Source organism: Centropristis striata, chromosome 5, assembly GCF_030273125.1.
Source record: "Centropristis striata isolate RG_2023a ecotype Rhode Island chromosome 5, C.striata_1.0, whole genome shotgun sequence".
Taxonomy (NCBI): Eukaryota; Metazoa; Chordata; class Actinopteri; order Perciformes; family Serranidae; genus Centropristis; species Centropristis striata.
In genome coordinates, this window is record NC_081521.1 from 42,292,161 (window position 1) to 42,364,249 (window position 72,089).

The following is a 72,089-nucleotide window of genomic DNA, read 5'->3' on the forward strand; positions in this document are numbered from 1 at the left end:
TTTCTGAACCAGTAAACGTGACTTTTTGTGCATAATTGAATAAGCCAGTCAATGACTGACTGGTTATTAAGAGGGCGGTCAATTGATTACAATACTTAATCATGATAAATTACATCATTGTCCATAGCTAACTGCAGATTAATCTCAAATTAATGACACCTTTTTATCTGTTAAAATTGTACCTTAAAGGGACACTTTTCAAGTATTTAGCACAATTTACTATTTTGTAATTCTAATCGACTGACATAATAGTTACTGATAATTCATCCGTCAATTACCAAGTCAGTGATTCAACTAATCCCAGAGTGGATTTACTGCATACTCTAAACCCATAAAGCATCAGTATGTGCAGCCTTATCTATGTCTAGAACAAACAAACAGACACTTTGAATGTTTGACAAAACAGAAGGTCCTTTATTTGAACAATAACAAAGGCACGAGGCAGAGGTCTCTCTGCTTTTAGACCACGGCTGCAGCAGAAACCAGCTGAGGGCGCTGCCTCCGTCTGCACAGGGCAAATAAAACAAACAGCCGCTCAGCTCTGGCTGCAGTCAGACATGTGCTGTCTACTGTTGGTCATTATTTCATCTTCTGCACGCCATATGTTGTATTTAGAATGCATAACATCAAAATAATCATTTTAAAATAACAAGTGAGAGATGCGATGCCTAGACTATAGACGGTATTATCCAGGACAGCCTTGGTCCGCTGAGAAATACAATGACATGACACGGAATCATTCACAGCACAGGCAGCAAATCATACAAATAAAATTGTATCAAAAATAATCTCTTAAATTAAACATGAAGCAGAGACAAGTATCTAATAAGGAATGTATTATGTGCATATGCTGTATGTGCCATTTTGGTTGCTTATAATCTATCAACCTGACATAACTCCACAGGTTCTGACTTGTCTTTGCTCCGAGTCACATCTTTAGTCCCTTTAAGGACACAATGCAAGACAACAGGCCAGAAACAGACTATACTGCTGAAAAACTACTATCAGGAACTATTTGACTTATTAGTTTTATCTAAATGTTTGCAGGTTGACTTTCAATAACTCATTACTATATAACTAAACCTTAGAGTGTCAAACATACAGTAGACGTATTCTACTGAACTGACTGAATGAAATATAACGACATACCATGAGTGCAAAACAACGCTAATGTATTCACTTAAAGTGGTCACCAATGTTTCCATTTGTCCAACTTGGAATGAACTGAAATAATCACTGAGTAAACTCTTCAAACTGAGGTCTGGTCCAGTTCATGTCGGCCTGCTGTAGCCTGATATTCCAGTTACGTACACAGGCAATAAAAACGTACAAACAGTCAAAAATAAAAGTGCTACAGTGACAGTGATAATAAAGCAAAATAAAAAGGTCAAATAAAAAGGTCTGTGATGAACCTTTGCAGGTGATATTTCACTGTGATAGTTTTTCTGTAGCTCAGACTTTAGACAGTGAGTGACACCATCAACAAACACTGGAGCTTTCCCTTTTCACACACTAGAACCTGGATTCATTCAAGCCAACATGTCTGACTGGAAGCTGCATCACTGTTATCAAGACTTCAACATTTATTGAATCCAAACTAAAACGCCTCTGCACATTGTTTCCCAGATGGTGCATGACTACAGAATGTTCAGCACAGCTTGATAGTTTTTCCATTTTGTATTAGCAAAGAGAAAAAATAAAAATTAATATTTTTGTACTGACAGACTGGGAAACACAGCAGGTAATTAGTTAGTGAAGCAGGAAATTAGAAGAAAACTGACAATGCACTAAATATGTTGAATTCTAACGGATTACAGATTAAATGTCTAATCTCTGAAGGATCCATTCTGCCTGTCCTTCCTCTCCAGCAACACAAACCAAACCATCCTCCTTCTCTCACCTGTGCCCCGCCCACCTGCTCACCTGCGCCCACATTCCTCAAGCTGTGATAGAAAAATGCCGTAGGTCAACTTAAGACCTGTATAGCTGCACCAAACTCTTTTTGTAGCCGTGTTTCTGTTGCATCTCTGCATGGATGCAGTCAGCTAGCTAGCTAGCTAGCTATGTAGCGCTAGGACCGCCAACAAACCTCTGATGTCATTTATGTCTCCAACCAGCAGAAACACCAGGCCTCCTGGAATCACTAAATCCACTTTGAGAGCACAACTTACAGCAGAAGTTAAAGGAATAAGCTGAACGTTGGGAGAGACTGATCCTATGGGGATCTTTCTCTCATGACTTTAAAAAAGGAAACTAGTTTCCTCACTGTTAAACAACTGATAAAACCTAAATGAGCTGAGGTGTGGGTGTGGAGCACATCAACTGTTTTTGGAAAAGAAAAAAAAGTTTAAGAACCTTATGATAATATTGTAGTCATTAAAATAACTGCTAAGATAACTCATGTTTGAATCAGGTGTCAGTGAATGATCAGCCATCAGCAGTTTGAGGGATATTTGTGACATGTAAAACTTTTTCTCTACAGATCAACATTATAAAGTCAAATATGGTTCTATTACAGTTCATCTAGTTTATGTGTCCAGTCCTGCTGCTCTGAGGTCCTCACAACAGCTCCACCTGCTGGAGAACTGTTCCCTACTGGACCACAGATATGTGCATGCTATTAGGAATGGACAGAGACAGAGTCTTAGGACCAGGACCAGGACCAGGACCAGGACCTGGACCAGGACCGGGACCAGGACCAGGACCAGGACCAGGACCAGGACCAGGACCAGAGTCCACAGTCAGCTTAAATGGTGATGCAGTGCTGTCTCAGTTTGGCCACCAGGAACTCATGAGTTAAATTATGTCTTGTGATTATTCCAACAATCTGAAAGAGACGCAGAAAATAAACAATAAACAGTTTGAATGCTGCATTCAGGACTGAAACATAAAAAAGGATTTTTGGGTTGTTTTCCTTTGTGTGTTGTAATCAAAACATTGACTTAACATAAGTAAACATGAATGATGTTGTAATAAATGACTCACCTCTCCCACAGCGTTGACCACTGGCAGGTGTCGGAGGCCCATGGTCCTGAACAGGTTGAACACCTGGGAGATGTGTGTGTTGGGGGACACGCAGTAGGGACACGGGTTCATGTACGGGGTCACGTCCTGGGGACACACGCAACATTAGCTATTTTAGTATTGATTCAAAATCTGTATTCAAATATCAAGAAATGGTGTTTGATTAGAAACATGTATTTAAAAGAGTGTAGTTTCTATTCCAGTGTGAAGAGTCCTCTACTGGTCTGCTACTGGTCTGAGGGTCTGAAGAGTCCTCCTCTACTGGTCTGAGGGTCTGAAGAGTCCTCCTCTACTGGTCTGAGGGTCTGAAGAGTCCTTCTCTACTGGTCTGAGGGTCTGAAGAGTCCTCCTCTACTGGTCTGAGGGTCTGAAGAGTCCTTCTCTACTGGTCTGAGGGTCTGAAGAGTCCTCCTCTACTGGTCTGAGGGTCGTACCACGATCATGCGGGGGTTGAGCAGCGCCAGGTCCAGCTCGTGGATGTCCGGGTACCGCGGGTAGTCTTCAGTCAGCTCGCCATACGACAGCCGGGGCTGAGTGGCGCTCTGCACGGGAGAAAAACCAGAAATTACTCTTACATATATGGGTGTGTGTGAGTGTGTGTGTGTGTGTGTCTGTGTGTGTGTGTGTGTGTGTGTGTGTGTGTGAGTGAGTGAGTGAGTGAGTGAGTGAGTGAGTGAGTGAGTGAGTGAGTGAGTGAGTGAGTGAGTGAGTGTGTGTGTGTGTGAGTGAGTGAGTGAGTGAGTGAGTGAGTGAGTGAGTGAGTGTGTGTGTGTGTGTGTGTGTGTGTGTGTGTGAGTGAGTGAGTGAGTGAGTGAGTGAGTGAGTGAGTGAGTGAGTGAGTGAGTGAGTGAGTGTGTGTGTGTGTGTGAGTGAGTGAGTGAGTGAGTGAGTGAGTGAGTGAGTGAGTGAGTGTGTGTGTGTGTGTGTGTGTGTGTGTGTGTGTGTGTGTTCTGACCGACTGGTTCTCAGCGTAGCAGACCCCTCTGATCAGCAGGTTGACCAGCTGGGAGCGCAGGATGAGGCCGTGGAAGGTGAGCGGTCTGAAGCGCTCCTCCATGGTCCACTCCTCACTGGGAGACTGGTCCGGGTACAGGTTGGGGTAGGGGGCATGCCTACAATACAACACGTTATATTATTATTATTATTATTATTATTATTATTATTATAGGAGACTGGTCCGGGTACAGGTTGGGGTAGGGGGCATGCCTACAATACAACATGTTGTTATTATTATTATTATTATTATCATCATCATCATCATCATCATCATCATCATCATCATCATTATTATTATTATTATTATTATTATTATTATAGGAGACTGGTCCGGGTACAGGTTGGGGTAGGGGGCATGCCTACAATACAACATGTTATTATTATTATTATTTTATTATTATTATTATTATTATTATTATTATTATTATTATCATTATTATTATTATTATTATTATTATTATTATTATTATTATTATTATAGGAGACTGGTCCGGGTACAGGTTGGGGTAGGGGGCATGCCTGCAATACAACATGTTATTATTATTATTATTATTTTATTATTATTATTATCATCATCATCATCATCATCATCATCATCATCATCATCATCATCATCATCATTATTATTATTATTATTATTATTATTATTATTATAGGAGACTGGTCTGGGTACAGGTTGGGGTAGGGGGCATGCCTGCAATACATTATATTATTATTATTATTATTTTATTATTATTATTATTATTATTATTATTATTATTATCATTATTATCATTATTATTATTATTATTATCATTATTATTATTATTATTATTATTATTATAGGAGACTGGTCCGGGTACAGGTTGGGGTAGGGGGCATGCCTGCAATACGTTATATTATTATTATTATTATTTTATTATTATTATTATTATTATTATTATCATTATTATCATTATTATTATTATTATTATCATTATTATTATTATTATTATTATTATTATAGGAGACTGGTCCGGGTACAGGTTGGGGTAGGGGGCATGCCTGCAATACGTTATATTATTATTATTATTATTTTATTATTATTATTATTATTATTATCATTATTATCATTATTATTATTATTATTATTATTATTATTATTATTATTATTATTATTATTATTATTATAGGAGACTGGTCCGGGTACAGGTTGGGGTAGGGGGCATGCCTGCAATACGTTATATTATTATTATTATTATTTTATTATTATTATTATTATTATTATCATTATTATCATTATTATTATTATTATTATCATTATTATTATTATTATTATTATTATTATTATTATAGGAGACTGGTCCGGGTACAGGTTGGGGTAGGGGGCATGCCTACAATACAACACGTTATATTATTATTATTATTATTATTATTATTATAGGAGGCTGCTTCAACACAGTGAACCTGAAAGCAGCCACAGTTCTGACTCATGTTTGAAAAACTGTGTACAATCGCTTTAATATAATGTTTTATTTTATGGACTACATTAGAGACTTAAACTTCAAGGCCATTTTGTGTCTTTTTGTGGTCATTTTGTGTCATTTTGTGGTCAATTTGATTTTTTAGGGGGTAATTTTGTGTCTTTTCTAACAATCCCAAAGTATCAAGTTGTTACTTTCCAAGGAGTCTCTGGCTTGAAGCTGACTGTTAAACACTCAGGAGGTCAGAATGGACCTTTAAACTGATAGCAAAGCACTTAGATTAAAAGGAACAATAAAATATATAAAAATATATAAATGCACAGAGAGATGTTTTAGTTGTTGTCTGCTTCATTATAATGTTGTTTGTCTGATCTGAGCTGTGAGATTGTGTTCAGTGAGGGGGGGTCGGGGGCAACATGCATGTTGGATTGGGGGTCAGGACTCATAAAGAAGTCCTGGTCTAGAGGAGTTTGCTGCTCTCTGCTGACTTCATTAGAGCTCAGCTTCACTCTGCTGTTGGATGCAGCACGGACAATAACGCCACCATTTAAAAAATAAATGATTAGAGACAAAAGGCGCCACAATTATTGTTATTATGATCATTATGAATCAGTTAATGCAGACATAAAAATGTCCCTAAGCCTTTGCATTGTGATGTGTCTCTACAGTTATTATAATAATAATAGTAATAGGGTTGTACCTCCTCTCTAACATCTGCTGCAGCTGCTGCTACTATTACTACTGCTACTACTAGTACTAGTACTAGTACTACTAGTGTTGTACCTCCTCTCTAACATCTGCTGCAGCAGGTCCTCCCCCTCCTTCTCTCTACAGTGACTATACAGTTATTATAGTAATAATAATAATAGTGTTGTACCTCCTCTCTAACATCTGCTGCAGCAGGTCCTCTCCCTCCTTCTCTCTACAGTGACTATACAGTTATTATAGTAATAATAATAATAGTGTTGTACCTCCTCTCCAACATCTGCTGCAGCAGGTCCTCTCCCTCCTCTGCCGGCTCCACGGCGGCGTTCTGCTCGTCACAGACGTTCCTCAGCTCGCTGGACGGGTACGACTTCATGGACTGGCAGCGGCGCCGCTGCTCCCCCGCTCGGGACACCACGCTGGACTTCTGCAGCAGCAGGGAGGCGGACTTTATTAATCAGTTCGCCTTGTGGCACACTATCACTATTACAGGTCAAATCCTACAAATACCTGGGAACACAAACTATGTTTTAAACATAGAAATAACAGGAAAATCTGCAGATTGTTCCAGAATGATTGTATTTCTGTCTCTGTGTAATAATGCTGTGAGGTAATCTTGCTGGGGAGAACACCGTCTCTAACAGCTGCTCACTCACTAACAACGTCAAAGAGGTTTCCTTCAACATCATTCAGCGTTTTTACCCTGTAGAGTCTGTGTGCTGGTTAGATTCCAGAAGGACATTGATGTGACCTGCACTATTATTAATGTACATCCAGAAACTGTTTACCAGCTGTGGGACTCGAATCCTTCGGCAGGGCACCTTTCGTTTCTTCTTGGACAATATTTATGACCAATTCATGCTCTGCCTGAAAAATGTACTATCTGGATTTACAATGTATGAAAACAGACTTGAATGTTATCAATTCAACCTCATTATGCTGTTAGCCAAGTTTTACATTCATGGAAGGTTCTAAAAGCCAAACCTGCTTTTTGTGCCTTCAAAAATAATTAGAACTTTCCTTTAAAACGCTGTCCAACTCCTCCAACCAGAAAGCTGTAAGACTGTAAATCTGTGCTCCAGATTTAACATATTTACTGAATCAGTGTGAGTATATAACTATAAATGCATATATATATCTCTATACTATTTTTATTTATTTTTTACTGTATTTCTTACATTCCTTATAAATCTTGGCTAAACAAACATAAACCCCTGGCGCTACATATTTTTGTAACTGTTTTAAATGTGTTTTGTGTTGTGATCTGAGATTAAACTGAAACTGTGCAGTAACAACAGCAGCTCGTCCTGCTGAAGGAAACTGACCTCAGCTGAATAGAGCGGAGGAATCTCCGTTTGAATAGAGCTACTAGACTTAATGCAGGATCCCAGTCAGTGTCCTGGTCTTACCTTTATTTTTAGCTGCTAACTGTTCAATGATTGTTCACTGGCCTGAAAACAGTCTAACTGCAGTAACACGCAAAAGGTAAAACTGAGAAAAACGGCTTTAAAGTTTTTTTAACGTGTATTAACTGGCCAGCTAAATGGGTTATATGTAGATTAGTGATATGACTCTTATTTCTACGTGTATTGATGATGTAATTTTTACACTTAAAAATCATGATGATGATTCATTTGACCTTTGACCCCAACAACGTAGTTACTGCACTCTGGTTTTGCTGTAAAAGGATCGAATAGTAATGAAAACAGAGTGGAGTAACAACAGTGTTGTCGTCTTCTTTCAGCTTTTATATTTTGTTTTAAGTGAATAAACATTTTCAAATTGAATTTGTTATCAGTGTGTTTAAAAGTGTTTAATAACTCTATTCAAAGTTTTGTGTATTTTAGACTTAATATTATAAAACAACATGTTATATTTTAGTCTTAATATAATTTTATCTCACTTTCTTACTTAATCACTATCTTGATAATAATTTCCCTTTCAAATAAACTTAATTTTTATGTTTAAATTAGTATATATATATATATATATATATATATATATGCAAAGCAGACGGTGGTAAGTGCAATTACTGCTTTGGTTTTGAGTTGGATTTTGTGGTTTTATATCTATTTGTCTGAAATAAAGCAAAATTAAAATCTTAAACTTTGCCACAAGATAAAACAGACATCAAGGAGTTCATTTTTAGTTATAACTCAATTTTGACCAGTGCAGTGATCAGTGCTGCTAACAGAATAACTGTGTCTCCCTCTAGAGGACACTGGATGCTACAGCAACTAGGAGGCTAGCTGGTTAGCATGAAATGAAGCCAGGCCTGTTGGAGAGACGGGCTCTGTTAACACACACAGCTACAGCTCTGTGTGTGTTCACAGAGAAGTACTTCCATCCAGTGGAACACTCTACATATGAACCATGACTCTACATATGAACCATGACCCTACATATCAACCATGACTCTACATATGAACCATGACTCTACATATGGACCATGACTCTACATATGGACCATGACTCTACATATGGACCATGACTCTACATATGAACCATGACTCTACATATGAACCATGACTCTACATATGGACCATGACTCTACATATGAACCATGACTCTACATATGGACCATGACTCTACATATGAACCATGACTCTACATATCAACCATGACTCTACATATGAACCATGACTCTACATATGAACCATGACTCTACATATGGACCATGACTCTACATATGAACCATGACTCTACATATGGACCATGACTCTACATATGAACCATGACTCTACATATGGACCATGACTCTACATATGAACCATGACTCTACATATGAACCGTGACTCTACATGTGGACCATGACTCTACATATGGACCATGACTCTACATATGGACCATGACTCTACATATGGACCATGACTCTACATATGAACCATGACTCTACATATGGACCATGACTCTACATATGGACCATGACTCTACATATGAACCATGACTCTACATATGGACCATGACTCTACATATGAACCATGACTCTACATATGGACCATGACTCTACATATGAACCATGACTCTACATATGGACCATGACTCTACATATGGACCATGACTCTACATGTGGACCATGACTCTACATATGGACCATGACTCTACATATGAACCATGACTCTACATATGAACCATGACTCTACATATGAACCATGACTCTACATATGGACCATGACTGTAGCGCTGTGTGCAGTAAAACTGTAGTTTTCACACGCAGGAAAAGGTGAAAAGAGTAATTGGAAGAGCAGAAGATACAGATAAAATACAACATTTAAATAAAACAAGTAATCAGAGCTGTTGGAGTTGGGAGGGTGGCAGCATCACTGGAGAGGCTGAAGGTTATTTAGGTTATTTAGGTTATTCATGTTTCTGGTGAACGTCCTTGTTGGGACACTCAGCCCCTCTGGATGTGCAGCAGGTTAACAGCTAAAAGTGTTCAATGTTACAGCACAGACCTTGAAGCGGATGTTGTTGCTGACCAGGATGTTGCCCTTCATGAAGTCCCGTTCGTTCTGCCGGTTCTCGGTGACCACGGGGAAGGCGTGGTAGACGGTGGTGCGCAGGATGCTGACCAGGGACTGGACCCGGGTGTGAGGGTACACATAGGTCAGGTTGGGCTCCATGATGTCACTGGCTGTCAGCCTGGGAACAAAGCACACTGTTAGCTTTATGCTAAACTTTGTTTTGATTCTTTCCATGAAGAATAGAAGACAGAGAGAAGGAGGCCTTTAGCCCTGTGAGTCCTTTTATGAACTACAGATCTTACTTGTCCATTTCAACCTCAGTCTCCCACTCCAGCAGGGGCACTCCTCTCAGCTCGATGTGGATGTCATAGATTCCCTTGTTGAAGAAATCTCCAGTCCACTTGGCAACCTGATAATAAACAAAAAAACATTTACAGCACGAAATACACGATTCTCTACACCTGTTCAACAGCTTGTTAACGCAAATATCTAATCAGCCAATCACATGGCGGCAACTCAGTGCTTTTAGATATGTAGACATGGTGAAGAACAGAAAGGGGATTTGTGCCAAAATGCCTCGTTGGTGCCAGAGGTCAGAGGTCAGAGGTCAGAGGAGAACGGCCAGACTGGTTCAACAGTAACTCCAATAACCAGAAGACCATCTCTGAACACACAACGTGTCCAACCATGAAGCAGATGGGCTCAGTGTTTCCCTACATTCATTCATTCACGTCACATGATCATTAATATCAATGTGCTAGTAATGATTTCTACTCACACTGTGTGAGCTCAACAACACACAACGTTATTTTCTACTTGTTTTGAGTCGTCAACAAGCGCATCAAATCCTGTCGGACCCTCTGAGGACATCAACGTAAAAGGAAACGTTCAAGCTTATACACAGTCTATATAGCGAGTAGCGTAACATAACGTAGCGTAACGCAACGCAACGTAACGTAGCGTAGCGTAGCGTAGCGTAACAGCGTAGCTCCTTAGGGCAGTGAGCGGCAGTGTTGCCAACTTAGCGACTTTGTTGCTAGATTTAGCGACTCTTCAGACCCCCTAGCGACTATTTTTCAACAAAGCGACTAGTGACAAATCTAGCGACTTTTTCTGGTGTTACTGGAGACTTTTGGAGACTCGTTCTTACTCCTCTTAAGGAGCCGCGGGGGCTCCTTAAGAGGAGTAAGAATGAGTCGAAAGCGGCCCAGTCCTCCAGCAGCAGTCTCTCCCAGCTGCAGTCACAGAGCCGGAGGGGATGTTAACCCTTTAGCCGGTCCGAGGCCGGATGAAGGAGGAGGGTTGGAGTTGTGACAGGAGACGGTGAACTTGCAGTTCTAAACATGTTTAGGGTGTTTTTACTCACTTTTTATCTTCCCCACAACATTATTCCTCTCTCCTACAGCGTCCATTACAAGAACATGCACATGGTCAATTATGCAAATTAGGCGATGATGTCATTTAGTGACTTCTTGACACTTTTTGGAGCAAATAGCTACTTTCCTTACTGAGGAGTTGACAACACTGCTCATGGCCACAGACACAGCAGGACTGCTGCTGAGAAACATTCTGGGAAACACTGAGGCTACAGCAGCATAAGACCACACCGCCACTTTATTAGGTACACCTCGTTAGCTAAGTGACTGTACATAACTGCATCATAATCACTGTTGAACTATCCAGGCTTGAACCATATCCATTAAATCAGCACCATAGTGATTTAAAACACTGTACCATTAGAGTGATCATGATGGGGAGCCCGTATGTGATTTCATTGGTGGATTCAATGAGGATGACAGTCAGACTGATGGTCATCCTGACCACGCCTCCCAGGAACCCGGCCGCTCCAATCAGAGCGAAGGTCCCACAGTAGATGTCCATCCCCAGTTTCCTAACAATGGACAGACACAGTGAGAACCAGTTTCATCCAGTCAGTGTGTGTGAGAGCAGGGTGGGGTCAGGGGGCTACAGGGACCTCACCCACTCAGGACCTCACCCACTCAGGACCTCACCCACTCAGGACCTCACCCACTCAGGACCTCACCCACTCAGGACCTCACCCACTCAGGACCTCACCCACTCATGACCTCACCCACTCAGGACCTCACCCACTCATGACCTCACCCACTCATGACCTCACCCACTCAGGACCTCACCCACTCAGGGCCTCACCCACTCAGGACCTCACCCACTCAGGACCTCACCCACTCAGGACCTCACCCACTCAGGACCTCACCCACTCATGATGAGGTCATGAGTGGGTGAGGTCCCTGTAGCTCCCTGACCTCGCTACATCAATGCACATAACAACACTGCCACCTACTGTTGAGGAATGTGAATCACAAGCTGTTTGTTTGTGGATTTTCTCGACAAGAATGTCTAAAAAACACACTTGACGAGCAGAATTTTTAGTTTTACAAATGCCTTTTTTTTTTTTTTTTACAAATACACATTTACTTGTAAGAACCAACACACAAGTTACAAATCCTAAATTGGTGTTTGTGGGAGGAATATTTGTATGCAACAACACTTTCACCATGTGAAAAACTGAAAATACTGTTTGTGAAGTGTAACTCTGAATCATCAATCACACACAGCAGATCCATGGCTTTTTTGTTTTGACAAATGGAAAATTGTGTATTTACAAATACACAATATATTTACAAATACACACTTATTTGTAAAAAAAAAAAAAATACAAGTTACAAATTAGAAATTTGTATTTGTGGACAGCAAAACACGTGCAGATGAAGGCCTGTCTGCAGATCCTCTGTGTGTTCACAGTATTAATGAGACTAACTGATCCTGCCTGTGACAGCAGCAGACGTCCAGTCAGCAGATTCCTCCATGTGGCTCTGCAGACTAGCAGGGAGGCCCATTACAGCATGTTGAGGTTTTTATTCTTTCTCTTATTTTACAAATGTGGCCCTTAACTTTCTCCTTGAAGTAGCAGTGAAACATTTGGGGAAATGTGCTTATTTTCTTTCTTGGTTGCTAGCCAACTGCAGGTGCATCTCAATAAATTGGAATATCATAGAAAAGTTTATTTATGTCAGTAATTAAATTCAAAAAGTGTAAATAACACATTATATAGATCCATTACACACAGCATTAAACATTTCCTGCCTTAATTTATTTAATTTATTCTAATTATAATGATTATGGCTTACATTTAATGAAGACCTAAAATCCAGTGTCTCAAAAAATTAGAATATTAAAACAGACCAATTTTAAAAAGTATGTTTAATATTTAAATGTTGGTCTCTGAATAGTATGAACATCTATATGACTCAATACTTGGTTGGAGCTGTTTGACTTGAACTACTGAAATGGACTTTACATCATATTCTAATGATTGAGATTCTCCTGTAGGAGGTTAAAAAAACAGACAAACTTTGACTCATTGTGATATTTGTGATATTTCAGAGGCGTTGGAAGCAGGGCAGTGACCTCGGTCACTAGAACATCAGGAGAACATCAGGAGAACATCAGGAGAACGTCGTTCTTACACTTTGAGGATGTTGGCGACCAGACGTCCAAACGCCGCGCCGCAGAGCAGCGAGGGGACGAAGAGCCCGCTGGGCACCGACACGCCGTACGTCCAGCACGCCAACAGGAAGTAGAGCAGGAAGAACACGGACAGAGTCACCGGGCTGAAGGTTCCTGCAGGAAGAACACGGACAGAGTCACAGGGCTGAAGGTTCCTGCAGGAGGAACAGGAGGGACAGATGATCCAGCATCAATAATACTAACCAGGGGTTCCCAAAGGGTGGTGCGTGGACCCCCAGGGGTGCACGGGCTGCCACTAGGGGGTCCGTGAGATGAAAAATGTAACGGCGGTCTGATAATTACGCAATTACATTTTTCCCCCACACAATAAAGAAGTGTAAATAAACATTTCATTTGTAAAATGTAAAATCAAAAACTGTAATATTAATTAATAAATAACTGCAGGCTATTCAAAATGCACTTCATCTTAAAATGAAGCGTAGAAGAAGTTCTCTTCTTCATGTTTCCAGCCTGTTATGATGACGGGTTGTTTAGCTCCACGCTCATTTAAACTTGCTGCAATTTTTGTTCAATGCGACTCAAAATACTATAACATTTTCCTCAAATGATCTGCTTTCTGCCTCTGATCCTGAGCCTTCATCATCCTCTTTGATATTAAAAGTGGAAGCTTGAACATAACTTTGTTGCATTATATTGAAACTGTGTTTCAGATTAATTCAAATGCGAGAGGTCATTATTGTGATGGTGATTATTTTATTATATGTGTGTTCTGGTCATTTGAGCATGATTAAACATGCCGCCTTTAATATGGCGATAAAAAAGCTTGTTGCATTTTGTCTTTTTGTGAAGGTGTGGAGGACACAGAAGCTCAGGAACCTCTGATATAAACCATCCACGGTCTCTTCAGGTTCCTGCTGCCTCTTCAGATGACAGGTAACACCACGACAAGATCAGTCATGTTGCATATGAAATTATATTATTTAATGTTTAATATACAGTCAGAGACCATTGTTTTATTCAATTTCGTGTTCATTTTAATACCTTGTACCTTGTGTGTGTGTCTGTGTGTGTGTGTGTGTGTGAGTGTGTGTGTGTGTGTGTGTGTGTGTGTGTGTGTGTGTGTGTGGTCCTACCGTCCTGGTGGAACAGCTGGTGGATGGCGGCCTCCTGAGGGTTGAAGAACAGCGTGGCCATGTCGTTGTAGGTCTTGTTGGTGCAGAAGAACTGACGGATGGTTGAGTTGATGTCCTCGCTGTCAGACAGCTGGAAAACAGAAAGAATACATGGAGCTGAGAGTAGAGAGTCTGGTCAGAATACATGGAGCTGAGAGTAGAGAGTCCCGTCAGAATACATGGAGCTGAGAGTAGAGAGTCCCGTCAGAATACATGGAGCTGAGAGTAGAGAGTCTGGTCAGAATACATGGAGCTGAGAGTAGAGAGGCCGGTCAGAATACATGGAGCTGAGAGTAGAGAGTCCCGTCAGAATACATGGAGCTGAGAGTAGAGAGTCTGGTCAGAATACATGGAGCTGAGAGTAGAGAGTCCCGTCAGAATACACGGAGCTGAGAGTAGAGAGTCCCGTCAGAATACACGGAGCTGAGAGTAGAGAGTCCCGTCAGAATACACGCAGCTGAGAGTAGAGAGTCTGGTCAGAATACATGGAGCTGAGAGTAGAGAGTCCCGTCAGAATACATGGAGCTGAGAGTAGAGAGTCCCGTCAGAATACATGGAGCTGACAGTAGAGAGTCCCGTCAGAATACATGGAGCTGAGAGTAGAGAGTCTGGTCAGAATACATGGAGCTGAGAGTAGAGAGTCCAGTCAGAATACATGGAGCTGAGAGTAGAGAGTCCGGTCAGAATACATGGAGCTGAGAGTAGAGAGTCCGGTCAGAATACATGGAGCTGAGAGTAGAGAGTCTGGTCAGAATACATGGAGCTGAGAGTAGAGAGTCTGGTCAGAATACATGGAGCTGAGAGTAGAGAGTCTGGTCAGAATACATGGTGCTGAGAGTAGAGAGTCCCGTCAGAATACATGGAGCTGAGAGTAGAGAGTCCCGTCAGAATACATGGAGCTGAGAGTAGAGAGTCCCGTCAGAATACATGGAGCTGAGAGTAGAGAGTCCGGTCAGAATACATGGAGCTGAGAGTAGAGAGTCTGGTCAGAATACATGGAGCTGAGAGTAGAGAGTCCCGTCAGAATACACGGAGCTGAGAGTAGAGAGTCTGGTCAGAATACATGGAGCTGAGAGTAGAGAGTCCCGTCAGAATACATGAAGCTGAGAGTAGAGAGTCTGGTCAGAATACATGGAGCTGAGAGTAGAGAGTCCGGTCAGAATACATGGAGCTGAGAGTAGAGAGTCTGGTCAGAATACATGGAGCTGAGAGTAGAGAGTCCAGTCAGAATACATGGAGCTGAGAGTAGAGAGTCTGGTCAGAATACATGGAGCTGAGAGTAGAGAGTCCCGTCAGAATACACGGAGCTGAGAGTAGAGAGTCTGGTCAGAATACATGGAGCTGAGAGTAGAGAGTCCCGTCAGAATACATGGAGCTGAGAGTAGAGAGTCCCGTCAGAATACATGAAGCTGAGAGTAGAGAGTCTGGTCAGAATACATGGAGCTGAGAGTAGAGAGTCCAGTCAGAATACATGGAGCTGAGAGTAGAGAGTCTGGTCAGAATACATGGAGCTGAGAGTAGAGAGTCTGGTCAGAATACATGGAGCTGAGAGTAGAGAGTCCGGTCAGAATACATGGAGCTGAGAGTAGAGAGTCCCGTCAGAATACATGGAGCTGAGAGTAGAGAGTCTGGTCAGAATACATGAAGCTGAGAGTAGAGAGTCTGGTCAGAATACATGGAGCTGAGAGTAGAGAGTCTGGTCAGAATACATGGAGCTGAGAGTAGAGAGGCCGGTCAGAATACATGGAGCTGAGAGTAGAGAGTCCCGTCAGAATACATGGAGCTGAGAGTAGAGAGTCCGGTCAGAAGACTAGTTATTACCACAGGGAATACCACTTTAAACTAGTTGTCATTAATGGAGACGTGTGGGAAAGTATATAACAATAAGCCTCATGATATTATTAAACAAAAAGATGCAGCCTGGACCAAGATAAGCAGCAGAAAATGCATCGATGGATTAATCAACTGAAAAACAATTCATTCATTTCAGTATTTGTTTAAATCATCTATTGTGAGACAATGAGCTTCAAGTCTAACTGCAGCAACTATCAAAGGCTTTAACTGAGAAAAACTGCTTTAAAGTTCTTTAATGTGTTTTAACTGGCCAGCCAAATGGGTTATAGGTAGATAAGTGATATGACACTTAGTTATACATGTGTTGATGATGTCATATTTACGCTAAAAAATCATGATGATTTATTTGACCTTTGACCCCAAAAATGTAGTTACTGCATCACTGTAAAAGGTTCTAATAGTGATGATAAACAGAGTGCAGTAACTACAACATTGTCGTCTTCTTTCAGCTTTAACATTTTGTTTTCAGTGAATAAACATTTTCAAATTTACTTTGTTAGAAGTGTATTTAAAAGTGTTTAACAACTCTATTCAAAGATGTGCGTATTTTAGACTTATTATTATAAAGTAATGTTATATTTTAGTCTTAATATCATTTTATCTCACTTTTTTACTTGATCACTATCGAGATAATAATTTCCCTTTCAAATAAACTTATAATTTATATCATTTTAAGTTTAAATTTGTATATATATCCAAAGCAGACGTGTTGCAGTAAGTGTTGCTTTGGTTTTGAGTTGCATTTTGTAGTTTCTGCAATTGTTATATAATTATTTCTCTGAAATAAACCAAAACTAAAATCTAAAACTTTGTCACAAGATAAAACAGACATCATGCAGTTAGGCCTTGTAGGGCAGAACTGCAGCTGGCAGCAGAGACAGGTCGATGCTGACTGAGACTGTTTACACTTGGTTTAAAATGCTTTTCACAACAAAGGAATAAATATTGTAGACTCTGATAGTTACTGAGGTGTTGTGGGCTGTGGGAGAGGACAGGTCACGGCATTCACCCAACAGGATGGAAGCTGCAAAGATCACCACCGTGGTCACCAAGGCAACCAGCAGACTCTCCAGAACTCTGGAACACATGCAGAACTTCTGTAACGACATGCTTGGAAGGAAATCAAATATTTAGTTTAAAAAGCCCAACGACTGCAGACAGTCAGTGGCTGTTGCTGTGTACAGATGGACGGTTCCCTGTGGATCACCTGATGAACTTGGCTTTGGGGTGGATGTGTTTGATGCGATACTTGGACAAGCTCTTGTTCATGCAGTTGAAGAGCGCCCCCAACAGGCCTCCCACCACCCCCATTAACACAAAGAAGGCCAGATCCACTGCTGTCCACAGGTGGCAGTTCTTATCTCCATCTGGACACTGATAATGAAGAGAGTTTAACAGGGTTAAACCAGGCGGCAACCTCCGGGTCTGAGCAGGAGGAGTACATGCACACAAAAAATACATTTAAACACATATTTTGTACCAAAGGAAGCAACAACTCCAAGGACAGACTTCTTACCTTGAACTCTCCAAAGTTGAGCAGACCTGGCAGCTGGAAGGAGCCCCACTTGCTGAAGTTGATCCCAGAGCGGAAGAAGTTGAGGGTGAAAGTGGCCGACATTGAACAGAAGAGCTGAGGAAGGGAAATAGTTCATTTAACCCTAATATATATATATATATATATATATATATATATATATATATATATAATGAATGACTGGGGCAGTAGTCTGACAGTGATTTCCACTGATGATTTCTTAGTTCTTGATATTGACCTTCAGCTGCTGCATACAGTATTTATTGAATAACACTTGTGTGACACTTAAATTGATAAAAGGTGGTGTACCACTTTCCAGGTGAGGGCCTGGTTCCAGAAGGAGGAGCCCTCCTCCAGGCTGAAGAGCATGCCTCCTATAGGAGCTCCGAAGGCAGCAGCGACTCCAGCAGCAGCGCCCGCTGACACAAAGTCTCGTTTGTCCCTGAGAAACAGTGAAGACCACATGATGAGCAATGCCTGACAATATTTATGGCACGTTTCAGATTCCAGTGTGTATCGCAGCCATACCTGTCACTGCGGAAGTAGGGGAAATCAAATTTGATTCTCTTGAAAGTGATGCTCTGAAACTGATAGAGGGAGAAAACAGTCGATGAGCTTTAAGTCAAATGCATCACTGGTGAACAGTCAACAGCCAACCAGTGGCCATTAGGATCAGGATTAGGATCTCCTGCTGCTAGCATGGACTAGAGGCATGATAACAGCAGCTAAACCTCCTTTAACACACACTTGAAGAATTGTGAACCTGCTTTAAAGGGACAGTGGGGATCAGAAAATAAGCTTTTGCTTTGCATCCATGAGACTACTGGTCAGTATTTCATACAACTTAATGTTCAAAATCCTAAACTATCACTTTAAGAGATGCCAAAGTCACACATTTTTAAAACAAGTGCATAGAAGCATTAAGTAGGATGACTCAGTGCTTTTTAATTTTATTTAGAACCTTATTATTTAGAAATAATATACTGTAGTGTTTTGGTCCTTTTCAGTGGGATCTTACATGCTTAAATACAGGTTTTATATACAGGGTGTCCATAAAGTCTCTTTACAATTAAAAAAAATATATTACAAAGGCTTTAAATGAGATATTTCAATCAGATTTGTGTAAATATTCAGTGGTTATCAAAGTTTTTAATCACATTGCATGTGTGTATTTCAGGTTCCCTGTTGATGAGATAGGAAGTGGTAAATATAAACATGGCGACTCCTCAAGAGAAGACACGACGTGTATCATGGTTTACTGGAACAACATCAGATACGCAGACTCAGCGAAACTACAGAACCAAGTATGAAGAGAGCCTGTCTCCATGCATGGAGAATGGTAGAGGAGGATTAAATGAGGCAAAACAAACTCAATATCTACTCCTCATTTTGTAATCATTTCCATATATTTGTCTATTCATTTGCTTTTGTAATAATGTTTTAGTTGTAAAGAGACTTTATGGACACCCTGTATATCATTTAATTTAATTTATATATGACACAAGTATAAAATAAGTATTTTAATGCCTGATGCCCCAGGTGTGTGGTGGTGTACCTGAGGAAGGCCGGCTCCCACGATGGCTCCACTGTGGATCATCGGACCTTCTTTCCCCACAAACAGACCTGAGAGGACACACACACAGTAACACACACTGTAACACACACACACTGTAACACACACACTGTAACACACACTGAGTCACACACACTGTAACACACACTGTAACACACACACTGTAACACACACTGAGTCACACACACTGTAACACACACTGAGTCACACACACTGTAACACACACTGTAACACACACAGTAACACACACTGAGTCACACACACTGTAACACACACTGTAACACACACTGTAACACACACACTGTAACACACACTGTAACAAACACACTGTAACACACACTGAGTCACACACACTGTAACACACACTGTAACACACACACACACACACACACACTGTAACACACACACTGTAACACACACTGTAACACACACACACACACACTGTAACACACACTGAGTCACACACACTGAGTCACACACACACTGTAACACACACACTGTAACACACACTGTAACACACACACGCACACACACACACACACACACTGTAACACACACTGTAACACACACACACACACACACACACTGTAACACACACTGTAACACACACACTGTAACACACACACACACACACACACACACACACACACACACACACACACTGTAACACACACTGAGTCACACACACTGAGTCACACGCACTGTAACAAACACACTGTAACAAACACTGAGTCACACACACTGTAACACACACACACACACACACACACACACACACTGTAACACACACTGTAACACACACACTGTAACACACACTGTAACACATACACTGAGTCACACACTGTAACACACACACACACACACACACTGTAACACACACTGTAACACATACACTGAGTCACACACTGTAACACACACACACACACACACACACACACTGTAACACACACTGAGTCACACACACTGTAACACACACACACACACACACACTGTAACACACACACTGAGTCACACACACTGTAACACACACACTGTAACACACACACACACTGTAACACACACACTGAGTCACACACACTGTAACACACACTGTAACACACACACTGTAACACACACACTGTAACACACACACACACACACACACACACACACACACACTGTAACACACACTGAGTCACACACACTGTAACACACACTGTAACACACACACTGTAACACACACTGTAACACACACACTGTAACACACACTGTAACAAACACTGAGTCACACACACTGTAACACACACACACACACACACACACACAATGTAACACACACTGTAACACACACTGTAACACACACACTGAGTCACACACTGTAACACACACACACACACACACACACACACACACACACACACTGTAACACACACACACACTGAAACACACACACTGAGTCACACACACTGTAACACACACTGTAACACGCACTGAGTCACACACACTGTAACACACACTGTAACACACACACACTGTAACACACACACACACACACACACACACACACACACACACACACACACACACACTGTAACACACACTGAGTCACACACACTGAGTCACACACACTGTAACACACACACTGTAACAAATACACTGTAACACACACTGTAACACACACACTGTAACACACACTGTAACACACACACACACTGTAACACACACTGTAACAAACACTGAGTCACACACACTGTAACACACACACACACACACACACACACACACACACACACACACACACACACACACAATGTAACACACACTGTAACACACACTGTAACACACACACTGAGTCACACACTGTAACACACACACACACACACACACACACACACACTGTAACACACACACACTGAAACACACACACTGAGTCACACACACTGTAACACACACTGTAACACACACTGTAACACGCACTGAGTCACACACACTGTAACACACACTGTAACACACACACTGTAACACACACTGTAACACACACACACACACACACACACACACACACACTGTAACACACACTGAGTCACACACACACTGAGTCACACACACTGTAACACACACTGTAACACACACACTGTAACACACACACACACTGAGTCACACACACTGTAACACACACACTGTAACACACACTGTAACACACACTGTAACAAACACTGAGTTACACACACTGTAACACACACACACACACACACACACACACACACACACACACACACACACACACACACTGTAACACACACACTGTAACACACACTGAGTCACACACACTGTAACACACACTGTAACACACACACTGAGTCACACACTCTGAGTCACACACTGTAACACACACACACACACACACACACACACACACACACACACACACTGTAACACACACTGTAACACGCACTGAGTCACGCACACTGTAACACGCACACTGTAACACACACTGAGTCACACACACTGTAACACACACACTGTAACACACACACTGTAACACACACTGTAACACACACTGTAACACACACACTGAGTCACACACACACACACACACACACACACACACACTGTAACACACACTGACTCACACACACTGAGTCACACGCACTGTAACAAACACACTGTAACACACACTGTAACACACACTGTAACACACACTGTAACACACACACTGTAACACACACTGTAACAAACACTGAGTCACACACACTGTAACACACACACACACACACACACACACACTGTAACACACACTGTAACACACACACTGTAACACACACTGTAACACATACACTGAGTCACACACTGTAACACACACACACACACACACACACACACTGTAACACACACTGAGTCACACACACTGTAACACACACACACACACACTGTAACACACACACTGAGTCACACACACTGTAACACACACACTGTAACACACACACTGTAACACACACACACACTGTAACACACACACTGAGTCACACACACTGTAACACACACTGTAACACACAAACTGTAACACACACACACACACACACACACACACACACACACACTGTAACACACACTGAGTCACACACACTGTAACACATACTGTAACACACACACTGTAACACACACTGTAACACACACACTGTAACACACACTGTAACAAACACTGAGTCACACACACTGTAACACACACACACACACACACACACACACACACACACAATGTAACACACACTGTAACACACACTGTAACACACACTGTAACACACACACTGAGTCACACACTGTAACACACACACACACACACACACACACACACACACACACTGTAACACACACACACACACACACTGAAACACACACACTGAGTCACACACACTGTAACACACACTGTAACACACACTGTAACACGCACTGAGTCACACACACTGTAACACACACTGTAACACACACACTGTAACACACACACACACACACACACACACACTGTAACACACACTGAGTCACACACACTGTAACACACACACTGTAACACACACTGTAACAAACACTGAGTCACACACACTGTAACACACACACACACACACACACTGTAACACACACTGTAACACACACACTGTAACACACACTGTAACACACACTGAGTCACACACACTGTAACACACACTGTAACACACACACTGAGTCACACACTCTGAGTCACACACTGTAACACACACACACACACACACACACACACACACACACACACACACTGTAACACACACTGTAACACGCACTGAGTCACGCACACTGTAACACACACTGTAACACGCACTGAGTCACGCACACTGTAACACGCACACTGTAACACACACTGAGTCACACACACTGTAACACACACACTGTAACACACACACTGTAACACACACACTGTAACACACACTGTAACACACACTGTAACACACACACTGAGTCACACACACTGTAACACACACTGAGTCACACACACTGTAACACACACTGTAACACACACACACACACTGTAACACACACACTGTAACACACACTGTAACACACACACACACTGTAACACACACTGAGTCACACACACTGAGTCACACACACACTGTAACACACACTGTAACACACACACTGTAACACACACACACTGTAACACACACTGTAACACACACTGTAACACACACACACACACACACACACTGTAACACACACTGAGTCACACACACTGTAACACACACTGTAACACACACACACACACACACACACTGTAACACACACACTGTAACACACACTGTAACACACACACACACACACTGTAACACACACTGAGTCACACACACTGAGTCACACACACACTGTAACACACACACTGTAACACACACTGTAACACACACACGCACACACACTCACACACACACTGTAACACACACTGTAACACACACACACACACACACACACACTGTAACACACACTGTAACACACACACTGTAACACACACACACACACACACACACACACACACACACTGTAACACACACTGAGTCACACACACTGAGTCACACGCACTGTAACAAACACACTGTAACAAACACTGAGTCACACACACTGTAACACACACACACACACACACACACACACACACACACACTGTAACACACACTGTAACACACACACTGTAACACATACACTGAGTCACACACTGTAACACACACTGAGTCACACACACTGAGTCACACACACACTGTAACACACACACTGTAACACACACTGTAACACACACACGCACACACACACACACACACACACACACACTGTAACACACACTGTAACACACACACACACACACACACACACACACTGTAACACACACTGTAACACACACACTGTAACACACACACACACACACACACACACACACACACACACTGTAACACACACTGAGTCACACACACTGAGTCACACGCACTGTAACAAACACACTGTAACAAACACTGAGTCACACACACTGTAACACACACACACACACACACACACACACACACACACTGTAACACACACTGTAACACACACACTGTAACACACACTGTAACACATACACTGAGTCACACACTGTAACACACACACACACACACACACACTGTAACACACACTGTAACACATACACTGAGTCACACACTGTAACACACACACACACACACACACACACACACTGTAACACACACTGAGTCACACACACTGTAACACACACACACACACACACTGTAACACACACACTGTAACACACACTGTAACACACACACTGTAACACACACACACACTGTAACACACACACTGGGTCACACACACTGTAACACACACTGTAACACACACACTGTAACACACACACACACACACACACACACACACACACACACACTGTAACACACACTGAGTCACACACACTGAGTCACACACACTGTAACACACACTGTAACAAACACACTGTAACAAATACACTGTAACACACACTGTAACACACACACTGTAACACACACTGTAACACACACACACACACACTGTAACACACACTGTAACAAACACTGAGTCACACACACTGTAACACACACACACACACACACACACACACACACACACACACACAATGTAACACACACTGTAACACACACTGTAACACACACTGTAACACACACACTGAGTCACACACTGTAACACACACACACACACACACACACACACTGTAACACACACTGAGTCACACACACTGAGTCACACGCACTGTAACAAACACACTGTAACAAACACTGAGTCACACACACTGTAACACACACACACACACACACACACACACACACACTGTAACACACACTGTAACACACACACTGTAACACACACTGTAACACATACACTGAGTCACACACTGTAACACACACACACACACACACACACACTGTAACACACACTGTAACACATACACTGAGTCACACACTGTAACACACACACACACACACACACACACACACACACACACACACACACTGTAACACACACTGAGTCACACACACTGAGTCACACACACTGTAACACACACTGTAACACACACACACACTGTAACACACACACTGGGTCACACACACTGTAACACACACTGTAACACACACACTGTAACACACACACACACACACACACACACACACACACACACACACACTGTAACACACACTGAGTCACACACACTGAGTCACACACACTGTAACACACACTGTAACAAACACACTGTAACAAATACACTGTAACACACACTGTAACACACACACTGTAACACACACTGTAACACACACACACACACACTGTAACACACACTGTAACAAACACTGAGTCACACACACTGTAACACACACACACACACACACACACACACACACACACACACACAATGTAACACACACTGTAACACACACTGTAACACACACTGTAACACACACACTGAGTCACACACTGTAACACACACACACACACACACACACACACACACACACACACACACTGTAACACACACTGAGTCACACACACTGAGTCACACACACTGTAACACACACTGTAACAAACACACTGTAACAAATACACTGTAACACACACTGTAACACACACACTGTAACACACACTGTAACACACACACACACACACACTGTAACACACACTGTAACAAACACTGAGTCACACACACTGTAACACACACACACACACACACACACACACACACACACACACAATGTAACACACACTGTAACACACACTGTAACACACACTGTAACACACACACTGAGTCACACACTGTAACACACACACACACACACACACACACACACACACACACACACTGTAACACACACACACTGAAACACACACACTGAGTCACACACACTGTAACACACACTGTAACACACACTGTAACACGCACTGAGTCACACACACTGTAACACACACTGTAACACACACACTGTAACACACACTGTAACACACACACACACACACACACACACACTGTAACACACACTGAGTCACACACACTGAGTCACACACACTGAGTCACACACACTGTAACACACACTGTAACCCACACACACACTGAGTCACACACACTGTAACACACACACTGTAACACACACTGTAACAAACACTGAGTCACACACACTGTAACACACACACACACACACACACACACACACACACACACACACACACACACTGTAACACACACACTGTAACACACACTGAGTCACACACACTGTAACACACACTGTAACACACACACTGAGTCACACACTCTGAGTCACACACTGTAACACACACACACACACACACACACACACACACACTGTAACACACACTGTAACACGCACTGAGTCACGCACACTGTAACACGCACACTGTAACACGCACACTGTAACACACACTGAGTCACACACACTGTAACACACACACTGTAACACACACACTGTAACACACACTGTAACACACACTGTAACACACACACTGAGTCACACACACACACACACACACACACACACACACACACACACACACACACACACTGTAACACACACTGAGTCACACACACTGAGTCACACGCACTGTAACAAACACACTGTAACACACACTGTAACACACACTGTAACACACACACTGTAACACACACTGTAACAAACACTGAGTCACACACACTGTAACACACACACACACACACACACTGTAACACACACTGTAACACACACACTGTAACACACACTGTAACACATACACTGAGTCACACACTGTAACACACACACACACACACACACACACACTGTAACACACACTGAGTCACACACACTGTAACACACACACACACACACTGTAACACACACACTGAGTCACACACACTGTAACACACACACTGTAACACACACACACACTGTAACACACACACTGAGTCACACACACTGTAACACACACTGTAACACACACACTGTAACACACACACTGTAACACACACACACACACACACACACACACACACACTGTAACACACACTGAGTCACACACACTGTAACACACACTGTAACACACACACTGTAACACACACTGTAACACACACACTGTAACACACACTGTAACAAACACTGAGTCACACACACTGTAACACACACACACACACACACACACACAATGTAACACACACTGTAACACACACTGTAACACACACACTGAGTCACACACTGTAACACACACACACACACACACACACACACACACACACACTGTAACACACACACACACTGAAACACACACACTGAGTCACACACACTGTAACACACACTGTAACACGCACTGAGTCACACACACTGTAACACACACTGTAACACACACACTGTAACACACACACACACACACACACACACACACACTGTAACACACACTGAGTCACACACACTGAGTCACACACACTGTAACACACACTGTAACACACACACACTGTAACACACACACACTGAGTCACACACACTGTAACACACACACTGTAACACACACTGTAACACACACTGTAACAAACACTGAGTCACACACACTGTAACACACACACACACACACACACACACACACACTGTAACACACACTGTAACACACACACTGTAACACACACTGTAACACACACTGAGTCACACACACTGTAACACACACTGTAACACACACACTGAGTCACACACTCTGAGTCACACACTGTAACACACACACACACACACACACACACACACACACACACACACACTGTAACACACACTGTAACACGCACTGAGTCACGCACACTGTAACACGCACACTGTAACACACACTGAGTCACACACACTGTAACACACACACTGTAACACACACACTGTAACACACACTGTAACACACACTGTAACACACACACTGAGTCACACACACTGTAACACACACTGAGTCACACACACTGTAACACACACACACACACTGTAACACACACACTGTAACACACACTGTAACACACACACACACTGTAACACACACTGAGTCATACACACTGAGTCACACACACACTGTAACACACACTGTAACACACACACGCACACACACACACACACACACACACACACTGTAACACACACTGTAACACACACACACACACACTGTAACACACACACACACACACACACACACACACACACACACACACTGTAACACACACTGAGTCACACACACTGAGTCACACGCACTGTAACAAACACACTGTAACACACACTGTAACACACACTGTAACACACACTGTAACAAACACTGAGTCACACACACACTGTAACACACACACACACACACACACACACACACTGTAACACACACTGTAACACACACTGTAACACATACACTGAGTCACACACTGTAACACACACACACACACACACACACACACTGTAACACACACTGAGTCACACACACTGTAACACACACACACACTGTAACACACACACTGAGTCACACACACTGTAACACACACTGTAACACACACACTGTAACACACACACACACTGTAACACACACACACTGAGTCACACACACTGTAACACACACTGTAACACACACACTGTAACACACACTGTAACACACACACTGTAACACACACACACACACACAGACACACACACACACACACACACACACTGTAACACACACTGAGTCACACACACTGAGTCACACACACTGTAACACACACTGTAACAAACACACTGTAACACACACTGTAACACACACACTGTAACACACACTGTAACACACACACTGTAACACACACTGTAACAAACACTGAGTCACACACACTGTAACACACACACACACACACACACTGTAACACACACTGTAACACACACTGAGTCACACACACTGTAACACACACTGTAACACACACTGTAACACACACACTGAGACACACTGTAACACACACACACACACACACACACACACACACACACACACACACTGTAACACACACACACACACTGAAACACACACACTGAGTCACACACACTGTAACACACACTGTAACACGCACTGAGTCACACACACTGTAACACACACTGTAACACACACACTGTAACACACACTGTAACACACACACACACACACACACACACTGTAACACACACTGAGTCACACACACTGAGTCACACACACTGTAACACACACTGTAACACACACACTGTAACACACACACACACTGAGTCACACACACACACTCTGAGTCACACACTGTAACACACACACACACACACACACACACACACACACACTGTAACACACACTGTAACACGCACTGAGTCACGCACACTGTAACACGCACACTGTAACACACACTGAGTCACACACACTGTAACACACACACTGTAACACACACACTGTAACACACACTGTAACACACACTGTAACACACACACTGAGTCACACACACTGTAACACACACTGAGTCACACACACTGTAACACACACTGTAACACACACACACACACACACTGTAACACACACACTGTAACACACACTGTAACACACACACACACTGTAACACACACTGAGTCATACACACTGAGTCACACACACACTGTAACACACACTGTAACACACACACGCACACACACACACACACACACACACACACTGTAACACACACTGTAACACACACACACACACACACACACACACTGTAACACACACACACACACACACACACACACACACACACTGTAACACACACTGAGTCACACACACTGAGTCACACGCACTGTAACAAACACACTGTAACACACACTGTAACACACACTGTAACACACACACTGTAACACACACTGTAACAAACACTGAGTCACACACACTGTAACACACACACACACACACACACACACACACACACTGTAACACACACTGTAACACACACTGTAACACATACACTGAGTCACACACTGTAACACACACACACACACACACACACTGTAACACACACTGAGTCACACACACTGTAACACACACACACACTGTAACACACACACTGAGTCACACACACACTGTAACACACACTGTAACACACACACTGTAACACACACACACACACTGTAACACACACACACACTGTAACACACACACACTGAGTCACACACACTGTAACACACACTGTAACACACACACTGTAACACACACTGTAACACACACACTGTAACACACACACACACACAGACACACACACACACACACACACACACTGTAACACACACTGAGTCACACACACTGTAACACACACTGTAACAAACACACTGTAACACACACTGTAACACACACACTGTAACACACACTGTAACAAACACTGAGTCACACACACTGTAACACACACACACACACACACACACACACTGTAACACACACTGTAACACACACTGAGTCACACACACTGTAACACACACTGTAACACACACTGTAACACACACACTGAGTCACACACTGTAACACACACACACACACACACACACACACACACACACACACTGTAACACACACACACACACACTGAAACACACACACTGAGTCACACACACTGTAACACACACTGTAACACGCACTGAGTCACACACACTGTAACACACACTGTAACACACACACTGTAACACACACTGTAACACACACACACACACACACACACACACACTGTAACACACACTGAGTCACACACACTGAGTCACACACACTGTAACACACACTGTAACACACACACTGTAACACACACACACTGAGTCACACACACACACACACACACACACACACTGTAACACACACTGAGTCACACACACTGAGTCACACACACTGTAACACACACTGTAACACACACACTGTAACACACACACACTGAGTCACACACACTGAGTCACACACACTGTAACACACACACACACACACACACTGTAACACACACTGTAACACACACTGTAACACGCACACTGTAACACGCACACTGTAACACACACTGAGTCACACACACTGTAACACACACACTGTAACACACACTGTAACACACACACTGAGTCACACACACTGTAACACACACACTGTAACACACACTGTAACACACACTGTAACACACACTGTAACACACACACACACACACACACACACTGTAACACACACACTGTAACACTAATGACTGTGTCTTTATTGTCTCTCAGCATCGTGTCCTGATAAAGAACATGATGGTTTCTGCTTCACTTCTGACCTGGAAAGTATTTGTATAACTTCATCAAAGTTTATTTACAAAAGTTGTTTCTATAATTATAAACCTTTCCTACACAGTCACAAACATGATTTTTTTTCCAGTGGAAGAAATATTCTGTATACTAGATCGTTCCTACAAGTACAACATAAAATACTTCATTACATCGTCAGCTTCAGTATCAGCAGTAAAAGTATTAAAGTATCATCAGTTTTATGTCGTAAAAGTATAAAAAGTAAAAATACAAAAGTATTATCAGCTTTATGTATTAAAAGGTCAATGTTATTAGAGAGTTAGTTCTGATGCCTTTATGTTAGAGGAGCATGAATTTTAACTTTTTGTATACAGTTATATCCAGGTAGTTTAGTCCAGTTGTTTCCAACCTAGGGGCCGGGCCCCTCCAGGGGGTCACAAGATTAACCTGAGGGGTCCTGGCAATGAATGGGAGCAAAACGAAGAAGAAAAAAGCTTCTACTTCTACTTCCACTTATCATTGATGTGTTTGGGCTCAAACAGAACTTAAATAAAACCATGTGAGAAGTTTAGGGGAGAAATGTGTGATTTTTTTATGTATTTATATCCAAAGGTCCAAGGTAAACTTCACTCAGTACGTTTACATGGCACTTGAAAAAAAACGAAATATTGCTGAACTGAAGTGCATGTAAACGTGTTAATGTGACTAATGTCAGAGTTCTCAACTCTGATTGGGACGCCCAGATAATGTGACTGGAAAAGGATTTTCGCTGATGTGTATGAAAAGACAAGTCAACAGTAACTACAGCTGTCAGATAAATGTAGTGCAGTAAAAAGTAGTAAATTCCCCATGAACAAGGCTGTGATTGTAGTGTTTTTTCTTGTACACATTTAGAACTGTATCCATACTTCACCTCCAGCCACACTGAACAGGACTCCGGCAGCTTTGCAGAGAAAAGTTCGCAGCCGGACGATTCCTGGAATCTTCACTCCGTTCAGGTAACTTTTGATTTCTGGGATGCCCGAACCTGCAGCTACCGGCTGAATACAGGACATGAAAACATCATTACATGGTTCTGCAGGTCACTCATACACTTTGTTTGAATAAAAAATGTAAATATATCACAATGGGCCAAAAACTCTAAGGCTCTATTCTCAGAATCCTTTAAAGTAATGAGGAAAAACTGCACATACTGCAGTGCAACTATTTTCACCGCTCGCCAGATTTATACCACAGGATGATTCACACGTGGTCAAAAGACAGTTTGTGTTCTTTTAAGTGAATATGTTTCTTACCAGTGTATGCATCTTATGCTAGACTTTAATTGTAACAAATATGCTGTAACAAATATGCTGTTTCCTGAAGACCAACTGAAATGTGTATCATTCATTCATTTGATTTGTTTAACTGCAATGTGATTGATACGAGCTCGCGGGCTAGCGTTAGCATGCTAACGTTATCGGGCTATTGCTAGCTTACAACAAAGCCCCACATTAACATCTTCCCTTCACTGTTAATAAGAATGTATTCACCATCCACATTGATCAAGGTAAGCAGCACTGATGTGGTGTACCAGGTGTGTTTGTGGAGGCCTACAAAGCCAGGAGCAACATTTGTAAAGAGAGATGTCGTCGTCTATTGTTGTTATTGTCGTTGCTGAGGGCGGAGACTTATACAGACGTGAACAGTGGCGTAATGACCTGGCTCTAACAGGTTCAGGTCCACTAGCTCTAACAGGTTCAGGTCCACTAGTACCGGCTCTGAACCGCCCTGGAACGGCTCTGGTCGAAAAGGGGAAACTCACTGTGTTAGGTCCCGACATTAGGTCCAGACATTAGGTCCCGTTGATCTAACCTGGTACTCTGTAGTACTGCCCTAATTCGGTTGGTACCCTTAAACATCCTGAGTTCGATACCCAACTTGAGGGCCTTTTTTTAATGTTTTACTTGAACTTTTTCAGTAACAGAACACTCCAGGACCAAGTCCCAGATATTACATTCATTGGTAAAGAAGCTCAGTTTGAATTTGAACAGCTGTTGTTTGTGAGCAGGCTTACCTCGATGAGGACGAGCACACTGGCGATGAAGACGAAGGTCATGTTGAAGGCCAGCAGCTCCAGCAGAGACAGGGACAGACAGCCTTTATCGCTGCACTTCTCTATAGCTGGAGGCTTCAGTTAAAGTAATATAACCAGCCACACTGAGGACAGTCTGTCTCTGTACAGCTGCTACTGAGACAACCATCCATCCAACCATCCAACCATCCATCCATCCATCCGTCCATATCAAGACAACAGCATTTACACACGAGATAATGGACCTTTGACAACTATACAATGTCTTTTCTACAGGTTCATTATCAGAACATATTGTAGAAGGATGATGGTTGACTGGAAGAAAAGAATTGTTGGAGACAAAACACCTTTTTAGTCTTTTGAGTGCTCATGTGCTCTATAAATGCGTCTCCATGTCCCATCAGAACATTCTTCACATTATGCATAGTGTACATTACTGAGTGGAACAAGCACAGTGAATATCTGTGCGGGCAAAAAGATATTTGAAGGATAAAGATATTGTTATTAGTGAAAATAAGATAATAAGATAATTAAGATAATGTTAGGAGATCAAACCTTCATTTCTTAATGTCATAATGATACAGAAGACATTATTTTATAAGAAGAGGTTGTAATACTTACTCAAAATTTGAGCTTTATTCTTGAAATATTCTACCATAGTCTACAAATTGTACAAATTCATTTTTGAGTATTAATATAACACTTTTCTCATACAATTACTGTAGTTGCATTTTTGTTGACTTACAATCCTGATTCCAAAAATGTTTGGCCGTTGTGTAAAAGCTAAATTAAACAGAATGCAATAGTTTGATAATCCTTTTTGGCATTTATTCCATTGAAAACTGTACAAAGATACTCTGAATCCTGCATTCTGTTTTTATTCACCATTTACACAGCGTCCCAAATGTTTTGGAATTGGGGTTGTTTTACCTAAATTAATTATTTATTAAATTTAGCATTATTCTAATACCAATGAATTTCCACCAGCAGTGGTTCTTACAGCAGCTCTAATAAAGGATGTATTTTGAGTCTCCAGATTTATAAAAGTGAAGACTGATGTGAGAGAAAATGATGCTGTTTTACATGAAGAAATGTTCAGAGTCATGCTAAAGGATACAATCACCAACCAGACTGAATTTGATTTTGCTGAAGAGGCGCACAAAGAAATCGACAAACAGACCGACCTGAAAGAGACACAAAGGAAACAGCTCCTTATCATCTGCACCATGTTGGAACGTAGCAAAGAGAGCAAATATCAGACATATATAATATAAGACTTTTTATAGTATAAAATATAAGACACCTACCAGCCCCACGGTGACTCCGATAGCAAACATCATCATCCACCGCACTGCCTCATACCTTTTGGCTTTCTATTGGCAGAAAAAAGTATTTCTGTTAATCTCAAACTGAGAAGAAATTCAATAGCTATTTCTTTTCAATTTGACTTAAATGTATATCTCTTTTTTTCTCAAATGTTTTACTCAGAGCTCTAAATTGTATTTTTGTCAGACATGATGTACCGACAGCACAATACAATATCCCCATTCAATATCAATGAACACCCCCAACATCAGCATCATCTGTATGATATAACTGCTTTTATTGTGACTGATGACAGCGCATGGTTTTCCTGTAGAATTTTGATTCATAATTGATTTCATATTTCTGAAATGTACTTAAGAAAGCATACTAGCTGAGTATTTTTCACTGCTCCAAGAAATCTTGGTCATATAAACATTTAAAACTGTAGGCCCAAACAAAATGAATTATGTTTAATTCACACTAAGTGGAACTTTATTTAACTTAAGTTCATCATTCAGAAAAGCAGTCTGGTTATTAAAGTTTTTGTAAGCATGTAAGGAACTAGTGTTGTCTACAAATAACATTTTAGAAGCCAGTAAACAAACAATAGGTAAGACCAATTATGTAACTCAAGAATCAAAATGGCCCTAAAACAAACCCTTGTGGAACACCAGATTTTAATATTAAGAGGAGTTATTTCTTCACTAGGTGACACATTTCCAGCCCATTACAGAGCACACCTGTGTCTTTAGCTTCTTACTAAGAAAATATCAAATATAGCACAAAACAATAAACATGCAACTTCAGATTTCTTGCTGGAGGTTTGATTGACACAGATCAGATCCCATCTGCATACATGTAGATATGTACACACATCTGAGCAATGACTCGACAACATGACACTGTTTATTGTCTCACCTTGTTGTCCATCCCCTCCAAGACCTCCACATAGGGCTCACTGATGCAGCGGTCATAATCCAAGCTCTGATGAAGCCAAAACAAATCCTGGGTCAGACTCTCTTCTGTACCAGCAATCAGCTTAATGGTGGTAGTTCAAAAGTTTCTCACCTCATAGTCTTTCCTGGGTAGAATCTCATCTTCTTCGTCTCGGATTTCCCCAAGAATTGTCTTGAGGAAAGAAAGAGGAATACTCTTCAGACACGGCAGAGACTCTTCATGTAGAATTAAGCCACTTACAAACTGAACGCATAGCCTCAAAACACACAAAAAATGGTCTTCAGGTAAATTCTGCACATTGATAATCTCAATCAAGTAAGACTTACATTTCATAAAAACCTAAAGTGGGAGCAAGTTAAACATGCAGCTGGGCCTCCATGGGCTGTTTCTATGGATAAAACCTGACAAAGTGGCTTTAATGTGCACCTGCCCCCAACCACATACGGTCATGGAAAATATTACTAGACCACCCATTTTATTTAATTTGTTGTTCATTTAATGTCTGGTACAACTAAATGTACATTTATTTGGACAAATATAATGATAACAACAAAAATAGCTAATAAGAGTTTAATTTAAGAGTTGATATCTAGACATTTTCCATGATTTTACTAATAATAACCAAAATCATTATCATGAAAACAAGGGTGGTCTAATAATTTTTGCCCTTTTTATTATTTTTGTCCCTGCACCTCAAACAACCTGAATCCGCCAGTGATGTCACATGACTTGGAGTAACGGGCTAATCAAACAAAAGAAGTTGTTGGTTTTTAAAGCAATAAAATAATTTGCCAGGAACAACAATACCAGAATGGATCAGAGCTGCTGATAAACCATAAAACCACTAACGTTTAATAGCGGTGAGGAGGGTTCAAGGCTGGGTTAAAAAAGAAAAACAGCCCTACATTGCAAAATTTCTAAAACGGGAGTCAGGTGAAGTGGTTCTAGTTATCAGTTATCAGTATGAGGACAACAGTAAACACTAACCCATCAATATGAGGACAACAGTAAACACTAACCCATCAGTATGAGGACAGCAGTGAACACTAACCCATTAGTATGAGGACAGCAGTAAACACTAACCCATCAGTATGAGGACAACAGTAAACACTAACCCATCAGTATGAGGACAGCAGTAAACACTAACCCATCAGTATGAGGACAACAGTAAACACTAACCCATCAGTATGAGGACAGCAGTGAACACTAACCCATCAGTATGAGGACAACAGTAAACCCTAACCCATCAGTATGAGGACAACAGTAAACACTAACCCATCAGTATGAGGACAGTGAACACTAACCCATCAGTATGAGGACAGTGAACACTAACCCATCAGTATGAGGACAGTGAACACTAACCCATCAGTATGGGGACAACAGTAAACACTAACCCATCAGTATGAGGACAGTGAACACTAACCCATCAGTATGAGGACAGTGAACACTAACCCATCAGTATGAGGACAGTAAACACTAACCCATCAGTATGAGGACAGCAGTAAACACTAACCCATCAGTATGAGGACAACAGTAAACACTAACCCATCAGTATGAGGACAGTGAACACTAACCCATCAGTATGAGGACAGTGAACACTAACCCATCAGTATGAGGACAGCAGTAAACACTAACCCATCAGTATGAGGACAGTAAACACTAACCCATCAGTATGAGGACAACAGTAAACACTAACCCATCAGTATGAGGACAACAGTGAACACTAACCCATCAGTATGAGGACAGCAGTAAACACTAACCCATCAGTATGAGGACAACAGTAAACACTAACCCATCAGTATGAGGACAACAGTAAACACTAACCCATCAGTATGAGGACAGCAGTAAACACTAACCCATCAGTATGAGGACAGCAGTGAACACTAACCCATCAGTATGTAAACACTAACCCATCAGTATGAGGACAACAGTAAACACTAACCCATCAGTATGTAAACACTAACCCATCAGTATGAGGACAGCAGTAAACACTAACCCATCAGTATGAGGACAACAGTAAACACTAACCCATCAGTATGAGGACAGCAGTAAACACTAACCCATCAGTATGAGGACAGTGAACACTAACCCATCAGTATGAGGACAACAGTAAACACTAACCCATCAGTATGAGGACAACAGTAAACACTAACCCATCAGTATGAGGACAGTGAACACTAACCCATCAGTATGAGGACAACAGTAAACACTAACCCATCAGTATGAGGACAGTGAACACTAACCCATCAGTATGAGGACAGTGAACACTAACCCATCAGTATGAGGACAACAGTAAACACTAACCCATCAGTATGAGGACAACAGTAAACACTAACCCATCAGTATGAGGACAGCAGTAAACACTAACCCATCAGTATGAGGACAACAGTTAACACTAACCCATCAGTATGAGGACAGTAAACACTAACCCATCAGTATGAGGACAGCAGTAAACACTAACCCATCAGTATGAGGACAACAGTAAACACTAACCCATCAGTATGAGGACAGCAGTAAACACTAACCCATCAGTATGAGGACAACAGTAAACACTAACCCATCAGTATGAGGACAACAGTAAACACTAACCCATCAGTATGAGGACAGCAGTAAACACTAACCCATCAGTATGAGGACAACAGTAAACACTAACCCATCAGTATGAGGACAGCAGTAAACACTAACCCATCAGTATGAGGACAGTGAACACTAACCCATCAGTATGAGGACAGTGAACACTAACCCACCAGTATGAGGACAGTAAACACTAACCCATCAGTATGAGGACAGCAGTAAACACTAACCCATCAGTATGAGGACAGTGAACACTAACCCATCAGTATGAGGACAGTGAACACTAACCCACCAGTATGAGGACAGTAAACACTAACCCATCAGTATGAGGACAGCAGTAAACACTAACCCATCAGTATGAGGACAACAGTAAACACTAACCCATCAGTATGACGACAGTGAACACTAACCCATCAGTATGAGGACAGTGAACACTAACCCATCAGTATGAGGACAGCAGTAAACACTAACCCATCAGTATGAGGACAGTAAACACTAACCCATCAGTATGAGGACAACAGTAAACACTAACCCATCAGTATGAGGACAACAGTAAACACTAACCCATCAGTATGAGGACAGTGAACACTAACCCATCAGTATGAGGACAGTGAACACTAACCCATCAGTATGAGGACAGTAAACACTAACCCATCAGTATGAGGACAGCAGTAAACACTAACCCATCAGTATGAGGACAACAGTAAACACTAACCCATCAGTATGAGGACAGTGAACACTAACCCATCAGTATGAGGACAGTGAACACTAACCCATCAGTATGAGGACAGCAGTAAACGCTAACCCATCAGTATGAGGACAGTAAACACTAACCCATCAGTATGAGGACAACAGTAAACACTAACCCATCAGTATGAGGACAACAGTGAACACTAACCCATCAGTATGAGGACAGCAGTAAACACTAACCCATCAGTATGAGGACAACAGTAAACACTAACCCATCAGTATGAGGACAACAGTAAACACTAACCCATCAGTATGAGGACAGCAGTAAACACTAACCCATCAGTATGAGGACAGCAGTGAACACTAACCCATCAGTATGTAAACACTAACCCATCAGTATGAGGACAACAGTAAACACTAACCCATCAGTATGTAAACACTAACCCATCAGTATGAGGACAACAGTAAACACTAACCCATCAGTATGAGGACAACAGTAAACACTAACCCATCAGTATGAGGACAGCAGTAAACACTAACCCATCAGTATGAGGACAACAGTAAACACTAACCCATCAGTATGAGGACAGTGAACACTAACCCATCAGTATGAGGACAACAGTAAACACTAACCCATCAGTATGAGGACAACAGTAAACACTAACCCATCAGTATGAGGACAGTAAACACTAACCCATCAGTATGAGGACAACAGTAAACACTAACCCATCAGTATGAGGACAACAGTAAACACTAACCAATCAGTATGAGGACAGTGAACACTAACCCATCAGTATGAGGACAGCAGTAAACACTAACCCATCAGTATGAGGACAACAGTTAACACTAACCCATCAGTATGAGGACAGCAGTAAACACTAACCCATCAGTATGAGGACAACAGTAAACACTAACCCATCAGTATGAGGACAGCAGTAAACACTAACCCATCAGTATGAGGACAACAGTAAACACTAACCCATCAGTATGAGGACAACAGTAAACACTAACCCATCAGTATGAGGACAGCAGTAAACACTAACCCATCAGTATGAGGACAACAGTAAACACTAACCCATCAGTATGAGGACAGCAGTGAACACTAACCCATCAGTATGAGGACAACAGTAAACACTAACCCATCAGTATGAGGACAACAGTAAACACTAACCCATCAGTATGAGGACAGCAGTAAACACTAACCCATCAGTATGAGGACAACAGTAAACACTAACCCATCAGTATGAGGACAGCAGTAAACACTAACCCATCAGTATGAGGACAGCAGTAAACACTAACCCATCAGTATGAGGACAGCAGTAAACACTAACCCATCAGTATGAGGACAGCAGTAAACACTAACCCATCAGTATGAGGACAGCAGTAAACACTAACCCATCAGTATGAGGACAGTGAACACTAACCCATCAGTATGAGGACAGCAGTAAACACTAACCCATCAGTATGAGGACAGCAGTAAACACTAACCCATCAGTATGAGGACAGTGAACACTAACCCATCAGTATGAGGACAACAGTAAACCCTAACCCATCAGTATGAGGACAACAGTAAACACTAACCCATCAGTATGAGGACAACAGTAAACACTAACCCATCAGTATGAGGACAACAGTGAACACTAACCCATCAGTATGAGGACAACAGTAAACACTAACCCATCAGTATGAGGACAACAGTAAACACTAACCCATCAGTATAAGGACAACAGTAAACCCTAACCCATCAGTATGAGGACAACAGTAAACCCTAACCCATCAGTATGAGGACAACAGTAAACACTAACCCATCAGTATGAGGACAACAGTAAACACTAACCCATCAGTATGAGGACAACAGTAAACACTAACCCATCAGTATGAGGACAGCAGTAAACACTAACCCATCAGTATGAGGACAGTAAACACTAACCCATCAGTATGAGGACAACAGTAAACCCTAACCCATCAGTATGAGGACAACAGTAAACACTAACCCATCAGTATGAGGACAACAGTAAACACTAACCCATCAGTATGAGGACAACAGTAAACACTAACCCATCAGTATGAGGACAACAGTAAACACTAACCCATCAGTATGAGGACAGTGAACACTAACCCATCAGTATGAGGACAACAGTAAACACTAACACATCAGTATGAGGACAACAGTAAACACTAACCCATCAGTATGAGGACAACAGTGAACACTAACCCATCAGTATGAGGACAACAGTAAACACTAACCCATCAGTATGAGGACAACAGTAAACACTAACCCATCAGTATGAGGACAACAGTAAACACTAACCCATCAGTATGAGGACAACAGTAAACCCTAACCCAGCGTGAGAAGAAGCATGGTCTGATTCAGGGAGGATGTTAATGTCTGTGATGCATTTAAGGTCATTGTGGCTAGTTTGAACAGCTTGAAACCAGCAGAACACCTCAGAGAGCAGCAGGGTGGAGCAACGAGTCGCTGAGCATCACAATAAAAGCTGTGGCCAAGTATCTGACTGTTAGATACTCCAGAGATCTCTGTTGTTGTTAAGTGGTGTCTGTTTGCTCACCAGCTCCTCGGGAGTCCGGGTCTCTCCTTCTCTGCAGCAACATTGGCAACAAAAACAGTTTCCACAACACGCCATCTTCGCTGTTGTGTCATGTTGCGTTCATGGCCCACGGTACAATTGTCAAAATACAGGATCTAGGTTTAATAAAGATCCAAATTAAGGGAAGATCCTGAAAATCACATTTAATGGGACAGCATTTTCACCAGCAAGCCTGATGAATATGCCTACACTGTGGCTGTCCTAAATGTGATCTTTAATAGTATGTCTATAATGTTTAGTTGTGAGAGAGTTTATATATTTCCCATAATATCCTAATGCATCATGATCAGCTTCCTCGCAGCCTCATGTGACACAAAGAGGAAGGTTGTTCCCAATAACCAAAGCTGCGCGCAATTTACGCAAAAGCCAATTTCCTAAAATAACGCGCCATCAACTCTTAAATGCTTGTGTGAATAGGTGATACAACATTACCGTGAAAGTTGTTGGCAAATTTGAAATGAAAGCGCTGCAATACGATAAGAATCTGTTTTTAAACCGTGCAGATAATATCACGCAGCGCTGAACCCCCTGAATACACGGACAGCTCATGCTGCATTTGCTGCCTGTCAAGAAATCCGTAAACAAATGTTTTTATTGTTTATTTTATTAAGTTTCACTTTTCACTTTCAACTATTACATTTGTATTTAGTTACGATCTATATGTGTGGCAAGAATATGTATTTATTTTAACTAACTTTGCAAACACATAATACTAAGGGACTAAATATTGTATAAAGTATGTAAGGTTATATGTTATTCTGTGATATGTGCCATATGATCAACATGTCATAGTTCAATGGTCGGGGTCATGTTCAGAAAAGTGAATAATAGTAGAAATAATAATAATAATAATAGTCCACAGGAGGAATGAACTGCCGTCACGTGTAGTAAAGTGTACTGTGGACATATTTATGGTGTGAACATGCCGTTTCCCAGGCTGCCCTGAACGCCGCAGAGCTGTTGTGTTTATGTCCCACGCTGTAGCAGCAGTTAGGGTGGGTTAGTGTTATCCTGGTGGGTTAGTGTTATCCTGGTGGGTTAGTGTTATCCTGGTGGGAGACAGTCTGGGAGCCAGTCTGGGAGCCAGTCTGGGAGACCAGCAGCACAGAGAGACGCGGCGGGGACAGGTGGGGAGCTCCGTCTGCTTCTTATCGGCACAGAAACAACATTTCTAGTTTTCTCTGAGCTCGGAGAGTTCACGAGAGTTTCCCCGCGTGTCTCTTTTAACTGAATGGACCAATGGGCACGTAGCTAACGTTAGCCCAGACTGCTAGCAGGCTCCATTACTACCACCACATGATTAATGCATGAATAACTAGAGTAATTAATGCATGAATAACTAGAATAATTAACATCACTGGGTATAAAACATTCTGTGCTCAGACCATTTATCCAGTCTAAGGCTCAGACTGGATAGATAGATAGATCTATCTAAGGTTCTAAGGTTCAGACTGTAGTGGCAGCAGGTAGGTGGTGATATGATGTGTGAGCCTTAACCAACCAGCATGACTTTTAAAATGTAACTTTATTAGATAGATAGATAGATAGATAGATAGATAGATAGATAGATAGATAGATCTAAGGTTCTAAGGTTCAGACTGTAGTGGCAGCAGGTAGGTGGTGATATGATGTGTGAGCCTTAACCAACCAGCATGACTTTTAAAATGTAACTTTATTAGATAGATAGATAGATAGATAGATAGATAGATAGATAGATAGATAGATAGATCTATCTAAGGTTCTAAGGCTCAGACTGTAGTGGCAGCAGGTAGGTGGTGGTGTGATGTGTGAGCCTTAACCAACAAGCATGGCTTTTAAAAAGTAACTTTATTAGATAGATAGATAGATAGATAGATAGATAGATAGATCTATCTAAGGTTCTAAGGCTCAGACTGTAGTGGCAGCAGGTAGGTGGTGATATGATGTGTGAGCCTTCACCAACAAGCATGGCTTTTAAAAAGTAACTTTATTATGAACTTGCCCTGTTACAGTCATGGAAAAAATGATTAGACCGTTGTTTTCTCCAGTCATTTTCCATGGCATTCTTCATAATAACCAAAATCATTATCAATAAAACCATGGAAATGGGTAGATATCAGCTCTTTAACTAAACTCTTATCAGATATTGTTGTTGTTATTACTATTATATTTGTCCAAACAAATGTACCTTTAGTTTACCAGGCTTTAAAATGAACACGACATTGAAGAAAACAAGCGTGGTCTGATATTTTTTCCATGACTGTATGTCAAGGAATGTGAATAGTTGATATTAAATGTACAGTATAAAGCTGTATGTTATATTTATATGTACGCAGTATAAAGCTGTGCGTTGTCCAGTGAAGCACATGGACCCAGTTCTGGAGAGCGTTGGGGTTCGGTGGTCTCTAACTTGATCATTAAGTCAGAAAGTCTTGTTCTGTGTGCTCTGTTCTTCTCAGTATAGGTCGCCATCATGGTGAACCAGGTTCAGCGAGGGGACGGTAGCTGGCAGCCGTGCAAGAGCGACTCCAGCGGGGCGAGCAACAGCGGCGGGGAGAGCTCCCGGGAGAGCTCCCGGAGCTCCACGCCGGTGCTGGACGCCGACCGCTCGGACCGGCTGCGGGACAAGATGCGGAGGAGGATGGAGTCCGGAGACCGCTGGTTCTCTCTGGAGTTCTTCCCTCCGCGCACGGCCAGTGGAGCTGTCAACCTCATCTCCAGGCATGTGAACCAACCTTTGATTTTATAGGGAAGATGATGTGGTTAGCCCAGCAGGACAGGAGGACGTGGTCAAAGAAGTTCTTTAGAAGTTGTAAGGCTATTAAGAAATAACTTTGGCTCCAAGAGGCTTTCTGTAAACCTCTGAGAGCTTAGTTTGCTTTTATTTCACACTCAGTGCGTTTACATGCACAGTTTAATCAAGCTATGCTTAAAATTAGATTTTGGCGACTAATCGGACTTCTGTCCTTGTCCCAGTTTACTTGCAACTGAGAAAATCGAATAACTGACGGGAACGTGTCCTCCTCCTCAACACTAAGTGGAGATATGTTGTTTCAGCGGGTTAATATGGCGCCTTTCTGGTTGACTTATCACGTCAGAAGAAAGGTGAGAAACCGGTGATGGTGATTTTGAGGGGCAGACAAGAAGGCTGGATCTCGTTGGAGGGCTACAACAGAGCTGTCTCCGGTTCAACGCTGGCTGGCGGGGGGCGGAGCATGTCTTGTCATACATGCCGGCAAATTCGATTTCCGATCGCATCATTAATGCATTTAACATCAGTCAGACTAACACGTTTTCATGCACTTCAGTTGTCCAGTTATAGTCGAATTAAGGCAATAATTCTTTTTCTTTTTTCAAGTGTCATTTAAACGTACTGAGTGGCCCATTTTGATTTAAAAAGAGGGTGACAGGAAGTACAAAGATCAGTCATGTAGTTTTAAACAGTATTATCAGCCTACAAGCACCAGCTGGACCGTTTCCTGTGAGTATGTCCCTCTCCTTCAGGTTTGACCGTATGGGCACCGGTGGGCCCCTCTTCATTGACATCACCTGGCATCCGGCAGGGGACCCGGGGTCCGATAAGGAAACCTCGTCTATGATGATCGCCAGCACAGCGGTCAATTATTGTGGCCTGGAGAGCATCCTCCACCTGACCTGCTGCAACCAGTCCAAAGAGAAGATCACCGGCTACCTGGCCAAAGCAAAGCACCTGGGCCTCAAGAACATCATGGCACTAAGGGGAGGTAGGAGGTCCCATACTGGTGATGGTCCCACATCAGAGTGGGTAGATGAGTATAGCCTGGCCATCCTGATAGCATGTGGCTGCCAGCTACAGTGTGATGTTCTGATATCTCCACAGACCCAATAGGAGCAGACTGGGAGGAAGAGGAGGGAGGCTTCAACTACGCCACCGATCTTGTTAAACATATCCAATCAGAGTTTGATGACTACTTTGACATTTGTGTTGCAGGTGTGTTTTCAGTCCACAGTTTAGTAGCAGGCACCATACATCTATTTGAAGCACCTATCTGTGATTCTGATATGTTTGTATCAGGATACCCCACAGGCCACCCTGAGGCAGAGAGCTACGAGGAGGATCTCCGACACCTGAAGGAGAAGGTGGATGCTGGAGCAGACTTCATCATCACCCAGCTGTTCTTCAGGGCAGACACTTTCCTGAAGTTCCTGGATGACTGTAGGGCGATCGGCATCACATGTCCCATCCTACCTGGAATCTTTCCCATCCAGGTAACCCACTGGTGCTCCCAGTATCATTAGTATCATACTGGGAAACTCTTTCTGAGAAAAACATGTTCATGTTGTTGAATAAGTCATCACTCACTCACTTAATTCACTTCGTTCACCAGAATCTGCAGGTTCAGCTGATTCTACGGCATTATTATTTGTTCAACATATTTCTCATAACATAACTTTCCATTAAGTTCTCTGATTCTAAAATAAAATGAAGAGTGATAGACAAACATTGACACACTAAACGTAGAAGCATTTTATTAATTCATAACAGTTGGTAAGTAAATTCCCTTCATAGTAGCTTTTCATGTGCAAATGTGGTGAAGTTTGTTTTTGAGAAGGCAGTCAACATTGTTAAAAGTTGCCAGGCTAATATTGTAGGCCAATATTATCTAGTGACCTGCTTTTCTTCTGTTTTAAAGTTTATCAGCCTGAATATTAGGAGCCTTGTTTCAAAAATAGATCTCCTCACAACCTGGGTAACTCTTTACAAACCAAATATTATTACTATTTCTGAAACATGGCTTCATAACAGTGGTGAAAAGTTACTAAGTACATTTAATCAAGTACTGTACTTAAGTACAACTTTAAGGTACTTACATTTTATATAACTCTATACTTCTACTTCACTACATTTTGAAGTAAATATTGTCCTTTTTACTCCGCTACATTTATCTGAGAGCTTTAGTTACTTTTCAGGAAGAGATTTAACATAAGAAACATTACAAATTTAAAGTAATGAGACATTTTTTTTAATTCAACCTCCTAACAGTATATTATTAGTTAAAATGAGCAGTACCTTGAGAAAAATCTGATGCTGCTGTTGTAACTATGCAACGGGGCGTCCAATATGTTGGGCTATCTGGTTACAGATACCAACTGCCTCCATCACGGGTCACCAAAAATGTTGGGAATTAAGGATGGCTCTTTTATGAATAAATGATGACACAGGACGTCAAATATATTAATAAAAGGGCATTATCATAAATGCTATCCCTCCCATAAGGATACCAAATATGTAGGGATGAACCTGAGCAACACTGGTGTGGATCTCACGGTTCAAAAGTGTGGTTAGATGGCTAAAAAATTATTAATAATTATCATAAATAATTATTAATTATAAGAAGGCCTCTGGATTCCCTCCTGAAGGAGCTTCCAAGCAGGAGCGGTGGAGAAAGAGAGCAGGAAGGGAGGACTGTCTCCTTTATAGCAGACCAGTGGACCTCCTGTGGTCTCAAGAGTGCCTTGACCAATGACGTGACCTGGAAGGTGTCGTAAATGCAAAGCATTCTGGTACATGAAGTTCTTGAGAGGGGACAAAATGGCGCTGACCTGCCATTTTGTGACTTAACTTAGAAAAATGCTCCATTTAGTCCACAAATGAACCCAAGATTCACCTGTGGTACAATCCCAACACTGCTTACATAAATGCATCACTAATAAAAATCCAATACATTTGTCATCTAAGTGGGTCCATTCTGCATGACGAGTACTTTTACTTTTGATACTTTAAGTACATTTTGATGCTGATAATTTTGTACTTCAGTAAGTTTTGAATGCAGGACTTTTACTTGTAGTGGAGTATTTGTAGTTTTACTGATGTAAGGGATCTGAATACTTTTTCCACCACTGCTTCATAATAAAATCACAGAAATAGATCATTCTTTCTGTATAGAGCTGATAGGCCTTCAAGAGGAGGTGGTGTGGCTCCAAATGTTGCTGCTGATCTTGTTTCTGAGTGTGTCATTCTCAATGTAGACCCAGTGAATTTTGAATGTCTCTTCATTAATATTAGTCTTCATGATTACAAACATTCAACCACTGGCAACAGTTATAGGTCTGCTTCTGCTCCAGCTGTCTACAAATGGTATTTTGTCCACTGTTTCCTCTTTGGAGAGGCATAATGAATGAATAAATTAGGGTGACTTCAATAGTAACTGGCTTGAATCTGAATCTAGTGTTCATCTTACCCAGTTAGTTAATGAATCTACTAGAGTTGACTATTGGTCTTTGTCTTTGTTGGATTGGATTCTAGTCACAAACCCTGATAGAATAACTAATTCTGGTGTTGTGTCTGGCAGTTGTAGTGATCATCCTGTTATATGTTGTGTTTGGAAAATTAAAATCCCAAGTTCTCCTCCTAGATACATCACACTGAGACAATGTTAGAACATCAATGTTGATAGTTTTGTTCAGGATATAGTTGATATCAAACGGAATTAATTTCAGTTAATTCCCTTTGTTGAAGATGCTTGTTGTGATTCTTTGTTTATTCTGAATTCACAAAAGTTTTTGATAAACATGCTCCTATAAAAGCAATTAGGGTTAAAAGTAGGCATTTACCCTGGATCTCTTCACACCTTATTAGTCCCTACAAACAAAGGGATGCAGCCTGGTTCAAAGACAATGCTGATTGGGAAGCCTACAGACACCTGAGAAATGTATAAGACCAAAACAAGGAATGCAAAACTAATTATTATCGTGATAGTCTGACCCAGTATTTCCATTACCCAAGACAATTTTGGAATCAATTGAACCGTATCCTAAACAAAAATAACAAAAGTGTCATAAACCAGATACGAAAGAAAAATGAATGTATTTCTGATCCTTAACCTATTTCTCATGTATTTCATCAGCATTTCTCTTCTATCAGTGGACCCCAACAGATCAGTTCCTATGGCATTGCTGCTTCTCCAAACACTGGTACACCCAACAACTCCTTTTCTTTTAAAAAGATCTCACCTACTGATGTTTTTTTGCTATATGTGAGCTGAAAGAAGTCACCAGTGCTGGTCCACGTGGTTTGGATGCCAAATTTGTTAAACTCACTGCTCATGTTATAATGTACCCCCTCGTAGATTTATTCAACTTGTCATTCTAGTCTACTTGTTCAATACCCCAAATATGGAAATGCTCCAGAGTTACCCCTGTTCATAAGAATGGGGAGTCATCAGATGTGAACAATTATCGTCCAACAATTGCCACATTTTTTGAAAAAGTCAGTTGCTACAGTACATCAGTCAGTTCACTGTTTTATCTCTGTTCCAGTCAGGTTTCAGGTCTAATTTCTCCACCACAGCTCTTCAAAAATTCACCAATGATTTTTTGTCTTCCTTTGATAAGGGTCAACTTACAGGCACAATGTTTATTGATTTCTCAAAAGCCTTTAATATGGTTGACCACTATCTCCTCCTCTATAAGCTTTGTTCTGTTGGTTTAAATTAAAATGCTCTCCTTTGGTTTAATGTCTATCTTCATAATCAACGTCAGTGTGTTGTTTTTCAGGGTTCTCACTCTGATTATTTAATTGTTGATAAGGGTTCCACAAGGTTCTACCCTGGGCCCACTCCTTTTTTTCCTATTTTCATTAATGTCATATTCACTTGTATGCCGATGACACTGTTATTTACACCTCCAGCTCTAATTTATCACAAATCAAGAATTCCCTTCATTTCGATTACATTTTTTTCAATTTTCGGATCATCATATTAATTTGATGATGGGTCACATCTTGAAAAAGTTGAGGTATTTAAATCTTGGTTTATGAATTGACCCTGAACTGAATAAAACTGGACTTTAAATTGTTTGTCCAGGGATACCAGTCTCTGCGTCAGCTCGTAAAGCTGTCGAAGCTCGAAGTACCAGAGGAGATCACCAAAGTCATCGAGCCCATCAAAGACAACGATGCCGCTATCCGTAACTACGGGATCCAGCACGCAGTGGAGATGTGCCGTGTGCTGCTGGACAGTGGCAAAGTACCAGGCCTCCACTTCTACACGCTGAACCGAGAGATCGCCATCATGGAGGTGCTCCGGCAGCTGGGCCTGTGGATAGAGGACCCCAGGTAGGTCCACCAGCTGCATGCTTCCAGCACAATGGTCAGAGCGAGTTTTCTCCACAGTCGGTGTGGAGCAGGCTCGGCTCTCGCCCGAGAAAGTTGACATGTTAGTGTTCTTGAAAAAGAACTGCACAAGGGACGAAGATAGACAGTAAATGTAGTTCACAGCAAAGAAGTTTGCTTCACTTTCATTTTTAGTTTGTAATACTTCAATTTGTAAAATATATTTTCCTTTATTTTTACTCCATCCTCTTTTGCTCATTTGTTTTAAACTTATTTGCCCTCCCAACAGTTGGATGTTGGCTTGATGTATTTTTTTAAAGTTTATATTTTGAGAAATAAATATTATGTTGAGATTTTATTATTAAACAAATTAACATTTATTACCACATAAACAAATGCAAAAGTACCGAAAATTGGTAGAGTTGAGTACCGATACAGATTCCCAGGTTCAGGTATCGGTACTGTATCGGTTCAAATGTGAAAGGTACCCATCCCTAATGGTGCCTTAGCAAAAGTCAGAAGTAGTTGTAAAGTTTTAGGGACAAAAAAACAGAAGCTGTTATCACTTCCCATCATGTTGAAAAAAAGATAAAAAGCAGAAAAGCCATATTTCATGAAGGATCCTGTGAACAGAATACTACATACACAAAGCAGCATGATGACATTAGAAAGCATTCAGTGTCCCAGTCTGTTTATTAGTCATGACCCCTACAGCAGCTAAATCATTGAAAACACATTCCCATAGCACCACTCTGTACATAAACACTATTAAAATTAAATATTATTAATAGGTTTTTCTTTCAGCGGAACACCACAAATCTTAGTAATACATTACTTCATTCAGGGCTACTGCTGCTGATACCGGAAAAAAGAAAAACACATCAAATCTGTGGATCATCTGAGGCGACACCACCTCCAGGCCTAGAACTACATACACACTGTTTACTATCCGACTCTTAATATGTTTTGTTTGTTTTGTTAAATGTTTCTTTTTTTGTTTAAATTAAGACTTGTGTAACATTTGTTATCATTGTGTCATTTCTATCATGTAAATGGAGGGAACCGGCCTTAAAAAACCCGTATCGGTCAACCACTAGTTGTTGTGTCTAGCCATGAAAATTACAAAGTCAAGTAAGAAAATGGAGATGTGTGGAATGTTTCAAATAGCATCATATTTCCTGGTATTTACTAGCAAACAGCCTACAAAGCTGATGTCCATGTGTGTCACAGAGTGAATATCACATCAGCAGATGAGGGTCACTCGCCTGTGTTTGTGCATGTGTTATTATGTTTTCAGATTTTATAGATACAGATTTTACTTCAGAGTAAGTTATCCAGGATCAGTGTGAGGATTTGTTTGGGAGAGATCCTGGGCAGGTCCTTGTTTAACAGACCAGGCTTCTATTTGCCTTTTAAATGGTTCAGCTTGGTTTTTTTTTGAAAGGCGGCCTCTCCCCTGGGCAGTGAGCGCCAATCCCAAACGGAAGGTAGAAGATGTACGACCCATCTTCTGGGCCTCCAGGCCCAAGAGCTACATCTACAGAACCCAGGACTGGGACGAGTTCCCCAACGGCAGATGGTATGGATACTCATGAGCTCAACAGATTTTACATGAGAAAAGTGTTCATTTCCTTATTAAAGCTGCAGTTGTCAAGTTTTATATAAATATGTTTCTGTCATATGTTTTGAAATCGTCACTATATCCTGACAGTTGTACATGAAAAGGATAATCCGTGAAAAAATCATGTTCCTGTCTCCTCCTTGAGCTGCTGATTGCCTTTAGTGAGAATCCACCACACCTGAACGAAACCCACCAATCAGAGAAGTCTCTGAAGCAGCTGTCAATCATGTCATTGTCTGCTATTGACCTGAAGTCAAACTGTCAAACTAGGCTGCACTGATCAAATATCCATCCAGATTCTGTTACTGCATTGCATGTTTCTCACATCAAAAACATATTTTAGTGACTGTTTGGATTTTAAATGAGAGTTTGTGACCCAGCCATCCTTTAGAACATATTCAAGCAAATATTCTCAGCAGAAAAGGGATGGGGAGGACTACGAGAGGATGTCTCACTCTTTTAACATTTTACTGCCCTTATTTTGATGAATAGAGACAAAGCCTACTGTCATGACTCTAAGATCCTGTTGTTGTCTTCAGGGGAAACTCCTCGTCTCCAGCTTTTGGCGAGTTGAATGACTACTACCTGTTCTACTTGAAGAGCAAGTCATCCAAAGACGCGCTGCTGCAGATGTGGGGTGAGGAGCTGATGAATGAGGAGAGTGTCTTTGAAGTCTTCACCTGCTACATCACAGCCCAACCCAACCGCAGCGGACACAAGGTAGATGAGCTTCTCTACAGTTCTACAATGTCATTTAGCAGACACTTTTATCCAAAGAGACGAACAAATGAGAGTAATACAACACAAGCAAGGATGAAGTCAAGAAACATAGCAGAATAAGTCCCGTGGTTCAGTTTGAGTCCATTAGGACACCAGAGCTTTATAGGTCAGTGAGATACTAGTCGTAGTCGTCAGCGTAGATCTAGAGTGAAGGTGTTCAGTAAAGAGTCGGTCTTCAGTCTCTTCTTAAAGATCGAGAAGGATTCAGCAGAACGGAGGGAGTTCTGAAGTTGGTTCCACCACCTATAGGGTTCTCCAGAGGAGAAGAGTCTGGTCTGAGACGTAGAGGCCTTCAGCCAGACGTCTTTCACTGGAGGAGCGTAGTGGACGGGAGGGTTGGTGGACCTGAACAAAGGAGTTCAGATGAGAAGGAGCTGTGCCCGTTGATATTTTGTAGACCGAGTCAAGGCTTTGATGCTGCTGAGACCAGGAGCCAGAGAGAGATGAGGAGCAGAGGGACATGAGCTCTCCTGGGCTGGTTGAAGCTAAAACTGTCTGTTTGTTTAATATGTCAAACAAACAAACACAAATAATAATTTGTGACTTCATGAGCAACAGCGTGCCAAAACTATTTCTCGTGAGCAACAACCTATCCATCCACCTAGCACTAATGTCCACTTGTGTTTTCTCTGGCTATAGCCCAGGTTAGCAGATCCAGCAGTCTGTGGCGGGGCGGCAAACAGGTTTTAGATTTGGCCTCTTTACAGACCCAATAATAGCAAATCTGACAAGCTGCACTCAGTCCCTGCAACCTGCTGGTCACCAAGAAATAGTAGTACAGATGAATCAAACAGATGCACTGTTGTAGCCAATTGTCGTGTGATTAACAAGTAGGGAAGCCACACAGTTTTTTTAAGCGTATGTGTGTGTGTGTGCAAGAGAAAGTATGCGTTTTTAACAGGTCACTGTATTTTTGTTACGTTAACGAGCTAGTTTTAAGTCAACCATCCATTCTTTCTTTCATTTATTCTGCCTGGACATTTTGTTCCTGTAATTGTCATAAATAAATCGTCAAACGCATTACTTTTGGAAGATCTCATTTTTGGCATCACGACGACTGTAAAACAACTTCAGATTTCCTCAAGTGGCATTTTGGGGGTTTTTGGATTGCCACTACATGCACCATGTTAATCACACATTACTGGGTAGTATTAACTGTCATGAAATCAAAGACGATGCAGCATGTTGATCAAAGGTTTTCTGTTCTGCTAGGTGATGTGTTTGCCGTGGAACGACGAGCCTCTGGCCTCAGAGACCAACCTGCTGAAGGACGAGCTGGAGAAGGTGAACAGACGAGGAGTCCTCACTATTAACTCCCAGCCCAACATCAACGGCAAACCCTCCACTGACCCTATAGCGGGCTGGGGCCCTGCAGGAGGCTACGTCTTCCAGAAGGTACGAATACTTTCCGTCTGGTCCTGGTTCGGTCGGGGAGTGGCCTGCTTGTGTCTGATACTTTCATCCTCTTGTTTTAAATGCTAAAGGCCTATCTGGAGTTCTTCACCTCCAGTGAGAATGTGAACGCTCTTCTCAAAGTACTAAAGAAGTATGAGCCCCGTGTCAACTACCACATAGTTAATGTACATGTAAGTAAGAAAAAAAGCCCCAGAAATTCTGTCTTTGTCTGTATGAATATGTATTATTAATACATCCCAATGAATATTGTTCTTGCAGGGCCATAACCTGACCAATGCCCCTGACATGCAGCCTAACGCCGTGACATGGGGGATCTTCCCCGGCAGGGAGATCGTCCAGCCTACTGTAGTGGACCCAGACAGCTTCATGTATTGGAAGGTAAGACAGAGATTTGAAGGGATTTGCTTGTTTTTGCACAGAAGCTCCAAACATGAGAGAGGAAGGTTAACATCTTTGCAAAGATTAGTGAATTTGAAAACGTAGTGATGAATGTTTTTATGGATGCAATAAGAATGTGTTATGTTTCCATCTTAATGATGATGGTGTCATCCTGGTGATGGTGAACATGCTGTTCTTGTTGGTTTCTGAGAATCTACTGCACCTACTGGTACCTTGTTTGCCATGTAGCAATAAAGAATATACTAAAAACCTGGATTAATCTGGTTAGTCACATTGGACTGCTGTTATTTTGAACACTACTGTACATAGAAGTCTGGACAGACATGGATGTGAAGTGCAACTGGTTGGTGGAGGCCTACAACCACAACAGTTGGACACATTAGTGATACTTTGGTTAGGTTGAGTTTTCTACTGGCTCCCCTCTGACTTTATGTTTTCCTCAGGATGAAGCTTTTGCCTTGTGGATCGAGCAGTGGGCCAAGCTCTATGAAGACGAGTCTCCTTCACGGATGATCATCAAGTATATCCATGACAACTACTTTCTGGTCAACCTGGTGGACAATGACTTTCCTCTGGAGAGCTGTCTGTGGCAGGTCATTGATGATATGTTTGAGCTGCTCGATGCTCCTCCAGAGCCCTTTAACGATGGAACAGCCTCTGAATAAGATCCAGCTTTTCAAACCACTTTTTTAGGGACAGAAAGAACACTGTGGAAGTATTGATATTTGATGCATTGTCTAAGTAAGAAGTGACCTTCACAATATTTTTTATAGAGTTTTTATAAATGTTTATGTGGATTTAAAATATAGCGTGAAATGAAAGTTTACTGTCTCACCTGAACGAAGTTGGAAACAGAATATTTGTGACCTCCATGATCAGAAGCTTCCAGCTGATAAACTCCCCTTGTGTTCATACAGGTTTGTGGTCAACCCATTTCCCTTTTATTAGGTTTCCTTATGCACAGATGTCTCTGATAAACAACAAATGAGGGGGAAACTCATAAAATGAATTGTGAAAATCTAATATACATTTAAGTATGTTTTAGTTCATCTTCATCTTCAGAAGACAATAACTCAAATGCTATATTTGACTTAGTTTTTGAAATGTGTACTGTTGTGGGTGAAAACCTAGTGTAGAGATGCAGAGAGGTGTTGTGTATGAACTCCTTTTTCCATGTCATGAAGATGCTTTGACAGTTAGTGTCACTGTGAGCTGCTGATGACTAGTGAACCACAAACTGTTTCACTCTCTACCTGCTGCCTAATATTCATAGTCTCATCTATATTTATTTGTACTGCCTACAGCATTAAATCGTTTTCCAATACTGCTCAGTGTGGTGAAAGTTGAGTATTTCTGCAAGATATACAGTATAATGACTTTTTAGGGCATAAAGCACAACTACTGCATAACTACTAGTACAAAGGGCCCAAGGACCCTTCAAGACACTGCAGCAGCCACATGACATGGTGAAGATTTTCCACTTCTGGGCAAATTAGCCTCTCAATAATGTACAACTCATCAGCTCTCAGAGAAATGGTGGGAGGTGGTGAAGATAAGATAATAAGATCTAACCATTGTTGGGATTTTAGGATGCCTCTTTTATGAATAAATGATACTTTGCACGGGTCGTCAAATATGTAAATAAAAGGGGCGTTATCATAAATGCTATAAGGATATCAGATATGTAAAGATGAACCTGAGCAACACTTGTGTAGATGTCACAGTTCAAAAGTGTGGTTAGATGGCTATCGCAATTATTAAGTATCATAAATAATTATTCATTTTAATAAATTATATGGCTTGATTTGCTCTAAGTCATAACTTGTTACTTAGTTAACTTTGTCAAAATAGACAAAAATATAGCCAATTCACCTAAATCAGTCTCATAAAGTTACTGAACTAACAGTTTGGAACACTGATTAATAATTAACTTAAAAATTATAATTAAATAACCATATTTAGATTTAGTAATGGTTGAAGGAATTTTGATTTTTTTTTTTTCCATTGAAGAGGTTGATATATCCTTCACAAGGTACAACATTAAGTAGACAGCTGCTCAGTTTGTGATCAATTTGTAATCAAAAAGGTATTTATTCTAGATAAATAAGTAAAGGCAAATAAAAGCACACATCTATGGAATATAGAGGTATACAAAGTCTAATCTAATGTAGTTCTACAAAAAAGAAAAATGCTGCTGCACTCTTGTCCATATCCATTTAAGTCCAGAAATTAACCCAAGATTCACCTTTGGTCCAATCATAACACCGTGACACACAGCAGAAGCCTTACCTGGACCTTATTGACAGGATGATCACACAGACTGCAGTCACCTTTGAAGTTTGAAGTTTTTTATTTTGCACAATAATAAGACAAAAAGAAAAGGATAAAGAAATAACAAAAGGAAGGTGCAACATAGCGGCAAGAAACCCTAAAGGGTTTACACATATATTATACAGGCCTCTACCTGTATTAAAATTTAAATTAAAAACAAGTAATTATGAAATAGAAAAAAAAATAATTACACATGCAAATAAAGCAAAATTATAATAATAAAAGTAAAATAAAAGTGTAGAAAATGTGTGTGTGTGTGTGTGTGTGTGTGTGTGTGTGTGTATGAGTGTGTGTACACTGCTTAGTGACCTGAGCAATCAGAGCAGCCACTAAACTGCTCTTGTATGAGTTCAGAGAGGAAAACTGTATTGAACTAATAAATTGATCATTCCAGAGTATTGTTTCTCTGTATTTTAGGAGAATTGACCAAGGGTAGTAGATAGTGAGGAGGGTGAAATCTTGTCAATAGTCAAGTATTGACTATATAGTAATAGTCCGACGGCTCCACTCTGCTCGGTCCCGTTCAGTCCTGCTTGCAGGCCTAGTTCTCATTAGTTTTCATTACACTTTGAGAACAAACTCACCATCTGTGACAATGATCTCAAAATGCTTGTATGGATGGAGAGACAAAGCTCTTTTCAGACCACATCTGTACCGTCCAGAGTCAGACTTGGTCAGCTGTGTGATGTTCACAAACAGATACGCTCCTGACTCAACTCTTTCTAGATTCCTGATGCTGATGATGTCTGATCACTTGCTTTCAACTTGTTTTTGGGACTTCTAAACAGACGATCAAACATTTTCAGTTGAGAGATTTCTGCTTGGATAATAATCAGCATCCTGTTGATATAAAGTGTCCTCAGTTAGTTTAGTCCTGCCTGTGGTCAGTTTAGAGCTATACTGCAGGCCGCCACCAGGGGGCGTTCAGGGCTTTATCAGTCAGGTAGAAGCAGTTACTTCCTCCATCTGTTCATATTCTCACATTGAAGTCAACACAAACTGATGATCTGCAGTTGGTCACTGCACATTAACACCAACATCCTGAGAGTTCACATTTATTGTCCAGAAATGTTTTTTATGTTCCCATTTCATGCTAAAGTAAACCTAAATCTAATATAAATACTGTTTGAATCAGGGGTTACCACTCACCTGGACTGGAGCAAATGAATGGAAACTTCAGGTCACAGTTCTTGTCCCACCATCCTCCAGAGAACCTGAAATCTACGACTGCACAAGCCTCATTCCCCCCCAGTCGTTATCAGGTTGACTTGGCACCCAGTGGCTGAGGGAGGAGTTACTTTACATTACATTACATTACATGTCATTTAGCAGACGCTTTTGTCCAAAGCGACTTACAATAAGTGCATTCAACCTGAAGGTACTAGACATAGACCACAGGAATCAAGTAAGTACATAAGTTTAAGAGCTAACTGTCATTGCTACAGGAGTGCTATATGTTAAAGAAGAAAAGAAGAGAAAAGAATAAGAATTTTTTTTTTTTTTTTTCCATCGGACCACTTCCAGGAGTCTCTGAAAAGGCCGATCCAGACTCCTCCTCGTACTGGAACCAGCTTGTGGACCTTCTGGTTCTCTGTCTCGTCTCTCACACTGGCCAGGTCTGTGTGGTGTTCTCTGCAGTAGCTCTGGGCCTCAATCCGTAGATGTCACTACTGTGTGAGTGAGGGACCGCTGGCAAGCTGCTGCCGCGCCTCGCCCGCTGTTTTCGCTATTTTATATGTTTTATATCGATTCATCAAGTCTGTCTTTTGATGAATGTTGGACCTCAAACCCACCTGCTAGATTCGGCTTGCTCAATCTAACCGTTGCGACACCGAAGCAGCAGTTTTGTCTCTGCCTGTCTGCTGTCACTGCCTCATCACTCGTTAGCCTGAAGCTAGCTTCGCCGGTACAGGGCTCACCTGTTGGGATTCCTGTGGCTCCTCTCCGCACTCTGTGGCCGGATAGCCTGCGCTGGTGTGCCCCACGAAGCACACCCGTTCGGACTGGCGCGCTGCCACCCTGCCTGCTCTCCCGAACGCTTACCTGCGCCCGCGGACTGCTGTCAACGCGGAGGACGCCGCCTCCCTGCAACACCGCTATCTGACAGTGTTTACCTGCCAGCCGGCTAGCCTGCTGCTAATCCCCGACGCCGTCCAACCGGCTTCCCAGTCTCCAGCGAAGCTACAACCGGCACGCTGTGGAGATGTTACGGCTCCAGACCTTCTCAAAGACCCCCCCACCTCAGCTTGCACCCCACTACATTCTCAAACGACGAGGTACGTCCACCGAGGCTCTGGTCGGAACTTTCAGTACACTCTAAACAACAACACCAACAGAAACATCCGCTCCTTCTGGTCCACTGGGCCCCGCCCCCCTCCTCGCATTGCCCGTCCAGTCAATCCTGTCAATCACAGTGTACTGTCCCCTCTGCTCAAAGCAACCCTCTATACTCCACTCGCCTGTCTGAAATTCTGTCTGTTGAACACCAGATCCCTCAGTAATAAAGCTCTGTTGATTGCTGACTTTATTGTTGACCGCAACCTAGACATTCTCTGCCTCACTGAGACCTGGCAACAGCCAAATTACTTCTCCCATCTTAATGAGGCTGTCCCACCGGGTTTCTCTTTTATTAGTAAACCCCATGCTACTGGGAGGGGGGGTGGCCTCGCTCTCCTGCACCGGGATCACATCAAAGTCACTGCTGTCACAGTCCCCCATCACTCCTCTTTTGAATGTCTAGCTGTAAAACTCACAGGCCCTAAACCCACTATCATTGTCACCATCTACAGACCACCAAAACCCTCTGCTATTTTCCTCAATGAATTCTCATCACTACTAACATCTGTATGTGCAATGTCCCTCACTGTTATCCTCCTCGGCGATTTCAACATCCACATCGACAACCCATCCAGTATCTTTGCTACGGACTTCACATCACTTCTGGACTGTCTTGGTATCACACAACATGTCAACCTCCCAACCCATAACAAAGGCCATATACTGGATTTAATCTGCTGTACTGACATCACTCCCACCAACCTTGATGTCACTGATTTCCCCATTTCTGACCACAAAGCTGTACTTTTTGACATTCGCACTCAATTACACAAAGCCAAGGAACAACGGACCATCTCCTTCAGAAACATCAAACATATCGTCACAACTGATCTCTCCACCCTGATCAGCTCCTACCCCAGCCCTCCCCCAGCATCCTACCTGACTGACCTGGTCACTCATTACAACAACTGCCTCTCCTCTTCCCTCACCGCCCTGGCTTCTTTGAAAACCCGCTCAGTCTCATTCACTCACACTGCTGGTTCACCCCTGAGCTCCGCCAGCTCAAAGCCACTGGCCGTCGACTGGAGCGACTTTACAAAAAAACTGGACTCACTGTACACAACACTACAAGAACGCCCTCACCACTGCCAAATCTTCATACTACTCCAACATTATCAACACTGGTACAGGTAACAATAGAGTCCTATTCTCAACAGTCAGCCACTTACTTCAGCCTCCTAAAACCCTCCCTCCAGACATCTCCACCGACCAGTGCACTGCCTTCTTGGACTTCTTCAGCTCTAAAATCAACACCATTCACCAACAACTGGCCTCATCTTGCACCCCCTCAAGCGACCCACCCTGGATGACCACCACCGACCAACCTCACATCAGCCCCCTCTCTGACTTCACCCCAGTATCAGAACTCACCATCGTGGAACTCATCCATAAAGCTAAAACCACCACCTGCCAGCTCGATCCTCTTCCCACCTCCCTTATCAAAGCATGTCTGCCGTCCATTTCCCCCATGATCACCAACATATTAACTCATATTAACTCCTCCCTCACTACTGGTACTGTACCCCCCATTCTCAAACTGGCTGCCATCACACCCATCCTGAAAAATCCCGGTGCTGACCCAGCTGACCTTAACCACTATCGACCCATCTCCAACCTCCCCTTCATCTCTAAAACACTTGAAAGGCTGGTCGCCGCACAACTACAGTCCCACCTCGAAACAATCTTCATGAACCCTTCCAATCCGTCTTCCGTCCAAAACACAGCACTGAAACAGCCCTAGTCAAAATCACCAACAACCTCCTCCGTGCAGCTGACACTGGATTACTCACCATCCTCATTCTCCATTTGACACCATCTCCCACCCTCTGCTCCTGGACCGCCTGGCTGGCATTGGGATCACTGGTGCTGCACTCTCCTGGTTCACATCATACCTCACTGACCGTCAACAATTTGTGCAATTAAGGAACCACAAGTCTCGGTGTCTGGGTGTCTCACTGGGTGTCCCCCAGGGGTCAGTCTTGGGTCCACTTCTCTTCACCATTTACCTCCTCCCCCTGGGCACAATCATCCATCACCATGGGGTCCATTTTCACTGCTACGCTGATGACACACAAGTCTACATCTCCTCCAAACCCACCGCTGCTATCCCTCCCACCTCACTCACCACCTGCCTTGACAACATCTGGAGCTGGATGAGCAGGAACTTCCTCAAACTCAACAACATTAAAACCGCTCAGCACCCAGGCTCTGGAGCTCCCTCCCCCCACACATCAGACAGTCTGACACCATCACAACCTTCAAGTCACAACTCAAAACTCACCTGTTCAAACTGGCATACACTCAGTAACTGGACACTACTTCACTTGATTTTAACACATTGTCTTGTTTTTACCATGTCGTGATGTTTTTACCATGTTGTCTTGTTTTTAGATGTTTATGATTTTAGACTTTGTAAGGTGACCTTGGGTGACATGAAAGGCGCCTATAAATTAAATGTATCATTATTATTATTATTATTATTTTTCTCAGCAGTTTCTTAATGAATGTGAGCATGAAGCTGAAGTCACCGTCGAGCTGTGTGCATATCAACTCCTTCTCTTGCAGCCCTGTTGACTGAGACAGTGACGTGGGATAAAGCTGTTAATGATGGAGCTCTTTATAGAAACAGAGAAATGAAGGCAGGACTCATCTGCTTTAAATGAGCTTCATGTAACTGGAGACAGAGAGGCAAAGAGCAGCAGAGAAGGGGAGAGGTCAACAAGCTCAACTGGTCTGTTTTACCTTCACTCATCAATACTCTCACCTCTCACATCACAGCACACCGCCTGTCCCTTCTCTGTGCAGCTGAGATCGTTCCATAGTCCATCTTCATTCATCGCTGTGCAGTGTTCTGAACTGAGCTCATTGTTTGGTTCTCCAGTATCCCATCGTCTAAACCTTGTGTTTGACAGTGACCACCTCCAGCTGTTCACGTCATCGTACAGCCCGATCCAGGCGAGCTGAAACACATATTTGCATTAATAATAATGTTCATGTGTCCATATGAAGAGTGAAACAGGTTCTGCTTCCTGTAATAATTGCTGCTGTTTATACTGGACATTAAGAGATCTCTTATAATACACGTTCAATAGGGAACTAAATCCTTCGTCCTCATTCAGTGTGAAAAAAAAAGATTTAAAAGTTTCTGTGAAGTTTCACGTCTCAGACTGTAAAACTTTAAACCCACGTGTCACTGACATGATGTCAGAAAGGAGAGAAAGAGGAAAGTGAACTCACAGAGGAAATTCCTGCTGTTTCTGCCTTTCTGATCAGGATCTCAGCTTCCTCCATGCTGTCTACAGTGGCCAGGTCTGTGTATTTCTCTCTGCAGTAACTTTGTGCTTCAGTAAAAGTCTTCTCTTCATTAATTAAATGGTACTGACGTCCAGCACACAGGCCTGTAGAGACACACATGCAGACTGATCACATTTATGATATAAATAACTTTCTATACATATTCACTTTGTAACTTTACACTTTAATGGATTCAGATGTGTCATTGCGTTTGTAGTAAAATCAGGAATATATTAACATTTAAATACATATTATTATATAAAGTTTAAAAATATTTATTCATTGATGTTGTTCATGCTACTACATGCAACAACCTATTTAACCTATTTAAAATGCTAAAATATATTTTCTCCAATGCGCAATATCTGTAAAATGCAAAGTACTTTCAGGAAAACAAACAAACACAAAATATTTATTAATAATAAATTCCAAAAAGCAGAAATGTATGTTTATAATGTTTATATAATGTATTTATATGTCTTGTTTTTTATATTCTCATTCTGTATTCTATATCTGTGTGTCTGTATCTTGAACTGCTGTGAAAACTAAGTTTCCTCACTGCGGGAAAAATAAAGTCATATAGCTTCTCATCTTTTATCTTAAGTACATTTACTCAAGTACTGCACACAAGGACAATTTAGAGTATTTTCTTTCATGCATTTTATACCTGCAATAATAAAATATAATGTTATATTACATAATATAATATAACTGACAACATTTCACACAGACAGATTGTTATTTTTACTTATTCTGCATTTAAAAACAAGACAAATTGATACAACACAACACGTTGTATTTTAATATTTTTCCCCATGTGATCTCTTCTAAATAATCTGAATGCATGATAATAAATAACAAAGTATATTGTGTAACAAAGTATTTTGGTAGGATAACATCAGGGCAGATCTAGCAGGGGCCGACATGCCTGAGGGCTCCACATGTCAATCAGAAATAAACTTAAATAAAAATGAACTGAGTTTAATTAGTGCAGGTATAAAGTGAAACCCAGCAGTGAAAAACAGAGACGGAGCACATTTAACTGATTTATCTCTCATACATTTTAAAGAAAAATTAGAGATGTGACAAATGAATCAACATCAATCAGTCTGCTTTAGTCTGTTCATCAATCATAATGTAAGTGAAGAGCATCATTAAAGAGTTGTGATAAGAGCTCTGCAGCCACAATAATATACCAATGTAGTGTGAATCTAAAAGAAAAGAAAGACTTGCCTGGTGTAGCCAAGAGCAGCAGAAGAACCACCAACATCTTGATTTCTCTCTCGCTTCATGTGACTGTCACACTTCAGACTCGCTGCTGTTGAAACAGCTTGACTGTGTCCAATTCATCTGAATTATTCAAACTTCATGGCCTGATCAGATGCAGCAATGATTTGCGTATTGAGGAAACAACAGGCAAATTCTGCACCTTTTCCAAAACAAATGTAATCTCATGTGTGACACTGTTTGTTTGGTTGCTGAGTGACGTGGCAGCTGACAGTTCACTGAGGAGGAAACACAAAGGAACACACCTGAGAGGAATACAGCACATATTCAGAGCCTGTACTGCAGTAAAAGTACTCATAGTACACTGTGAAAATACTACACTACAAGTCAAAGTGCTGTATTCAAACCTTACTGAGAGTTAAAGTATGTATGTTGCAGTAAAATGTTTTCTGATTCTCTCTGATGTTTCTGGATGAATATTCCTGCTGCATTAATGTGTTTGTTGTATTTTACTGCTGTATATGTTTGAAGTCCTTTATGTCCTGTTGGCTAGTTTAATGTGCAGTGATGCATCATATTCTATGAGATCATCATATGTTTGTAGCGTGGCTGTCCTGTGAGAACCACGTATCTCTACAAAGTCACAAAAACAGCTGTTTCACCTTTGTGACGAGGACTTTACAGCTGAGCCCAGAGGGTTTTTAAACTGATGACATAAAAATGTATAAATAAATACCTAGAAACCTTAAAACATACACAAAAAATACATACACACACAAACACACACAACAAACACACACACACAGACAGACAGAAATACAACAAACACAGACGGACACACACATGAAGTGTAATACAGGACGTCATCAGGACTTTGTCAGCTGGTTTGAGCTCAAGCAGCTTCAGCGAAACACCAGCAAGACAAAGGAGATGATCAGTAAGTTGAGGAGGAAAACATCCCACTTGACAGCGGTGAACATCCAGGGATTAGACATGGAGCTGCTGGAGAACCACACATTCCTGGGTGTTCACCTCAACTATAAAGTGGAGTGGACTGAGCACAGCCGTGCTGTCTACAGGAGGGCCAGAGTCTCCTCCACCTGCTGAGGAGACTGAAGTCCTTCAGAGTGTGCAGGGACCTCCTCAGGACTTTTAGGACTGTGTGGTGGCTTCAGCCATCCTCTGTGCTGTGGTCTGCTGGAGAGGGGGCAGTAGGGACAGAAAGAGAGCAGATAAAGTGATGAGGAGAGCCAGCTCTGTCCTGGACTGTCCCCTGGACTCCATAGAGGAGGTGGCTGAGAGGAGGATGTTAGTGGAGCTGACATCCATCATGGACACCACCTGTCAAGGTCAAGGTCACGTTTATTTCTAGAGCACCTTATATACAACCAAGCTTGACCAAAGTGCTTTACATAACTGAATAACAACAAAAAATCCAATCCAATACAAGATACATAATTGAATAACAATAAACTCACAAATAAAAATAAAAGACAATTTCATCTAATAATATATGAGATGAGATGTACAATACAGCACACAGAAACAACTTTCTTCTCACGCAGGTTCGAAAGCCTTGGAGAAAAAAGGAGTCTTAAGAGGAGATTTAAAATTCTCCAAAGTCTTTGACGACCGGATATGCAGCGGTAAACTGTTCCAAAGCTTCGGGGCAGCCACTGCAAAAGATCGATGGCCTTTTGTTTATAGCATTTAGGCACATCCAGGTAGGACTCATTAGACCTCAGAGCTCTGGTCGGTCTGTGAACCTGTATGAATTCAGTCAAATACGCTGGAGCCAATCCGTTTAAAATTTTAAAAACAAACATCAGGATCTTAAAATCAATTCTGAAACGGACAGGAAGCCAGTGCAGAGAGGCCAGAACTGGGGAGATGTGTTCCCGTTTCTGTGTGCCTGTTAAAAGACGCGCTGCAGCATTTTTAGTTTTAGGCGTCGCAATGAGCGCTGGTCTAAACCTACATACAGCGAGTTGCAAAAATCCAGTTTTGTTGAAATAAAAGCATGAATAACCTTCTCCAGGTCACTAGGAGAGAGGTACGGTTTTACCCTGGCCAGAAGTCGCAGCTGGAAAAAGGCACTTTTGACTACATAGCCGATTTGCTTATCAAGTTTAAAATCACTGTCGAAAGTGACACCAAGGCTCTTAATGACAGAGCAGTTTTTTGAACCCAGGGAGGGGGGCAGAGCATCAGCACAGTCACTGTAATGTTTATGACGCCCAAACACAATGACTTCTGTCTTGCTGTCATTCAGATTTAGGAAGCTGAGGCTCATCCAAGTCTTGATGTCAGTTATACAGGCAAGTAAAGATTGTACAGAGTCTTTACAATTCATTTGTAAGGGGAGATAAATCTGAACATCATCAGCGTAACAATGAAAAGACACATTATGTTTGTGGAGAATGGAACCAAGGGGCAACATGTACAGTGTGAACAGTAAAGGGCCTAGAATAGACCCTTGAGGCACCCCAGAAGTAAGAGGGGCCACACTAGAAGAAAAATCTCCCAAATGCACCGAGAAGCTCCTATTGGTAAGGTAGGACTGGAGCAGCATGAGGGCAGCACCCTTGATACCAACATGATGCTCCAGGCGTGAGAGCAGGGTCCTGTGATCTACCGTGTCTAATGCAGCGGTTAAATCTAATGTCACCATGATGGCAGCACATCCAGAATCAACAGTTAAAATAAGATCATTAAAAGTCTTAAAAGGGCAGATTCTGTACTATGTCGAGGTCTAAAACCAGACTGGAACTTTTCACAAATGTCATTGTTTTCCAGAAATGATACCAGCTGGGTAGCCATTACTTTCTCCAACACCTTGGACAGAAAGGGGAGTTTAGAGATAGGCTGAAAATGAGCAAGGATGGATGGGTCAAGGCTAGGTTTTTTGATTAGTGGCTGCACTATGGCATGCTTAAAAGGAGCTGGAAAACAGGCTGAGCTAAAACAAGCATGAAACAGTAAGAAAATGAATGAGCCCACAGAATTAAAAACCTTTTTAAAGAGACGAGGGGAATGCTATCTGAAGGGGAAGTTGTGGGGCGTAGTTTCTGCACTACATCCAACAGCTGAGACAGCGATTAAGGTTGTAGGCTCAGCCTACATGACACTGTGGGCTCCCTGAGGAGCTCCTTCAGCAGCACACTGTTACAGCCCCGGTGGAAGAAGGAGAGCTTTCACAGCTCTGCCAGACTCTACAACACCTGCTGCACCTGATCCTGTTGAAGCTTCTCTTCACATCACCACCACACCTTAGTCAGCACCAATCATTGCTCTACTCACCACAGCTTAGTCAGCACCAATCATTGCTCTACTCACCACACCTTAGTCAGCACCAATCATTGCTCTACTCACCACAGCTTAGTCAGCACCAATCATTGCTCTACTCACCACACCTTAGTCAGCACCAATCATTGCTCTACTCACCACAGCTTAGTCAGCACCAATCATTGCTCTACTCACCACAGCTTAGTCAGCACCAATCATTGCTCTACTCACCACAGCTTAGTCAGCACCAATCATTGCTCTACTCACCACACCTTAGTCAGCACCAATCATTGCTCTACTCACCACACCTTAGTCAGCACCAATCATTGCTCTACTCACCACACCTTAGTCAGCACCAATCATTGCTCTACTCACCACACCTTAGTCAGCACCAATCATTGCTCTACTCACCAGAGCTTTCTGATATCATCTGGATCTGTCTGCTCTTCATTTTTACCTCACACTGCTACTTGTTACTGTCATTTATATTCACACATTTTGATTCTGTTTCTGCTCAGACACAGACAGACAGAGACACACACACACACAGACACACACACACACACACACACACACACACACCACACACACACCACACAGACACATACACACACACCACACACACACACACACACACACACACACACACACACACACACACGCACACACCACACACACACACACACACACACACACACACACACACACACACACACACACACACACACCTGTACTGTTACATGTTATTCGGGGTATTTCCAAACCAAACTCAATGCAACTGTGATCTAATTATAATTGCGGCCAGGTGAAGTTTCTGTGCACAGACAAACCTTTTGTGGACTGAAGTAAGTCAGAGAGGTGAAGTGAGGACGACATTCAACATTCAGTTTACATCTGGAAACACAGGTTGTGTTTGATTCCACCAGTAATCATTTTAACAACCAAAAGAAAGTTTATTTTTTAAATTCATTTATCCTTTAATTAGCCAGGAAAGTCCCATTGAGATACTTCTGACCCAGTCATCATTAAATTAATCATCTTGTTGTAACATATTGTGATATTGTGATCCAGCAGCACTTTTCTCCTGTTCTGAAATTATTTTCATGAAAAGTAAACCCTTCTCCTGCCCCGTGAGTTTGCTTCATTCATTCTCCCTGTACACCAACAGCTGCACCTCCACTCACCAGCCCATCAAGCTCCTTGTTGGTGGATGACATCACCCTCATTGGACTCATCTCTGGTGGGGATGAGTGGGCCTACAGGTGGGAGATCCACCATCTGGTGACCTGGTGCAGTGAGAACCACTTGGAGCTCCGTGCTCTAAAGACAGTGGAGATGATGGTGGAGTTGAGGAAGAGCCCAGCCTCACCTGCCCCCATCACCCTGTGGGACTCCCCAGTCACCACTGTGGAGTCATTCTGCTTCCTGGGCTCCATCATCAGCCAGAACAAAGAAACACAACAGAGGATGTTCTTCCTGTGGCAGATGAAGAAACTCAACCAGCCAAAGACGATGATGGTGCACTTCTACGCTGCCATCATTCACTGCAAGAAGCCCCCTCTCAAAAACAAGGAAAAAAGTACAAAAATGAGGTGTATTTTGCTTAAAAATATCAAAATTATCTTCCAATGGAACAAGAAAATTTGTCTTGTCAAGACTTTTCAAAACAAACAAAAAAAAATCTAATCTCAATGAACCCAAAAATACCTTAGAATTAGTGTATTTTGACTGATAAGTTAATTTTTCTTGATTCTAATGAAATACACGTGAGCTATTTTCTTAATATGTTGAAAAATATTCTTGAATTAAGTAAATGCTAGAGCCATCATCTTGACATAATGATATGCATAGGCATTATATTTCTTGAAACCAGCAAAGTCACACTAAAAACTAGTGAACTTTTCTTGATATAGCTACAAATATTTTTCTCTGTGTATAGAATATTTTTCTTAAAATTCTTGAAATAAGGCAATAATCAGTGATCCTGACAGTACTAGAACAGGGAATGAAGCAGACTTCCATGAAATGCTCCTTTATTTATTTAACATGCACATGAGCACAACAAAACATCCTTCAAGGTTAAAAGGTGAAAGTGAGACTTGTAATACAGTCATACTCACACAGATACATATTTGAACACACACACAAAGTAGTGTGCATGCAGCTACATATCAGCTGGACAGGTAAGAACAGGCAACATTAGTGCACAGCAGAGTATGTATGTGTGTGTGTAGCATGATATGAGGTGGTGTGAGTGGGAGGAGCCTAAACTGAAAGGTAAACTGTATAATAATATACATAATATGTAAACATCTGATACAGTGCCATATTCTTGTGAGACCTCAACAAACTGTATCACCCAAGGCAAACAATAATGGAACCGGGCATCAACTTTAATATTCATGCACTACCCAGTGATGAATCTGTTCCAGTCAGCGATAGCTTTTGTATATGAGGACGTCATATCTCTTTGGTGTATGGCGTCCATCAGTCCCTCTGTCTGCAGGACAGACAGGAGTGTGGCTATGCATTTGGGCCAGGTGAGGTGAAAAGTGTAGTAGCATGGCATTATGTCCATTACGCTGTCAGCAATGTCCTCTTTTGGAAAGATGAGCACAGGCTTGGTGCCAATGGCCAGGATGCAGTTGGTCTAGCACACAGTGATGACAGGGCCCGATGCTGTCCCGCAGCATTGGGTAGTACTCAATGAGACACTTAGCTATAACAGTTAGCTCACGGCTGTCTGGATGCTGGAAATCATCAGCTCTCTTGATGGCAATCATGCTTGTTACTGTATTTCTTATTAAGAAAAATATGGAAATTGAATATCAATGTGTTGGTCATGAGTTGCCTTAAAAGGTGAAAAAAAAAAGTTGTTCATCATTTTTTTGTCCTAAAACCAGTCTGATGTCATGGGGTTATTTTGGCCCCCGAGGACCCATGGGTGCTATTAAAATATATAAAACACGTAAAAAATGTCAGAAGAAAGTTGAAATTTATATTACCTATAAAGGATGCAGAGGGGCACATATGCTGAAAAGCAATTCTATGAAAGTTAACCTATTAATCGTATGTTGAAAATGATTTGGGGTCAAAAAGGACCCCAGGACCACAGGAGGGTTAAAATGAGTGACTGGTCTTCAAAAAACACCTTCTCACATATATAAACAAATATATATAAAGTTTTTAAAGCTGTACTCAGCCAGTTCTACAGAAATTTAAGGGTTTTGTTTGGAGAATCTGTTTAGTGAACTAACGTCAACTCCTGCTGAACCCTGTGTCAGTATCCATGGTAACAGCCGAACGCCATGACGTCACATCAACGTGGCCGTTCACGTCTTCCAAGAGATTATTTTCATTTATTTTATTATTAACACACATTTACAGCAGGCAAACTCTCGCAGACAACACACACATAAAACATTAGATTTAGTTAAAAATTGTTTAGTGAAAAGACAATATTAAAAAATAATGAGATTCAGGGTTTATTAAATATAAATATACATAGTAATGTGTAGTATAAGATCATATTCAAATCATAAAGTATCTATAATATCACACATTACACACACTGTGAAACAGCTGATGGGACTTAAAACTAAATTATCTGACATCAACAGAAAATCCTCTAACCTATTTCTCTGCGCAGATCGTTTGATGGCGAATGAAGAACAGGAGACGTCCGAGTTCTCAGTTTAACATGATTTTATTACAATACATCAAGAAATGTGCATTTTACAGAGATCCTGGGTTCAAACATCACTTCCCTGATTTACATGATTAAGGCGGATCAGTTCATGAGGTCTGACCCCCTTCTGTCCCTCGAACCCTTTTTTAGATATTCTAACAGATTTACTAATCATGAAGGTAGATTTCTTCCAGGAAGTGCCGCCTTCTCGCTCATTCGTCAGTTTTAATCAATAAAGGGACGCGTCATGTCACCGGGCAGAGAAGATAGTAACCTCCTCTCCCCAGCACACTGTGTCCTTGACCTGGCCTGTTCCCCAAAACATTCAACAAAACCTCAGGCTGCCTTGTTCTGTCTTACAGAGATAGAATTTGGAGACACAGCTGTTGCAATGTGCACACAAGCTATAAAACATAAAATATGAAACATACAATATATTTTTGTGATTATAGAATCTTACTAAGTTTAAGCAGTTGGGATACATGTATTTAAAGTAATCATAGTTTTAAAACAATATTAGCACATGATCGTTGTATCAAAAGCATCTTACATGATTAATATATAAATGCATAGAGAGAGGACACACAGTGAACTACACATGCATTTGATAGTGACCTCTGATAGTGACCTGCGTCACGCACAGAGACAGACAAAGAGACAGAATAACTAATTATTTTAACAAAGGAAAAGATGTGAAGACAGCAGCAACAGAAATCACTCTGTGTTTCATGTAAGACATTAATATTATATGAAATGTGTCACAATAGTAACATGTCATAAGAAACTATGAGCTAATTCAACCAAAATGCATCTAAGAAGTACAAACTCATTCTACAATTTGGCAATATTCGCATGGCATAAAAAAATTCAGTAAAGTTTCTGTTTCTTCATGTGTATGTTTTTCTCCTGATTGCAGTGCAGTCAGTAGAAGCTGAGCCCTGGACTACGAAGCCACTTCAACATAGCCAGGATATGTTGTGGTGATCTGGCTTCACTAAGCCTAACAACCGCAGTCAGGGATAAGTGGTATCACTAAGGTGGTTCTCAAGTATCTGAGTGAAGCCAGGCTTTCCTCTTCAGGCTCTGTGTGTGTTCACATAAAGGGCCGTTGTAGCATCATTTGACTCAACTAGCGGACAAAAACCATTGCGTTCCACCCACTTCTATGAAGAATATGAATCATTATTACAGCTCAAAGCCATACTGTTGCTCTAAATAAGACGTGTGATTAAATTTGGAAGAAAATAACATTGTGGATTCATGAATGAATATATTTATTTAACCACTCCATGCTCTCAGTGACTACTGTTGATTTCTAACTTGACAGCTGCACACACAGCACACTTACTGTTACACTGAGAACTGACTTTTAAACATTACAATCATGAAGTGGATTTAGATTTCGCTTTAGCCCACTTCATAAAGAAATTATTTTAGGCCTATTATCTTGAATGAACAGGCTAACAATAGACATTTTCAAATCAGTACTATATTAGCTGTAATACCAGCAGTTAAAAACGGACATCAGCAAATCATTATAAAGCATAAAACATAATGTGATAAGTGTTGATAAATTAACAATATTTAGCAACTATTCAGACCTCTCTAGTGACTCTTTTTTTAAAAAGTGACTAGCGACATCTAGCGAGTTCTGCTGGTGTTCTTGGAGACTTTTGGAGACTCATTCTTACTCTTTTTGACGAGCCGAGGGGGTTGCCGGCAGCCCCTCCCTCGTCCCAAAGTACTCACAAGCGGCACAGGCCTCCTGCAGGAGTCTCTCCCAGCTGCAGTCAGAGCAGGAGATGTTAACCCCTCAGCGTCCAGTCTGCTAATCACTCATGCATAAAGTCGCCGCTGGCTGGTTTAC

At 41.7% G+C, this 72,089-nt stretch overlaps 2 protein-coding genes across 2 annotated transcripts; one reads left to right on the forward strand and one right to left on the reverse strand.

Annotated features, from left to right (window-relative positions):
- Positions 1–1,948: 1,948 nt before the first annotated feature.
- clcn6 (chloride channel 6) lies at positions 1,949–41,911 on the reverse strand. Its single transcript, XM_059333495.1, has 24 exons — positions 41,735–41,911; positions 36,012–36,071; positions 35,862–35,927; positions 34,946–35,011; positions 34,756–34,822; positions 33,621–33,727; positions 32,478–32,604; positions 19,257–19,324; positions 18,230–18,288; positions 18,011–18,143; positions 17,684–17,797; positions 17,375–17,541; positions 17,133–17,244; positions 14,275–14,404; positions 13,141–13,294; positions 11,366–11,522; positions 9,934–10,040; positions 9,623–9,809; positions 6,434–6,594; positions 3,980–4,136; positions 3,459–3,566; positions 2,986–3,111; positions 2,706–2,827; positions 1,949–2,675 (listed from the first exon to the last, which is right to left on the reverse strand). Exons 1-23 carry the CDS (start codon positions 41,807–41,809, stop codon positions 2,747–2,749), a joined length of 2,589 nt encoding a protein of 862 aa, XP_059189478.1. The 5' UTR covers positions 41,810–41,911; the 3' UTR covers positions 1,949–2,675; positions 2,706–2,746.
- A 2,295-nt stretch (positions 41,912–44,206) lies between these two features.
- On the forward strand, positions 44,207–55,387 carry mthfr (methylenetetrahydrofolate reductase (NAD(P)H)). Its single transcript, XM_059334196.1, has 11 exons — positions 44,207–44,473; positions 45,257–45,495; positions 45,612–45,722; positions 45,807–46,000; positions 49,597–49,847; positions 51,289–51,423; positions 52,005–52,185; positions 53,458–53,640; positions 53,730–53,831; positions 53,920–54,039; positions 54,504–55,387. Exons 1-11 carry the CDS (start codon positions 44,226–44,228, stop codon positions 54,723–54,725), a joined length of 1,986 nt encoding a protein of 661 aa, XP_059190179.1. The 5' UTR covers positions 44,207–44,225; the 3' UTR covers positions 54,726–55,387.
- The last annotated feature ends 16,702 nt before the right edge of the window (positions 55,388–72,089 follow it).

Excerpts from the sequence above, each read along its gene's own strand:
- clcn6 (XM_059333495.1), bottom strand. The coding sequence starts at position 41,809 with ATGGCGTGTTGTGGAAACTGTTTTTGTTGCCAATGTTGCTGCAGAGAA. Across the intron at positions 11,523-13,140 it reads GTCGCCAACATCCTCAAAGT|GAAACTGGGGATGGACATCT; the intron begins GTAAGAACGACG and ends GTCCATTGTTAG. Across the intron at positions 2,828-2,985 it reads TGGTCAACGCTGTGGGAGAG|ATTGTTGGAATAATCACAAG; the intron begins GTGAGTCATTTA and ends CGTCTCTTTCAG.
- mthfr (XM_059334196.1), top strand. The coding sequence starts at position 44,226 with ATGGTGAACCAGGTTCAGCGAGGGGACGGTAGCTGGCAGCCGTGCAAG. Across the intron at positions 49,848-51,288 it reads CTGTGGATAGAGGACCCCAG|GCGGCCTCTCCCCTGGGCAG; the intron begins GTAGGTCCACCA and ends TTTTTTTGAAAG. Across the intron at positions 53,641-53,729 it reads GAGGCTACGTCTTCCAGAAG|GCCTATCTGGAGTTCTTCAC; the intron begins GTACGAATACTT and ends TAAATGCTAAAG.